The following is a 69,367-nucleotide window of genomic DNA, read 5'->3' on the forward strand; positions in this document are numbered from 1 at the left end:
AAGAAGTACCTACCCCTGACAATTTAGCAAGTTGTTTGAAAATATTGTTATAACTTATAAGTACTTAAAGATTTTCTGTAGGTAGCAAAGACCTGCCTGATCAGTTAGCCACAGTGATCAACATACACGGACCGCTTACAGTCATAGTCCATTGACATTTCACCGTGCTGCCAACCACCCGAAGCCATCACAACTGCTCAAGCAGTTCCGTGTTTGTGTACACGTATAATACCTACTGTACCTAGTTGTTCTGCAGTCTCAAGTTGGAAGCTGTCGATACTTCAAACTGCCCGTGTATAATTCTATTAAAACAAAGTAGGCAAAGGGCTAGGTAATCAAGTCAGACGGCCCTACCGCATACCTCTTTTGATGAAGGCGAAGACATTTACAGGTCTGCGACTGAAAATAAAGTTATGCATTACCTACATTCAGATGCACCGGGACATCTGCCAACTACGTGGCTCGTGACACGTGAATAGATGTGCACAATTATAGATATTTTTCTATTATTGTAAAACCTTAATTTATTCTTGATGATATGCCAATTAATTAAATATTTAATGGTTACGACGTTATGGATCAAGAATTAATTGATATCGCTCAGTCTCTATGGGAATCAGGGCTTGGAAAATAGAAAAATAAGCTTTAAGAACTTGAATAGTCTAACGCCCGTATTCACAAAAAATACTTGCTTAAGTGAAGCAGCAAATCGAACACACAGCGTTAAATAGAGCTCTGTGATTGGTTCCTGTGTCACCCTGTACCTACGTGCACGCGTACTGTGAGATCTCATAGTAATGTTTGTAAATACGGGCGTTAGATACTTTATCAAACATCATTGACAAACTGGTAGATACTGTAGGTACATTCAGAGCATCAGTTGACTCTGTGTAGAAGTCAATTTTAGAATTTACTTTTGAACACTGGTCGTGTATACCAGCCATCTGAGGATCCTGGTAGCAAAGGAGTTAGTGGTAAAACCTAGGTATTGTACCGTAAGTAGGCCGTATGTCACCATGAATTAAGGTCACAAGAGAGATTCAACAAAGATTGTAATCGATAATTATTAAAAACATTAACACAAACATTGTAATAATTATTGAAAACATTGACGACCTCCTTTCTCCGTAAACCTTTTTCGATTCATAATGTTTCGGCCGTTATCAAAATAATTATGGAAAAGCTACTGTTAATTACTAAAAACAAAAAAACAAGAGTCAAAATTTCTTCATGTTTATTTCACTTTTTAACATCATCATGTTACACGCATTGGACAATAAACTGTGAACAATTTCAGGCATTCAAAGAGGTAGCACTTTTCTAAATTTGACACGTCACGAGCTAACTTGCAATTAGTTTAATCCGCAAAACTTCATGATTTGGCGAAAAACTATTTTATACATTCGATGGGCTTTGCGGAGTGAACCAACAGAGTTGCCAGTAACAAACATTAACGTTACAATTATGTACCACATCTCGCGAACTGCTAATACACCAACACTAACTTACAACCTTTATTTACCTACGTTTTACACAGTCCAAACCATTTGTAACGTACTAACAAGCGTTAAATCCCGAGCAACAATGTGCCCTATGATAACACTGAGAATTTTATTTTTGATCAGTAATTAGTTATATTTATTTAATAACGAAATTCGTAGAAAGAAGACTGAAGATTGTCAGTAAACTGTGTTCTATAGAATATTACGTTCTAAAATGTGGCAGCATTATCTTTTAAAAGATTTCTCACTCCAAAAAGAAGACCAATATTAAAAGAAATCAAAGCTTTTGTTTTGATTTGATTTATTAGTTTTCTAATAACGTGTATATGAGTGGAGTGAAAAATAAGGTCTCAACATCCATCAACTCTGAAGAATTGTATATTCATTCAGTATTAAACATAACAATTGTATTGATAATGCAATAAATAACGGTTAAAAACTGGTAATGGTTAAAATCGTGAATACATAATATGAAATGGTAGTTCGCATAATAACAGCTTAAACTGTGTCGCTTTTGTAACAGCCTTTATTGGGACATAAAAATAAAGAGGACGCCTCAGTGTTTGAAATAGACTACTTTTTGGCATCTGGAGTGCTTAAATGTGGGAAGTTTTATATTAATTGCTCTTGGGCTTTGGTTAGAAAGCGGTAAAGGGATAGAAGTAAATCTTTGAGAGAATACATTAGAAATAAATAACTTTTGAAGTCATATCAAAAGCTCCAAGAAATCAAAATTATTGTAATAAACTTGTTTTTGTTCTGAATACTGAGCACATCCTCTTCATTTAATGCTACCAACGGCTACGGTCTCCTATTAAACGCTATACGCGGCGTGTGACGTCAGCATCAAACGTTCCTATCGAAGTCCATAGTGTCCATACGTCAACTTATGAAGAAGATCACAATACATTTTGTTTGTATGCGGCCTACTGCGTTTATAGGAGACCAAGGCCTAACAAACGGCCAATGACGTACCTACTGATGATGACCAATCATTCGTCAACTCAAGACCCATACAACTCTAACGATAAAACCTTAAACTATAGGTGCGTTACTTACATTATGTTAATCTCCCTATGCGCAGTCAATTCGAATTGATCTACAAAAGTACAAACAATAAATAACTAGCACATAAAAATACATACATTTACAAGTTCCTATAATTATTGTATTTTGTATATTGTTATAAAACGAAAGTGCAGGTACCGCATATGGAGAGTTAAGCGTATCCGATATTTTACACCTACAACACTACTGTGATTCAGAGCCGGGCCGCCACTATTCCGTAACTCTAGTGTACAGTCAGTACCAACTAGTTCGTGACAACCAAAGTGGTCAAATAGCGTAAACTCTTTATGTAACGACACTCAAGGGACTGAGCATTTTTGACGTTATAGAGTTGTCGTTGTATAAAGTGACATGGTTAAGCAGATAGAAATAAGGTAAACCAACGAGTTCAAGAAATTGAGAGAGATAGAGAGTTTACTGTAGTTTATAACACAACCTTATTCCAATTTTAACAAAAAAGTATTGCGAACTTATTGGTTACTTTGGGTGTCACGAACTATTTGACGCTGACTGTACAGATGATAGCACATCAAATTAAACACCATATTATCTAATTGCAATATTAGCTTATTATAATTTTTCTCCACCAAAAATCACGTTGAAATTAGTAAACGTAACGTAATTACGGGACTAACAAAATTCAGATTCAATTTTACCGTCCATTATAAAATCAGTAATTAACCCAAAGGATTTCGATTCTACACTACGCGTATCTATTGCGATTCGAAAGTGCAATGGGCTAGTTGTGCGTTTTCAGTGTTACGCCGGACTTATTTGTCTGACGTATCGTGTCGTGACGCATCAGAACAGAACAGGGTTCAGGTCAGAAGCCATCGCGACACGACACAAAACTCTAGTGCAGGGTTTCCCAACCTTTATTTGGCCAAGGCTCCCCGAACAAACGAAGATGTACTCACGTACTCACTCATGAGCTAAGCCCTGTGCCCCCCTGGTTGGCAAGTCCTGCTCTAATGTATGAAACTGATTCCTTTCTGATGCGTCACGACACAATACGTCAGACAAAAAATCCAGCATAGTACTTATGCCAAAATAATTCATAAAAAATAGATTCCAGAATAGATTACGACCCCAGAAACTATTTAAGATGATTTTCATGCTATTTAAGAGTTACGTTATATCAAAGCAGTGGCGCCACGGACAAAAATATAAGATCACATTAAAATTCTACATCTAGCGAACGATTCAACCAAAAGACGACACATACAAATACATAATATTGTATATTTCAAATATTAGTCTATTGGATAGCTCACGTTCAGAATGCGGGGACACCTTTAAACGATTGTCACATTACATAAAACTAAAAATCAATTTGCAGTTTTGGTACAGGGTAAACTATGTTTCGTCGAAGCAATTTTCGAGAGGCATGATAAAATCTAAGAATTTGATTTGAATACAGTCGCCATCCAGTAAGAAAACTAACAAAAAGATCTCAATAATATTGAACCTTAAAGTTCAAAATCCTTTGTAAACGCATCTTTTTGTAAATGAATATGCGATCGACCGTACGTCGCGGATATTTAATTAATAATATTACACAACTTATAAATATACCAATTATTCGAAAGAAAATTTAGCTCATTCAGCCACAAATAAATCACACAAGTTATAGGAACATAAAAATTTACAAAAATATTTTATTTGGATTTTACACTGACCGCTTTTGTTTTTCGTTACATTGAGTAGCTATAAAAGCCAATTTACCTACTATACACTAATTGCTTCATATTTCTTTTTATGTTTTTACTCTCATATAATATTTAGGGCACATGCTATTCATACTTTCGTACATTGTCCACATACTGTGTCCATTAAGAAATGATATGCATCCACAATGAACGGCCAGAAATATTTTTCTAGCTTGTTAATAACAAATTAATATGTATTTCATTTCTTAATGGTTATTCTTTATATTTTCCATAGGTACATAATTTACAGTCCTGAAACAATTTACATATTACATATTATTATTGCTATTTCAATAAAACCTTGTCTGGCATCTCGGTATCATTGTAACATGTACTATTAGAATTAAAAATAAGGAAGACGAGCAAAATGTAATGAACATTTTGCTTAACATTTAATAATTTTGAAACAAGGTCTTGTTAAGACTAATCTGATTCTGTATTATTGGTTTTATTAGTCTTTTACTGTTTGAAAGTCTTATTCCAGACTCATAATTTGTCATAAATGAGCTTTATCCACATCTAAATATTTTCTAAAAGACTCCACGCTTGTTTAAGGGTAAAAATATTTTAAATAGTTCCATACGTCTCTTTGATACCGAGATGAAAACACAGACAGGTCAAATATAAGGCAACTTATATATCCAGATTTACATTGTAGTGGTGTTTGGTTTTATTATATTGTTTCTATTAAAATGCTAAGCAAACGATAAAACTATGTTCCACCAATATATGAGGCACAGTCACTTTCCATTTGATTCCTCTATATACAGATTAAAGCATTATTATCTGAGTAAATATGGTTTGTTCTGTGTACACATTCCGCGCTTAATTACAATAAAAATGTACAAATTACCAAATAAGAATTGTCATAAAAAATTAACACTAATCGATCACTGTTTTACTTTCATCTTGCCATCTTTACATTTAATTTCTATAATGTTTTAATTTGAGCACTGAAAATGTATGTCTAGTTTATAAAACACGCATTTGGTCAGATTAAACGCAGAAACGTTTAATTTGACATTATGTGGAATTACAAATTGAATTATTATCATTATAAATTTTTCGTGACAAACTTTTATTTAGCAATTCGTAGACACACGATACGTTTTGCGGACATACAGTAAATACAATTAAAATTATATCTAGTTATTGCTTAACGTTCTAGCATCTCATGAAAAGATTTAGGCGGCTTACTTGAAATCCCATTTTCACATTTTTCATGCAAAAAAGCAATGATATTTCGATAGACACTTTCAAATACGCTCGACTGAGTTTTCAAAAGGTACAGCATGTCGACTTTGGCAAAAAAGGTTATTTTTTCATTTAAATCGGGGCTTTGGTAGATTTAACAGTAATTCATACACCGGTAATTGCATTACGAACAGCAACTAGAAATCGCAAAGGATGCGTTAACAGTGTAACAGGTAATATAGCTTGAGTTGCTAGCTTCGACCGCGTCGATTAATTTTTTCATGAAACGGTCATACTCTTTAAAAATAACGAGTTTTCAGCCTTTCAAACAAAAGTTTTCTTTACGATGAAGCCTAGACTGTAAACTGTTTGTATACCTATTACAAATAAATAAATAAATAAAGTAGTTTTTCGCCCAACTTCTGTAATAAACAATCGTCATAATTGAAATAGCAGTTTTGTTTGGTCGTGAAATACAAACAGTTACTTTCAAATAACTAGTAATGATTTATATAAATAGAAAAAGATAGCGAATCAGTTCACAACGCGTAAAATTGCTCTATCATTGCAATTCGTAATGAAAATTACCAGGTATAATAAAGGCTTTGTTGTTTATCGGACTTTGGTCTGTAACAAAACAATGTCAGATTATTCAGACTTATGTTATGTTTTGGTTAATGTCATAAGTTATGAAATAAGTTTGTTTGTTACGATTTAAATTTGCCTTTTTAAATGCATCAGCTGCACACAGTTTCATGAAATGCGCCAGATAAAGTGTCATTCGATTTTGATTCGCGATTATTTCGCTCTTTAGTCAAGTTACAAAGCAGTTGATATTATGCAACTTTATCGAATCGAAGCAATTACGACCGTTACATTATCTAGAGGCGATTCAATAGGATAGTGAACACCATAGTCAACATTTTAAAGAGTTAATTGTCAAAACGTGACATGTCCATAAATTTTGTATGTCAAAGAGGATTATTAAAGATTGCTTTTAAAGATTGGTGGCTTGGTTATTAGTGTCAACCACCCAATTGCTTGCCTAAATAGTACGCAATTCACGGTAGTGGCAAAAAGTATCGCGTGTATAATGCATGAAACTTTCCACAATACAACTTGATGCCCGACTTCACTACAGGAATCTCTAATATCGTTCACTTAAAAAATGTGTTACATACAAACATTACGAAAAAATCGACTGTGAATTTTACTGGAGCGAATATGTCATAATTAACAAGACAATTTTAATGTATTATTTTGTGACAAAAAACTTAATAACCTAACTTAATCGTAATAAAGTTGAAAGTAAAGTATAATTAATGTCATCAAAATTAATTTAAGTTACAACACATGAATTCTGATGATGATATAGTTTATGAGATCGCTATTTGAAAAGATGTATTCGTTTATAAACTATTTTACGAGTTTCATAAAAATACATGTTTAGTTATGAACTAAAAATATTGCAGAAGTAGGTACTTATGTAAGCTTAGGCGCAGACCACCAATTTTTATTGGCCGATAGTTGAGTCGGACTGTTAATCAGTATGGACATGTATGAAAGTGCGCACATTACACCGATTTGGTATCGGCCGATTCTTCATACAAATTAGAATCGGGCACAACTATCGGCCAACTAAAAGTCGGTGGTCTGTGCCTAGGCTAAGCGATATTATCGCCAATACATTATAAAAATAAAAAAAGTTTATCTTGAAAGAACATGAAGATTATCTCCATATTCGTGTTTATGATTGCACATTCCTGTAGTGACTTTCGAGCCAACAAACATACCACGACACAACCCAATTCACGACACGACACAATGCTACGCATAACAATTCCTCTAAACTATCCTATGACAACGACGACGAAGGCGAAGTTACCTACGAAACGCCACCAGATGTCGCATCGACCACAAACTAAAGTAATCATAGGCTTTTTGACCCAGGCAACATCCCCATTTCGTTTACATTTTCAAAAAAATAAGTAGGAAGATTAAAATTAAGTTCGACAGTTAAACGAGATCGAGAAAACTTAAACTAAGCCTTCAACTACATCCCTTATATTAAACCCATTATTAGTAGAGTAAAATTAAAGTGTATCTGGAAAAAATCCCCACATAAATACTAATTTGGCATAAATAAGAGTACTGTAGAATGTGGACGACACCCGCCATTCATTCTCACACATTGCACAAATTACACATGCGATGAAGTGTATAAAAGGTTAAAATTACGCATGTATAATTCAAACAACTGACATTCTACTCGTGTACTTTCCTCTATTACGAGAGCCTAATATCCGAGTAAATTGTCATTAAAAATAATAATATTCAACATTCCAACACATTCTCTATACGAAATACATTCAACTCTTAACACTTAAAATAATCACCCCTACACAACCACACATACGAAACTTAAAGCATGAAGAAAAATATTTTCAACTCTTGAGACTATGAATATCGAATTTGTTCCTAAGTTTTATAGTACACAAAGTTTATTTTTGCTTAACATAACAAGTGTAAAGTTATTATGTTATGAGGGCGCGCTTGTCGACATCTCCATGGCCACTGACGCTGGAACTTGTATCTGCAAGCGATTATTTAACGTTAAATAACTTAATTATTTAACCAAGAAAGAAACTGATATGTCAATTTGATTTTTTTTTAATCATAATATCTTTATTTTTTACTACGTTCACTGACAAAATAGAAGGGATAACTGAAAAAAAAAAATTGAAAATACAATCTTGGCTGTTAAAATAAATTCAGACGCCAAAAGGCAATCGATGTTAGTGTTTATTGTAGATTTTGCATGAAACATTATCATACGCCGTTTTGGCACAAAAATATTTGTAGTTTTATTTGATTCTTTTTGGTCTTTGTATTATTTTTTTTTGACAAATAAGGATTTTATATTCTTATATACCTACATGACGTCACTCTAAAAAGTAAGTACTGTCTAAATATCACGTATTTCGAAATAACACGTCATGAGTTCGTGTTCGCCGCCGTCACTGAGCTAAATGCACCTCTACACTCTAAAAAATAAGTAACAAATTACCTTGTTCTTGGCCACGGCGTGCGGCGCGTGCACGAACACAGAGTCGGTCATGTCGAGCGCGCGTTCGTCGAGCACTCGCTCGTCGAGCACACGTTCGTCGAGCACCGCTTCTAGCGCCGCCGCTAGTTCCGAACCCGCGAACGCTGGACCACCTTCCGCTAAGAAAAGAATATGATACTTCATAGAAATGCTGTTACATGCTACATAATTTGTTTTCTAAATGTACAAATGAACACTGTTTCTGTAGCTAACTTTAACGCGTGTCTATGAATAAAGCAGTAAAAACTAAGCAGTCTACAGTAAAACACCGATTCGACGATGTGACTTTAGTTGATTCCAATTAAGCCAAAATAACGCTTAAAGATTCTTATATTTCTTATTGGGTTATTATTTAGCCACTATAAGCGACAGCGGTATTCGTAATAAAATTAAGCAATAGTGAACAAATAAGCAGTAGTGTTCTTTTTCTATTGCTGTCGCTCATACATTCCATATATTCCATACATTACATTGTTCGTTAAGGCCCAGAGCAGACGGTGAAACGCAACTGCAACAAAACTGCAACTTCCTGATGATTCTGATGAAAGAAACTGAAACTGAAAGTTTCAAACTGGTCGCGTCATGTCATCTCAACGGACGCTATGGCAGAAACTTAGATGCAACTCAAAAGTAACTAGCAGTTGCAGTTTCGTTGCAGTTGCGTTTCACCGTCTGTTCTGGGCCTAAATGATGTAATGACCTCAAACCTATTAGGTTCGCTGAATTCAATACCCGTTTACTAATTGTTTTAAGAAAATAATGGAACTTCCAATATCTTCAACTATGCTACTTTCCTGCAAGATGTTTTAAAAAAGTATTGTTAACATACCTTGATTAAAAAACTCCGTGAAAGCCTCATCAGGAATCTGGCTGAGGACCGAAGGATCGAGGATGTCATCATGCGGAACTTGCTCCACCTCAACTGTTGGAACAATTACGAATATTATATTAGCGCTTCACTCAGTGCCTGAGGTATGGCAGCGGCACGGGAGTGTTTTTGTAACGTCAAACATCAGCAAGACTTCAGCGTTCAGCTTTTGCCCGCGGCTTCACCCGCATGAACTTTAGTTTGTCACAGATCGTCATAAATTATAGCCTATATGTTATTCTGGATTATAAACAATAATACCACAGAATAATAATAAGTATTACGTACAGAAGTTTTACTTCGCGAAGGTATTTAAAAAAAAATATGCTCAATGTCATTAACAATATGGTGGAATTTAGCTTGTCTCAAGAGTCAAGCACCATTTTGTTGACAAACGTCAGTGATCGGTACTGCGCCGAAGCCATAGGGCTGACTTCGGTAAAATGATGTGTGACGTGAGGTGCTAAACTGCGGAAAATGGCGGAGGAAATACATGATTAAGCATGAATTATCATAAATAATATTAACCACTTATTATTTACCTCTCAGTGTCTTCAGGCAACTTAAAAAAGTACATTCTGTGTTTTTATTATTATTTAGATTATTTAGGCAGTTAAATGCTGCACAGTATTTAGTATACCATTGTCTTAATTTTTTTCCATCATACACAAGAATACGCGTGCGTGAGTCAATGCTCGCTCGTATGTGGGGCCTTGTCGAATAGTAATCCTGTAGGGTGCCATCGTGCTTGTTTTGTTTTCGATGTAAACTCGCGGAGATGAATAGGCCTGGTTAAGCACTGAGTTAACACCTCAGCAGATATGGGAGCGTCACGGGAAGATTTATGTAACGTCTAACGTCAGCAAGACTTCAGCAGGTCTAGACAAAGTGCACTTTTTGATCGAATCGAAAATCGAATCCGTCAAAACTCCATAAAAAAGGCCTTTCGACCACTTTTCCCTCAGATTTATATGCTGTCACGTGACACGTCATAATGTGTCAATGTCACCCCTCCTCCCGTGACCTCAGGTACTGAGTGAGTTAAGCGTTAAGACCTAAAGAATCGAATATTATACAACATATTTATGTATCCAATATTATACAACTATTATATAGCAGTTACACAATGTGATTTGCAACAAATGAAAGTGGAAAGTAATAACAATAAATGTAACTTTCTTTTCCTATTAGCTCGTAGTTCTAGAAAACATATTTATTGATGCTACAGCTTTTTTGTTTGGACACTGGTAACTAGTGATTTTATTCGCTACAGAAAGTGACAGTTGAATTATTTTTAAGAGATAAAAACTTGGTACAACGCTCAATTAATTTTTTTTTTTAAAGTACACCAAACTAATTAAGTACACCAATAACAACTAAATATGTAGAGCTCTTATTGACGACAGCACATAAAGCTAAACACAATGGCGTGTTATCTTGTTGCAATACAGGCTATTTTACAACAGAAATGTAATTTGATGTGCTGTGTACTATGACGACTGGATAACGGATATTCATGACTATGTGCTTTCGTACGTCACACTATAGATCGAGCGCTTTAGCAGAGTAAATACAAATGAGTAGGTCATCTTCATAGAAACGCACCGAGCGCGGTTTGTATGTGAGCGCGCCAATACGTATGCCGCGCGCACGCACACACTGACAAAATTCGGGGCAACTCCCCGCTAATCAACGCTAAATTCTACTCATTTGTATTTACTCTGGCTTTAGTCAGTCAGTGTCTGACGTATGGGAGCGGCACGGGAAGGTGACGCGATGACGGTCAATGTCAACGAGACTTCAGAATTGTATATAGTTCCAAAATACTGAACTGTCCTATCGATGACATTGACAGCGGGGCGCCACCGTCAATACCGGATCGCTGGTTCCGATTTTTACCATGTTGGAAACCATATAGTTTAACGATGGCAGCGCACCCCTGTCATTGAGTTTGGTGGGACAGTTCAGCGTGGGTCATCTATATGCTCTGTCACGTCACAATATGTCAATGTCACCCCTCTCGTGCCGCTTTCATACTTCAGGCACTGACTGAATGAAGCCACTAAACCATACCCCCTTATTTCAAAAAAGTTAAACCGGGACGAAAACTGGTTTAAAATGATTCTGATCCTAACTAAATGTCAATTTAAACCAGGGTTCAACCAGTCTAACTTTTTGTAATAAGGGGGATAATATTTGCCACTGTCGGGATTCGAACCCGCACTTAACCATCAAAAGCAATACGCACCGAGTTCATGGGAATTGCTCGCGACAGTGATGTATTCATTTTCGCTGAGCGCGCCCATGGCCGTGTCTTCCGAACTGTCGTAGGTGGATGAGTTTGAACACACGTTGATTTCTGAAACAAGAATTAAAAACCTTTTATAATGCCATAAAAAACCCTGTTGCCTTGAGATCTAATCTAAGCTTTCCCATTTCCTGCTATTCGTTTTCAATCAAAACTTTTTTCAAGTCTAACTTTGTACTAACGTGAAAAAGAGTCTGTCTTCCAATGATGGATAGATATGACGACTCCAAAAGATATGTTTCATGGATTAGTGTTCACCACACGCTCTACTAAGTTTATTTGCTGCTAGGTCTATGTTGTGGAGTGTATTTTAATTGTCCGTGAGTGCCCGCCGACTATTCTTTCAAAAAGAGAGCGTATTCACCTTAAAGGCCGGCAACGCACCTGTAACACCCCTGGGACCACGGGTGTCTATGGGCGACGGTAATCACTTAGCATCGGGTGATCCGTCTGCTCGTTTGCCTCCTGTCACATAAAAAAAACTAACACTTACCTGAGAGCGATTGTTCAGCGCTGGGCGTCTGCGGCACAAAAGCCGTGTGGAGATAACGAGTCAGCCATGTTGGTTTTAATCTTAGCGCATGAAATCATGACCATTCTAACTTACCTGAGAGCGATTGTTCTGCGTTGGGCGTCTGCGACACAAAAGCCGTGTGGAGATAACGAGTCAGCCATGTTGGTTTTGATCTTAGCGCATGAAATCATGACCAGTCTTTACCTGAGAGCGATTGTTCAGCGCTGGGCGTCTGCGGCACAAAATTGTTCAGCGCTGGGCGTCTGTGGGGCTACCGCCGTGTGTGGGCTGAGAGGCCTCACGGCCGGCGGGGGGCAGGGCCTCGCAGGCGACGCCCAGATGAGTCAACCATATGGCCGTGCTAGTGATATCAGCAATAACTTCGTTTTTAGCAAGTCTTATATTGATCGAGAATCGGCGTAATGAGCTCTTTCAGATAAGGTGACAGGTGTTTTAATGGCAAAAATTGGAGATGCTGACATCGCTAGCACTGGTAGTAATCTTAGCGCATGAAATCATGACTATTCTAATATTTACCTGAGAGCGATTGTTCTGCGGTCGCTTCATCATGTTGGTTTTCATCTTAGCGCCTAGTCATTAGTAATCTAACACTTACCTGAGACCGATTGTTCTACGTGAGAGGAGAGGAAATTCTACGTGCTTGGCGACCGGACTTTAACATTTACCTGAGAGCGACTGTTCAGCGCTGGGCGTCTGTGGGGCTACTGCCGTGTGTGGGCTGAGGGGCATCGCGGGCGGCGGGGGGCGCGGCCTCGCGGGCGGCGGCCGCCTGCGCCGCTTGGGCCGCCGCGGGGGCCTCACAGGCGCCGCCCAGATGCGCTTGCGCACCGCCTTCTTGGGCCTGCAGTCGCGGGCCAGCTTGTCATAGTTATCCTGAAACAATGGTGCTGATGTTAATGTGTCATAGACGCTCTACGGTCATAGTATCCATGAATACAGCGAGACACGTGACGTTAAAACACTTGTCTTTTACTAGCGTCGTTTCAATTAAAGAAAATCTAACGTATACGTAGCACAATACGACTCACTCCTAGCACGCGTCCTTCTCTTCTCGTCTCTCTTGCAAACACAGTAACGCAAATGACGTTAAGCCACTGCTCTAGTGTTAGTGCCCAACAAACAAAAGCGACCATACACGTAACATAATAAGACTCACTCTCTTCCACGAAGCAGTGGCTAAAATCTGCTTCTTTAGCGCTAGCGTCACGTGCAATAGACAAAAGCGACCCTAACTGCAACATCATAAGACTCACTCTCTTCCACGCGTGCTCCGTGCACAGCGGCGTCTGATCCTGCAGCGGAAGCAGCGGCTGCTTGCAGCGCGTACCACCCGCGAACACCACGGCGCGTAAAGCCGCTGCACTAGTGCTAGCGTCACGTGCAATAAACAAAAGCGACCCTAACCGCAACAAAACAAGACTCACTCTCTTCCACGCGTGCTCCGTGCACAGCGGCGTCTGATCCTGCAGCGGAAGCAGCGGCTGCTTGCAGCGCGTACCACCCGCGAACACCACGGCGCGTAAAGCCGCTGCACTAGTGCTAGCGTCACGTGCAATAAACAAAAGCGACCCTAACCGCAACAAAACAAGACTCACTCTCTTCCACGCGTGCTCCGTGCACAGCGGTGTCTGATCCTGCAGCGGAAGCAGCGGCTGCTTACAGCGCGTGCCGCCCGCGAACACAGCCCGCGCATGGCGCGTAAGGCCGCTTCTCTGGCGCTAACTTTACATACAAAACAAAAGCGACCCTAACCGCAACATCATAAGACTCACTCTCTTCCACGCGTGCTCCGTGCACAACGGCGTCTGATCCTGCAGCGGAAGCAGCGGCTGTTTGCAGCGCGTGCCACCCGCGAACACAGCCGCGCATGGCGCGTAAAGCCGCTGTTCTGGCGCCATCGTGACGTGGGACAGACAAAACCGGCCGCAAGGTATTGGCGGCTGAGTGCATCGTTCTTCAGCGCAAGTGCCTCCCGTTATGTGCTCCATTGAAGCGCTTTCGCCTCCCGACCAACCACTTAACCTGTGAAAGAGATAAAACAAATTTCAAATTAAAACAATGTCGACTCGCTTGGGTTTTTTAGTGTGCTCATTTCACCTCGGAATTATTTCACCCAAGTGATATCACCCAGGTGAACATGCATGAGCCTCATGAGTCTCATGAGTGTATACCGGCAACGATTCTTCGTGATAATATCAAACTATTTATACCATCATTATTTATAGACAATTTTAACCGACACATTACTCCAATTACCTCAGTTGCCTCCGTTCCTGTGACGTCAACAACGAAGGCATGCCTCGTATTGCTAATAAATGGTTCACTGTTGGGGTTGGAAGACTTGATGACGCTCCTTTTTTGCTCAGTTGATTCTGCAAATGTGAAAAATGAAATATTTTTAACATCATTATTTGTCAAATAGAAGATTCGGTGATCCAGTAAAAATACAGTGGCGCCAACTGGTGAGCGCAAACAGAATAATCCTGATTAAATTCTCCATCGTCGCGGTGTTTACCATGATGTGCTGTCGTCCATACTCATTTCTTCCTTATTTCTTCGTAAAAAGGGGGACTTTACCACAAAAATACAGGGTGTTGATTTCAATCCTCGCCATATTTTAGGGAGTTGATTAAGTAGCTAATTCTAATGTATAAGGTTTGATGTGCTGTCGACTACAGTGGAAGGCTTATATTTTATCAATCAAGTTAATCATCAACGCAACATCATCTTAAAACTGTTTATACATACGACAACACCTACCTTGACCAGCGTAGCTAGTGACCGGTGCTCCCTGAAGCTGCCAGCGAACTCTAGTTCCCCATCGGCCCTCGCTACGTGCCTCCGCAGCGCGGCCCGCCGGAGCGCTAGCCTGGCCCCTCTTGACTCCGTCGCGCTTTCCTCAACGCATGCTGATCCAAAACCACCCTCTGTAATGTTATGTGAATACTTGATAAAAGTGTAGGTACTTGACCTTTTTTCTTAAAAAAATATTCACGAATATTATTATGGATATCAAGTAGAGTTTACTATCAAATCATACCAAATCGTACATTAATTAATTAAGATGAACTTAAAAATATACTCGCATTGTAATATTTGTAATAATGTAAACAAGAACTATGACTTGAGGTGATGAAATACTCATTGAAAATACATGAGTCGTTCATTCATTGATAAGATTAACATTTTCATATATTTTTTTCCCTGATGGAAGTGCAGTGTATACTACATATTTCTATAGTTTAATATCAATAATTTATCATCCCAAGCCAGTACAGCGAATTAAATACATAATTTGTTATTGGCAATAGAATATGAGATACAAAGATTCATCATACCAACTAAAACATAGTATTTCATGTTCAGTTGATAAATAAATATTGTTTTAACTGTAATGTCTAACATTATAATATTTTAAGTTAATTGCAATTGTATTATATATTATAAAAGTTATAAGTAAGTAGACTTTAAGATTTATAAATTTAATTATTGTTAATAATATTTAATAACTGTTATTTTGTATTGCTGTGCCCAACCGGGTGTGCATTTGTATGTTAGTACCTAGTACCTAACAATATACAGTGTATTCATTATGTGCAATAAATAAATAAATAAACTTTTCGTATTACTGTTATAAAATATAACTGTTTCCCAATGTAGAAAGGCAGATAGGCTCTATTTTAATCAGAATTAATAAGAAAAGACTTTTTCAAACTAAATCAAAAGTTCCTAAACGTTTTTAACATCTATAAAATATTAATAAATCACGTACCATACTCAGGCATATTATCATCATCACTGCTGCTGCTCTCAAACTGCCTGAAGGCGTTGGGTTTATTCGTGAGTGGTCCACAGTTGAACAGTTCCTCTCCTGGTGCGTGCCACGATCTATTCGGCAGAGGTATGACGCGCGTCTGCGCTTGTATCCGTTGTAGGGCTTCGTGGACCGCCGGGCCTCGGCCGCGACGCGCTTTAGACTGAGGCGTGGCTTTACCTGAAATGATTGGACTCTATAAAGGCGGGTCCAGACATGATCATTTTACCGATCCGATCACCGTATCCGTATCGTCGACGCGTATCATGATCGCATATGTGGACGGGTAATAAGGCTTTATGTGTCACATAGATTAGATTTGAATGCCAATATGTGCCTTATAAAGCCAGGTCCAGACATGATCATTTGACCGATCCTATCACCGTTCATATCAGCGTATCCGTATCTACGTATAGTATCAAGCCCCGTATCAAGTTGTGGACGCCTCCGATTTGCTCCATATCTTCTATTATCTGTATCATTTTGGATGATCGGAAAAAAACCGACACGAAATGGGAAGGGCCGTATCATAACGGCGTATCGAGATCCCGTATCATGATAGGTATATATCATTACCCGTCCACATATTATTATGCGTTCATGATACGCGTCGACGATACGGATACGGTGATCGGGTCGGGCAAATGATACATGCCTGGACCCGCCTTAGGTATTTCGCCTTCTATTGAGTCGTCGCTATACCAGAAAATGAAATGCGCCAATGCTTACTAGAGAAATGTACTGTTGTGGTCTCTTTCAGACATTGAAGTTGGCATATGGCGTCGATAGGAACCTTTGACGTTTACGTCGTAGGCCGCGTATAGCGTTTATGAGACCATAGCCTGAGGCACTGTTTTGCCCTATGCTTCTCCTTTCATGATTAACCTTCAAAAGACCTTCTACAAGAAACAATCAATGTGAAACTACTTCTACATTTATTATTTAGTAAAGAAAATATAAGTCTTTCTAAACCAAGGCAAGAACCTATCATTTCTATTAGAATCTTAGCTAAAATTTTTATTCTAATCACACTTACCTCCTTGAGTTTTTTTCGGTGTTGGTGCTGGTATTTTAACAGGAGGGGGAGGGCCTGATAAGGGCTCAGTTTTTATGATAGTAGCTGGAATACCTTCAACAAGCCCTTGTTCTCTCTTAAACACATCCAAGAAAGTTTCCGACACAGACCTAGCCACAGCAGCGGTCTTCCCTTGATTGGAACTAGCGCTACTAATACTGCTTTTGTTGCCCGCCACAGGAGATGAAGCACTACTTCGCCCCTTCGGACTATGAACACTGGAGCGACGAACTTCATTCAGAGAATTTGTTCTCATCTCTTTTGTAACCTGACTTTTACTTTTCTGAGCTTTGGTATCTTTAAAAATAGGAGATGACGATTTTGAAATAGGTGGATAATGCCCGTTAGGAACCTCAGTTTTGATTTCTTCTTTAATCTCCCCATTCGTAAGTGATTCTATGAGATCAATTTCTTTACTGGGGCTGTCTAACATTTTATTCTTAACATCAACATTTTCAGGAAAAATAAAAGCATCCTCTGTATGGCTCACTGTTATTTCGCTAGCTATGACGTCAGAGTCATGGAACGTATATAATTCGTTGGGATCTATTTTAAATTTGGTATGGAAGAAGTTTTCGTTGAGGTGTGTTATGTAGGGCTGCTCGTCTCCAGAACTATCCTGTATGTACATGTTGACCTCGTTGCTGCAGTTCCCCGCCACGCCCTCAACTGCCATCTTATACTGCGTCGCGCAGCTCCCATCAGATATATTTTGTGGAATACCACTGAACCTGGAAATTTTATTAAAATATATAAGATTCTAAACATTCTGAAGAATAACTTTTTATTTTCTTAATAAAACATAACTGTGATTCATTTACAAGTTTCATTGTTCATTGAAAGCGATAAAATTAGTTTCTAGAAGGTGTGGCAATGTTCCGGCACAAAGGTTAATGGATTCATGGATTATAAAAAGAACATTTACCATGATAAAGAGCACAAAAGATGAGCCTTGATAAGTATACTAACCCCACATTTTCTGAAGCACTCAAATAAGACATAATGGGTTCATTTTACAACTTGTTAATAAAAATAATTCTGCTAGAATAATGATGTAGAAAAAAATATTTGGTCCCACTGCATCATACTGGAAAGAAATAGAGTAGAAAATTATGACGCTGTGATCTAAAATTACGACTCTAGTGATTATAAAAACACAAATATTGTGCTTTTTACGACAACAATTTCATTGATAAAATTGACAAACACAATGACATCTGTCAAGTAGAGTAGGTATCATCAATTTTCCTGGAAAATTCCAACATTAAATTGTCTACAATACTGAATTATGAATAAACTAGCATATTTTGTATTAGATTAACTAGCTATTTCTACCACAAAAGCCTCAGAATACCTAAAATAAGAACGCAAAATCTCACATTTTACTATTGATGATTTCCGGTACATTTTGCTTAGGAATAAATATTTACCTAAAGGGAATTAGGGTAATAACACTAGCCGTCTATTTTGAATATTAATTTGGCTGAAATTAATAAAACAAAACACATAAATTCAATAACATCGAAAGAATGACAGAATACAGCAAATGGCAGCCAAAATGCGGTTACGTTCAGAAATCAACAAGAAAAAAAAACGTTGATTACTCATCACACTAGCTCATTTTGTAGCTCATTGCGTGTAGCTCGTGGTTTCTAAACGTGACAAGGTGTTGTCAGCTAGGCGGACAAAGTGACCTCGATCCTTCTTCGATCACACGAAATCAGCGAAATAACGCAAAATGCTCAAAGAAAATAAATAAATATAAAAAGAAATAAAGATAGAAAAAAACTAAATTACTAGCTTTTGCCCGCGACTTCACTCGCGTGATATTTTGTGTTCCACAGAAAAACTTTATCGTGCGCATCGCGCAGGGAAGTAGGGATAATAATAGGGATAAACACATAAAGCAATCAAAATTAAATCATATTTAACATTTTGGCGCACTTTTATTACCTACACCCTTATAATCACAGTACACTCCACATGAGTGGTGGCTTCTGGGCACGGGAATTGATTAAATCTTATATTGACAATAACTAACCATTGCGCCAATGTACTGTAAAACTAAAACAAAACTGGTAAGTAGTCTTATTATCTTAATAAAATATCGCGAATGAAGATACAAATTAATAAACTGTGAAGCTACAAACAAAACCAAAGGAGAACAACCACTTTCTATGAAGCGTTGGGCCCAGTACTAAGTTATTTGTACAGCTACAAATTTTATGTCGTTTTTATGCCTTCATAAACTAGTTTATTATTGTGTTTATTTGAGGTTGCTAACTAGTGTCATTCTCGAGAAAACTAAATTAGAAAAAACTAGAAAAAATGATACTTTTATACAAAATCAAGTCGTCAGTTACCCAAATCGCAAGCAGAATCCGTTAGAAATAGCATAAAATGTTATTAATCGATAGTTTTATTTCTTCTTCTTCTTTTAATTCGTTTTAATTCAATTCAACAAGCATTCGCAACAGTCTCACCTTTTAATCTATCTAAGCCTTTAGTCATACTCTCTAATCTGTGGTCTCATCTGTGATTCGCAAGTGACATTGCTGCATTGACAGATGACAAAACGAATTATAGATGACCCACGCTGAACTGTCCCACCAAACTCAATGACAGGGGGGCGCTACCATCGTTCAACTATATGGTTTCCAACATGGCAAAAATCTGAACCAGCAATCCGGTATTGACGGTGGCGCCCCACTGTCAATGTCATCGACAGGACAGTCCAGTCATACTCTCTAATCTGTGGTCTCATCTGTGATTCGCAAGTGACATTGCTGCATTGACAGATGACAAAACGAATTATAGATGACCCACGCTGAACTGTCCCACCAAACTCAATGACAGGGGGGCGCTACCATCGTTCAACTATATGGTTTCCAACATGGCAAAAATCTGAACCAGCAATCCGGTATTGACGGTGGCGCCCCACTGTCAATGTCATCGACAGGACAGTCCAGTATTTTAGAACTATATTTTCATTCAATAATTCATTCAATCATTTTAGTTTTGTCATCTGTCAGTACAAACCTTCTTAAAGATCAAATACACTGAATTGTCCCACCCGTGACATTGACAGGGGGCGCCACCGTCAATACCGGATCGCTGGTTCCGATTTTTGCCATGTTAGAAACTATATAGTTGAACGATGGTGGCGCCCCCCTGTCAATGAGTTTGGTGGGACAGTATAGTGTATTGAGTCTTTAATCGATTGACTTTTAACGTTCCATTTTACGTTATCTTAGATTAAATCATTAATTCGTTTTTATTATTGTATACGACTTACGACATCAGTTAAAATTATCATTTTTACCGTAAAATACTCCCTAATGTATGCGTAATATAATATCAAAAACCTACCAATGTACAACTCTGTACAAACTTGGGCCCAAAATGGTTGTTCTCCTTTTTAATCACTTTTGTACAATATACCTACCATAAAATACCTACACTCACCTACACTAGAAAAAAAGTGAAATCACCACTATGGAATGGAGTTAATAAAGTAGATTATCTGAAAAATCAAGCTGTTTTTAGCCTTAAAAACCACCAAATTATACATTTTACGAATAATCATCAGAAAAACCTTGTAAAACTTTACATTCAGCCGTGATTCAGCGCAGTATGATTTGAATCTGCCGCGCTTTGTATTCGATTTGAGAACCCCAATCTCGAAGCGTTGTTGTGAATCCAATATGGCGATATTTGATGTTAGACTATTTTGAAGGTACGTCAATTTGACGATTGTATAATGATAATTCCGGTAAATATCATAAGTTTTGTACGTCTATTGAATGCAACTGAAGCTGTTCTCTTTATTGCGATAATTTTGGAAGTTCGCGCAGTGTAGTGAAAGGCAAATAAGTTGTATTGTTTTGTTTGTGATTTCCGATAATTTTGTGAATATTCCATTGTTAGACCGAATTGCAGTTTATAGTTTTCAGTTTGTGGCTGAATAAATTGTGGATTGCGCTGTTTTCAATTGAAAGGAGGCTTTTTTGTTGTATATTTTACTGTGTTTTACATAAAACTCGAGAACAAGATACGAGTAATTACGGTAATTAGAATTGCGAACATCACATTGTAACATTGCTGTTTCTTTCAGAAGTGCACATGTTTTTATACAAATGGGAGTTAAATAAGATATTATTGGGGTGCAATTCATTAGCGCCATAATAATTGATTCATTACTTGAGTACGTAGTCTTTAGAGCGTTGACTATCATGACAGACACTAGACGAAGAGTAAAGCTTTACGCTCTGAATGCTGACCGGCAGTGGGACGACAGAGGTACAGGTCACGTATCATCATGCTATGTGGAGAGACTCAAAGGCACATCCCTGCTAGTGAGAGCAGAGTCAGATGGTTCTCTCCTACTGGAGAGTAAAATACAACCAGATACAGCATACCAGAAACAGCAGGATACACTAATAGTTTGGTCAGAAGGAGACAACTTTGATTTAGCATTAAGTTTTCAAGAGAAAGCAGGCTGCGATGAGATATGGGAAAAGATTTGTCAGGTATGTAATTTTATTCATTTACTTCCCTCCTTCCTTCAATAAATAATTCAATAATTTTTCACAGATTTGTTCAAAAATTTGTTTCTTGTTAGAATCTTATGAAAGCAATGCACTCATATTGTTAGGTTGGGTAAACATAAATAAGCTTCAAAATTAAATTTTCATGTGTGTGTCAGGTCCAAGGAAAAGATCCTTCAGTTGAAATCACACAAGATATTGTTGAAGAGTCAGAAGATGAGCGCTTTGATGAAATGTCAGATAGTGTACAACCAGTGGAGTTGCCAGCCTGTGAAATGGGCCGTCTGGAAGACATCAGTGAGCTAGTGAACAGCTGTTTAGTTTCACCAGCACGAAAAGATAAACTTGCAGCAGCATTGGAGAGCCAACACTACATAAAGAAACTACTCAACCTCTTCCACATGTGTGAGGACATCGAAAACATTGAAGGATTGCATCATCTCTATGAAATCTTCAAAAGTATTTTTCTTCTCAACAAAAACACACTATTTGACACAATGTTTGCTGATGACACTATATTTGATGTGGTCGGGTGTCTTGAATATGATCCCAGCCTGCCACAGCCTAAGAAACACAGAGAGTATCTAAGAGAGTTGGCCAAATTCCGTGAGGCTATTCCTATAAAGAACCAAGATCTCCTAGCTAAGATACATCAGACATACAGAGTGCAATACATTCAGGACATTGTACTGCCTACACCAACAGTTTTTGAGGATAATCTGCTAAGCACATTATCCAGTTTTATATTTTTCAATAAAGTAGAAATAGTTAAACTTATAGAAGAGGACGAAAAGTTTTTAACTGATCTGTTCAAATTGCTTATTGATGAGAAGACACCGGACACAAAGAGAAGGGACTTAGTTCTATTTTTAAAGGAGTTTTGTAATTTTTCACAAAATCTACAGCCACAGGATAAGGATGTGTTTTATAAGACCCTAGTTTCATTGGGTATCCTGCCAGCCTTAGAAATTACATTAAGTATAGATGATCAGAAGACCAAGACTGCATCTATAGATATTTTAACCTACATAGTGGAGTTTTCTCCTTCTGTCGTGAGAGATTATACTTTACAGCAAGCTAACAATACTGAAGAGGTAAACTATCATTATCTTATTCAACTCAAATTATTTGAAACAGTTTCTTATAGCCAAATAATAATGATTCCTTTAAATTTCAGGAGCAAATGTTGTTGAACATTGTCATAGAACAAATGCTTCGTGACCGTGACCCTGAACTCGGTGGAGCTGTGCAGCTAATGGGTGTGCTACGTATCTTACTCGACCCAGAGAGTATGCTGGCATCTGTGAACAAAAGCGAGAAGGCAGACTTCCTAAACTTCTTCTACAAACACAGCATACAAACTCTGATAGGTGAGTGACCTTGACCGATATCATTGGCTTATCATATAAACACATTATTATGATAATAATATGACATGTGATTATAAAAACTTATGTTGCTTACTTGCATCTAAAACTAATGTCATTGCACTGAAAACTGATTTATGACATCATTCATCAGTTATATAATCTGTAATGATTGGTTTATTATACATTATTATAATGTTTGGCTTATCATATTTAAACAGCATCACTCATAGTGACTTTAGTTATAAATTAAATAGGGCAGAACAAAAACCTTTAAATTTTGATGAAAAATTGAGGGGGAAAAGGCACAATAGGTAAAAATATATTAAATATCTTAACTTTTCACTCTTCAGGCAAAGTTACTGTGAAAGTTTGAACATTACAGTTTTGTTGAAAGAGAATCTGATAACTTTGTTTTCTGTTGACTGATATTCAATCTTGTTTCAGCCCCTCTCCTAGAGAACACAACTGGTGAGAAGCCACTAAAAGAAGACTACCACACTGTGCAGCTATTGGGTCTGGTATTGGAACTGCTATCATTCTGTGTGGAACACCACACCTACCATATCAAAACCTGCATACTCAACAAGGTTTGTTTAGCAATTTGTATGTAGCTAGCTTTTGCCCGCGGCTTCACCCGCGTGAAATTTTGCCACAGGTTATCATAAATTATAGCCTATGTTATGTATATTATTCTGAGTTATAAACAATACTACTGCATACTGTAACTTTCGCATTTATATTTGTTGTTGGCTTTGGATCTGTCTTAGTATTCATTTAAAGTACAGTTTACAATGGCATCATCTAGAAGCATAGTCTACATTGATGTTTTGAAGTTGCCCAGTTTGTCAAGATCATTAACTCGTTTTTGGTTAGAAGTCCTTGCAGATGTTTGCATAAGGTCTACCCCTGTGGGCCTAAGATGAGCGCCGCGATAAGCGTTTATCACGTCATTGTATCGATTTTACGCGATAAACCCATAAATTTGTCATCTAAATAAAATCATCAATAGATTTTATTACGACGCGCATCTTAGCCCGGCTAGTCCAGGATACTTTTAGAGAACAATAGAAGATATCTATCAGGGTATAATGCATGCTATAAGTTCAAATCTAGCCAAATTATACCTGTAAAGTCATGTTTTATGTATTTGAATCCTTTATCTAGTCACCACATTACAAAGTTATTTTGAAGATAGGTAATTATGCTGTGATTTTTGACAAAAAAAGAAAACTAAGTACTGAATGTACTGATACAGGCTAGTGGTTGATAGTTTGTGTTGACATTAGAATGTGAAAACCATAGAGAATGTCTCGCACGTATATGCGAGTTTTGACGTCCACAATCAGGGGAATCACCTGTGATGACGTAATGCCAATTTCTTGAATAAACATAAATGATGACTCAACTCATTTCATACATTGGGGAGTACATTAGATTCAGTTATTAGTTGTTACAAACTAGCACGTATTGAATGCAACATAGCATTGCTTATGTTGCATTGCAACAGTTGTCGTTTCGTACACACATAGACTTCAGGTGTTTCTACACCATGATAAATTCTTATCGACGATGTTCTAAGACAAATCGACCCATGACAGTTCGCGCAACTTGTCATGCCTATGATCGCGCCGTGATCACGCCGGCGATGGCGGTCTGCACGCTTTGGTGTGGTTGAAGCATTAAAAATAAAGTCCTATACAAATGAAGAATCAGTTTCTCTGTACTTTAACTTTTGTCTGATCTGTTTTAGGATCTCCTCCGTCGTATACTGGTGCTGATGAGGTCGACGCACACCTTCCTGGTTCTCGGCGCTCTAAGGTTCATGCGGAAAATAATCGCACTCAAGGATGAATACTATAACAGATACATTATCAAGGGCAATCTCTTCGCGCCAGTTATTGACGCTTTTCTTAGAAATAATGGCAGGTGAGTGAACAAAAATGGCTAATGACTTGTTATAAATCGTTTCATCCACGAAGAGGCGCGCCATTCTTGCGCTAATGTTTGAGTGTTATCGGTACACGCTAAATCATCCATGAGTGCACACGCACACTACAATAATGACGCTCGGATTGCTCGGATTAAACTCCCCGCACCCTGCGCTTTACTCGACCAAAAATTGGTGGGGCGCGTCTTTGTGGATGAAACCATCAAAATCAACATCCCGTGGAGTGTCTCGCAAAAAACCGATCCCTTTGAATTTTTTGAATTTGTAATTTGAATTTCAAACACACATGACTTTGTTCACACGACATTCCAGTTTTTCAGGATCCTACATTACTGGATCGTCGTTTAAACGAGCCCTAAGTCTAGCTTTCAAATTAGGCGTTTTGAAACGGACGTTAGTCGTGCGTTTGTAAGACTGCACACTAACTTGATTATTTATTGTTGCAAAGCTGTTTTTATACAATTTTCCATGTGTGGTACTGCATATGGACGACTAACGTCCATTTCAAAACGCCTAATTTGAAAGCTCCTTTAGTTTTGGCTTAGGGCTCGTTCCCACGACGATCCAGTAGTGTAGGTGCAGATATTGTATGAAATTGAGTAATTAACTTACACTGTTATTTTTCAGATATAACTTACTTGACTCTGCTATACTAGAGTTATTTGACTTTATTAGACTAGAAGACATCAAATCACTTTGTTCTCATATAGTGGAAAACTACGGTAAAATTTTAGAAGACGTTGAATACGTACAGATATTCAAGGCATTAAAAACGCGGTATGACCAACACCAGGACAAGTTGAAAGAGAGAGATAGAGGTAATGAATTGTTATATTCTTTTTAATGGCTATGCTTACTCATTTCTTGCTATGTTTCAGCACTTTTTTATTTTTTTATTTCACTATACCACCTGCATGTTAACACTCATGTCTCACAAATTAATATCTATTAAAAATAAACAATATGGAGTCAATTAACAAAAATACTTATAAAACTAATACAAGTAACTGCCCTTGCTTGTACACTATTAAAATGCATGTTTTTTGCCAGTTTTGCATGATTTCATGTGGGCGATAAGTAATTAATTCAAGTGAAATACTTATTTGTTGTATTATGCCATTGGATTCCCCCTAAATTATCTTAGAGCTGTAGTGTATTTTTGATATTCATAAATAGAAAATAGTAAACGCAAATTAACGGGCAATAGAAACAAGTCCGTGTAGTTAGTTCCCATTACGTACACAGTAGTTAGCAAACTATAATGTTCGTATTTAAAGTGTGTGAAGTGCGTTTCACGTGAACACTTTAAAACCACCTTGCAGACGCGCTGCAAACCGGGACGAATCCGAGGAATCCGAGAGAGATGGCCGCCTTAATCTTAGCGCCGATCGTTCCAGTGAGCGGCAGTGTGGGTGTGACGGAAGCTGTAGTTCCGTCTCTTTTGCGCACGAGGTACCGACGAGAGGCGCGCGCGCCGGACGACGAGGAAGAAATGTGGTTCAACGATGACGACGAGTTGGAAGATGACGCGCCGTTGGACGCAGCGCAGCCGCATGCGCATCACACGCTCGACGCCATTGGTGAGGGCTTGTTCACCTATTAAAGCCTTGATCACACGTACCGAGCAAACGGGCGAGACAGTGCTCTCGGCCGAGTACTCGGTGTGTATGAACATTACGCCGAGTGCTCGTAGTATGTGACTCGCTAACTGTCTCGACCGAGTAAACATTTTACTGACTCGCCCGTTTACTCGGTACGTGTGATCAAGGCTTTAGGTTGAGTTGCACCACCTAACTTTGACCGTAACTATAACGTTATCCGGTGCTTTTTGTATGGAGTTTGAAGGATTTTTGACGTTTGTCAAAGTTAAAATAAGATGGTGCAACCCAGCCTTAAGACTTTTAGCTTTCACATTTAGGCGGCTTAGCAACGCGACAAACGCGCAACAGATGCGCTGCCGATAATTTCATACTATATGAGAGCGGATGCCTGCCTTCACATTATAAAAACGCTGCTGTCGCGCTTCTCAAGCCCTAATGTGAAAGCGGCCTTAGACACCCCGCAGACTTTTTGTCGGCCAATACTTTGGTCTGCTTGCAATTTGTATGAAGAATCGGTCGATGCCAAATCGGCGTTGCGTCACGTTAGCCGGTTTTTAGTCGACTGCGCCAGAAGGATATTTTTCGCGTTTCTTTGGGCAGATAGAGAGATTTTAGTAGAGACGTCGTTAGATTCGTCTCAATTAATGTGTAATTCCAATTGTATGTCGATCCTTCGAACTCCTCTCGTTTTCTTCTGATTGAATTTGTTAAGGGTCCCATGTCAGTTAAACTTTTCCCTGAGACAACTTTTGCCTTCACTGGTTGAGTTTTTGTTGGTAGTAGATCCTGTCTACACAGGAACTGCAACTAGTCGATTTTCACTGGATTTTATTGGCTGTAGATTGTAGTTATACAGGAGTTTTAGACGTCACTTTTCAACTATTATTTTCTATCTTCTTTTTTCTAATTAAACGGTGTTTATTAATGTCTAAATTGTATGTTTTCAGGGAAAATAGTTGAAAAGAAAGTGTGCTCGAGCACCGAGACAGTGAACGGCCCTAGCAGGGTGCTCCTCAGCACCACCACTGCCCCCAAGCCCACGCACAGTGACGTTCAGGTATCCTCGCCCAGATTACTCAATAAGGTAAAATTTAAGTTCCCTCTCGCCACGACTTTCGCTTAGCTGGGGAATCATCGAGTATTATACGTAATAACGCAACTCTGGGTCATGGAAATTAATATTCAATGAACTTGAACGGAGGAAATTTCCTATTATGAATAGCACTAAGTTAATGTTTACATTTCAAACAAATTGTAAAATGCTAATTCGCAGTTACACGTTTTTAGCGTATTTACTTTGTAACAATGAGTATTTTTATCTACTTTCAAGATTGTTTTGTTTTGACGTTGCAATTAAACTCAAGTTTCCATGATTTTGAGTAAGCCAATTTTACTAAGCTTTGTATTCATGTGGTGAAAGATATCTATCAAATAAAATTTATTTTCAAAAATATGATAAAAAGGTGGATTTCTTCAAAAATGTCCCATTTCTTCAACCTTCTGACATCTGCATAAAATTCAAAAATATTGGCAACGATTTAGCTACCAGTGGGATTGGTGGTGGACACCACCAACCAGATTTATGTAATAATTTGGATAGATGAAAAAGGTGGTTCTCAGAAGCGAAAGCATCCATCTGGTAGTAAAATTCCTTCCTAATCCTTTGGTGTTGGTTATTTATATCTGCTTCATACTGTGTTTGTTGTAGAATAATGTTTTGTACTATGTTTTGTACTTAATCATTGAGACTTTTTCATAACATTGCATGCTGGCATGATAGCATGTTTTTATACCAAAGATGTGTTAATATTAAAAATGTGTTAATAAAGAAATCATGTACAATTTTTATAGTGGACTAATGCTGTGTGCAGTGTGTTACTTAAAAACTTTAATAGGTTTTTTAGTCATAATTTGTTTTTTTTTACATTGCTTGCTTAATATTTTCGAAGACATTGGTGCTAGCTACGCTAATATACTAATAAGAATATAACTATTTCTAACAGCTACAAAAAATAGTAAAATAGTGAAACACATTTCAGTGGTCGTAAAAATTTTTTTGCACTTTTTAGACATAACTTTCCCAATGGTGAGTTTGAACTAACTAACTAACTAACCGTAATTTGTCGAACCTAATTTGCCCAATCACTTTTTTTTGTAATAATTATCAATTATAATTAAAAATGTTTTCTTAATTTCTTAAAATAGCTGATTGATTTATTTAGTATAGTTTAATTTTTTTCCAATCAGAGTTAAATCCAGTTTTCAGCGTCATTTCGTAATACTGGCGCTCTAAACATTTACACGTACACAACATAATTTTAAGTTTTACACTATGTTATGTAGTTATAACAGGCGCTTTTTCACAACACAAATAAAGACTACATCTGGATATACAGTTAACTAAATATCTGTATATTTAGCTACTTTCAGTGTTTTTATTACTCACGTACTCATTTAATATACGAAACGTATACTATAACAATTCTCCCGTACAGGGTCTCGTGGATTACGACGGGGATTCCGACGAAGAAGAGGAAGGGGGCGGCGGCGGCGGCGGCAGCAGCAGTAGTGGGGAAAACGCCGGCGCCGGCGCAGCAACAGGCGAAGAGAGAGACGCAAAGCGACCGCGACTCGCGTAGTCGGCGTCTCGCTCCCCCCGCCCGTTTCAAGGAATATAACCGAGCTCCCCTTGTCTCGCAGCGCTGTGCATTACCCAGTGAAACGACGGAATGCAGTAAGATTTACGTATATTATTATCACTCTAGCTCTATGACGCGCGTTGGCGACAGTCGAGCGGCCGCGTGTGACGTCATCGAGCCACTCCTCGTTCCGCACGTGAAAGCTTAAAGTTGAACAAATGTCTAGGATGGACCGTGTAGCCAAGCTCTTTCGCCTTAAATGAATTGTTAGAATAATAAACCTCGGAACGCTCACTTGGCCGGCGGCTCGCTGAGACCGACCGCCGATCGATTGAGTGTTCGCGAAAGTTTTCTCTTAAACAATTAAGTCAATGAAATGACATTGTAGGGGTCTAATTATTTGGGTTCGATTCAGTTTCTTGTCGATATAACATAATTTAAGAAAATAATATTTAAAAATGTGACAATTGTACATTTGGAAATGATTTTGGAGGCTTCGAAAATTATTTTCTTTGTCTTCTCAAAGTACTAAAACTGCTACAGTTATTATTATTTATTAATTATTTATCAATGCATATCTTAAATATTTGTGAAAGTGCGCAGGTATTGAAAATCGTTTATCTTGTTTGATACAATATGTTATTGAGGGTTTTAATATGAACCCTGGACTGTCCAATGTCCCCAGTTGGTTATGTTCATATTTTATGTAAATAATATTGGAGCACTGCCACATAGGTGTTGGGCTCTAAACTTAGTTAGTGTATGAATTACTTCATACAGTAGTGTAATTACTTTGAATGGCATCAGAATGTAGAATGCTGGTGACAATGTGTAGAAAAAAATAATTTAACGGTTAGGTTATTTTTCCGATGGATCGTAATCACAAAAGTACAAAGAAAATAAGAGTGGGAATCATACTTTTAATAATAATAGTTAACAACATTGTGAATGCGAGGAAGTAATGTTGACAATGTACGTATTTATGTATGAAACTTATTTTTTTTTTATAATCACAAGACCAATCAAATGTTTCGTCGTGAACTGTGCTGTGGAATTGCTACTCATTAGTGATTTAAACTTTTTTGGGTGTTACTGTAATAATGTGAGACGTATGTACTTTATATAAAGCTATTTAACATGTGTGTGGATCAGTATAAACAATGATACAAAAACGATATAAGGTTGTATAGCACAAGAGTTGCGAGAGTGCAACATTTCTTTGTGACAGGTTTTCTATAACTTATTAATATCTGGTAGCATAAATGTTGTCTATTTCGGAAATAAATTCGAAAGGGTGTGTCAATCAAAGAATTATATCTTTTTGTTCCGATAAAATCAACACCTTTAATCTAGAAGTCTTATTTCTAAGCCTATAAATTTTGGTCAACTGTAGCATACAATTGAAATGCACATCAAACCAATATGATTTATTATGAACCAAGACGTTGAAACCTTGGTTCACATGCATATCTATTCTAAATTATGTTGGATAATGCATGTTGTATTGAATTACGATGCGCATTGCAATCGCTTCACATGAAACTTGCTCGGAAGATCACTATTTATAGCTTCCAGTTGCGTTAAGAAATGCCTGAAAACCGCGCCTGGTACATGTTCTAAATTTGTCGTACGCAAGCAAAGTTGAGTCTCAACGAGAGCGTTTATGAATCGAACAATTGACATCGAGTCATTCTTAGTAAATTTATTTATTCGCGTGCAAGTCACTTGTCACAAAAGTATCACATTAAAATAAACCTTCAACGTAATATACCGTTCGTAACGGTCGATAACGATTGAAATAATTGCTCTCAATGAGGACATACCGTTTATTAAACTAGCAAATTACTAAACCGCGTTATATCGAGTCTATTAAGTAAATTGCGACTTGCGAAGGGGGCGTTATGAGTAGCCAACCAGACGCTGGCTTTCCCAACACTGTCCGGTGATAAATACATAAGAATTCGAATCTTCTGTCATTTCGTATCGGCTAACCGTTCGACCACAACTCATCGTGGCGTATTTATACATTCATACTTTTTATACATTTGATAATAAACCCCGTCGCTCCGGTGAGTAATCCTCGATTTCGTTACTGGTTGGCTAACGTTATTGGCCAAATAAGCCGAAAAAATACAAAGTATATTTAAAAGATTTCAAGCCAATAGGGAGCACCAGTAGTTTCTTTCTGTTTTCATAAACTTGAATAGATAGATTATATAGAAAAATATTCGGGCTTCTATTGATATGTATGTATGTATTTATTTGCATTCCTTTTCATTCATTTTTGTGCTTTTTCGAGATAACACGCGAATGATGAGTTAGTTATGCTACAATATGTATTGAAAATACTTAGCTAAATAATATCATCGTGAAGTCTTATCTCTTAGAAGTACAACTCTTGTTGAAAGTAAAGAAATAAACGTATTAGTGAAATGTAATACCTGTGGTAAATTCTGTCTAACCAAACAAAGACTTTTTTTTTCTCTTTAGTCAATGAAAAGGCATAGTCATCGTCGTTTCTGCGCTGTTTTTTTATCTACTATGGAGAAAAAAAGACAAATTATCAATTTGTTAAGGCACAATGATTGATACACAACTAAATAAATGCCAGTGTCAGTTAGGTAATTTATTAAATAGACATATTTATCTGGATCTTAACGAGTAATAAAATGTATGCGTTAGTAATAAGGTGTATTTTTGAGCACGATAGTATTTAAATTAAAATTATACTAATTTTTTTCTTAAATATTTGTTTCCTTTAGCTGTCAATTAAAAATTTGTTGCCGATTTTTTATAGCTGCTTTGGCGGTAATCTGGGGGCACGGCAGTGCCCCCACCAAGTCGAGCAAAAAAGCGGCACGGCCGTACCATCCTTTTCTCGAAGCAATTCAGGCCATTTTCGACCGCCTGTAACTTCGTTGTGGATAAAACTAGAAGGCTGAATTTTCATTAGCTATGCAGGCATTGTAAAGACACGGTATATTTAAAATTTCATTCAATTTGAACCAGTAGTTTAAGAATTATAACGGGTCAAAGTTACTTAATTTTGTCACTCACTGACTGACTCACTGACTCACTGACTCACTCACTGACTCACCGATCATCAAAACTCTAAGGCACTTCTAGCAGACCTAGAAGCTTCAAATTTGGAATATAAGTAGTGTTTGGTGTATGAATCAAGGAAAAACTAAAATATTTGGGGGCACGGTAGTGCAACCGCCAAGTCGAGTAAAATTTTTCAATTTCGGTCCAGTTTTCTAGATACATAACTGCTGTCTACAAAATACAAAAAGAAATGAGATCCCATCAAAAACAATACTTGTCAAAAAAACCAAGTCTCGCAACTCAGTTGTTCTACGGTAAAAAGTTGTGAGATCCATGTAATACCAAGTCCAGGCCAGGAAATCTTTAACGTTTTACATAAATATATTGACTTGGCCATCGCATGAAAACACGTGTAAATTAAATTATTTAGTGCGATGGCCAAGTCAATATATTTATGTAAAACGTTAAAGATTTCCTGGCCTGGACTTGGTATTACATGGATCTCACAACTTTTTACCGTAGAACAACTGAGTTGCGAGACTTGGTTTTTTTGACAAGTATTGTTTTTGATGGGTTCTTGTTTTCATCAACTGTTTGAAAATATGTTGTTTAAACTGTGTTTTGCATTCTGTTTGTTGGCGTTTACGTTTTATAAAGATATCTTGATTTCTTTTAACTTTTTGGGATCCAGATTTGTATGTATAATCAAAATCACAGTAGGTAATATTGATGTCTTGTTAGATTTTGCTTCATTCACGCGAGATTGATTTTGTGAAGGTAGATTAATTTATGTGAAAATATGAAATAGTGGTTGTGTTTAATAGTGACTAATGATAGACATGCAGCATCTTGTGTTATAAGATTTAATTATGGGAAGTTGAGAAGTGATTGGCCGATTGACAAGATTTGGTATAAATACATTGAATTTAGATATAACAAACAATAAAGTAATATTTGAATCGATATAAAATTGTAAGTTTCATTGAATAAATAAATTGTCAAAGCTCGAGATGTAAGAATATTATCCAGGTTTGTTCATATTACATGCATAAAGCAAGGAAAATGAAAGCAGGCTTATAGGATTTTGGTTAGTTTATTTTATTTACAAGTTGTCTATAATCGATATGAAGGAATTTTTGCTATGTGATTCTACTAGAGGATATCAGTATTAATTTTCTATACTTTCAACAAAATCGTTTTGACTGCTTATGATTATAGCTTTGCAGGTGTAATGTGTATGTGATAAAATGTATCTGATTAAGATCCACTTTATTTTATTACTGTGTTAACTTCTAGTTTACTGTCATTATTTGTAAATAATATTAGATTTTGTAAAAAAAAATACTACTTATCTGGTGATCAATGTAAAGTACACACGGAATATCAACAAGGAAATGCTTTCACAATCACTTGTCGCCAGAAATAAGTCACAGGAGGCCATATGAAATCCATAGCGTGGGCGTAGTAACCGATATTGATATTTAACAGTCTTAACTAATGATTATGGGTATCATGTGGCCACGACATGCTATTAGTCTTTTTAAAGTGGTCCAAACCTTAATTTCTACTATCTTGATATAACTAAATGTGTTTTGCATTTAAACCAACGCGAACGGGACATACATATTCTACGTCATTGATATAGGGTGATTCCATTAACGACGTAATATGTGTGCTTGGGAATGCTCTGACGTGGTCTATGCATGGCCCTTCTTATTACGTTCTTCCTAACATGAATACACGAATGATGTTAAAATTCGCCAACCGGGCTTGGTTCAACACAACAAATATTTTTTACACGCTTCAACACACGATTTATTACTGATTTTCAATGCCATGTAACTTTTGTCTGAAATAATAACTTTATATTATGTAATGTCAAAATATCTGTACTATTCTTCAGATAAAAGTTCAGTGGCGATTGAAAAAATAGCTCTTCAACTATCACCAAAAACATCACGTGTCTCAAAGACACTACTGTCGTACATAAGCTTTTAAAATATCGTTTTATATCAAATAAAGATTCTATATAAATTATTACTATGCATGAAATTACGTATATATTTTTCAGGTATAATAATGATAGGAAATAGAATCAGACTACCAATGCTGCTGTCGCAAAACACATCGCCAATCGCATACTTTATGTTCCTTTAATTTCGCCTAACCGTTATCAACATCTATTTTCTACCTGGCTTTATCACACCTGAAAATACATATCAATTTTAATATGTATCTGAATAAACATTGATCTCTGTCTAAAACTATTATGTACATCCTTACAATTTGAGTAACATACATTTTGTATTTTTTTAATGATGGTCACACTTCATAAAAACGCTTTAAAACAATTTTTGTTCATTTATAAGCATTCACAAAATGCACAGTAAATGCGAGGCGAATTATTACATGCGTGGGATGAATTTGACAGAATATATTGTAAATATAAAACGTTTTATGTAATAATTTTATTTTGAAATCTGCCAACATCCACGTGTTTAATAGCATCGAGCTGTCAATTAGATTTATACGATTCTTATTATATTCCTTGAAATAACTTCCCCATAATTAAACGAAGTTCTAGGTGAAAGTAGACTGTAATAATGACTATTTTTTATCTGTCTAGGTGGGTGACCATCATAAACTAATTTATACACAGATTAAAATTAAATAGATTTACCTATTGGCAAGTTGTGTAAAATAAATAAGCTTAATGCTATTATTATGATGTCACTAGTTAAGTAAGCAATATAATATAAGATACAAAAGTAATCTCTCTTTTATTTTTACCCCTTAACTTGCAAAGTTAAATATCGTGTACGTAAACTATGATATAGTTCCAAAATACTGGACTGTCCTGTCGATGACATTGACAGTGGGGCGCCACCGTCAATACCGGATCGCTGGTTCAGATTTTTGCCATGTTGGAAACCATATAGTTGAACGATGGTAGCGCCCCCCTGTCATTGAGTTTGGCGGGACAGTTCAGCGTGGGTCATCTATATTAAGTTTTCTGACATTTAAAATTCATTAAAATAGCGACACATCGTGCAACACCATATAATTAAATAAGTTAAAAGTGAGATCATGCCTTACACATTGTAATGAGTCATTTAGTGGTTGGAGTCAACAACCTCAGTCTTAAGTTTGGAGGCGAGCGCCCTCCGCAGTTGCATCGCGTCCGGGGCGGGAGGGGGAGGGGTGCCCGCCAACGCCGCGTGCGCAACTCGCGCGGACTTTGGCCGAGACACACTGGTGAATGAACCTTCGCCGCCTGGAAATTAGACATGGCATACAAAAATATTCTTACCTTAATTGAATGAACAGCAAAGGTGTTGCGACTGTTATTGCAGCTATGTAAAATTGGCTTATTCCCAAAGGTCTACGTTTTTCGTTCGGTCGTTTCAGCAGCCAAATGACGTCCACTGCTGCTGGACAAAGGCCTCGCCCAAGGTTTTCCACAATGAAAGGTCTACGACTCTATTCTAATTAATGGACCCGTTGGGATTGGGAATGAACTAAATTTTTTTTGAAAACAATAGACACGAACCTTTGGGAATAAGAGTCCTCGTAAAATGGCAATCACTGTAGGTTGGTCCTAGGTAAGTGGTTATCTATTACAGCTACTTACATACTCCTTACATAAATAAAAGATTTTATTAACATTAAAATAATACCTCCAGATTCTGTAGCAGTCTCTGCCTCGCCCAATCTCTTCTCCCGAACCTGCTTCTTCAGCGCCAACAGCTTATCTCTTTGCTGTTTCAAATATTCCTGTCGAGCACGAATTTCTTCCTCACTGACCTAAAGAAATATAATATGTCAGTCTGAGCACATTTAAAACGATTAGGGAAGTATTACTAATTTATTTTTTCCAACCTCAACTTTCTTAGGTGGTGGTTTCGGCGGCTCAACAATAGCAACAGGCTTCTTGACTGGTGGAGATTCCTCTTTAATGAAAGTCTTCTCATCGTTCTTCTCAAAGCTATGAAGCTTGGACAGAAGAGTCTTCTTTTCAGCCACCACTTCCACGGGAGGAACACTCACAATCTCGTCTTTTGTTTCTAAATCGTCCAGTTGCAGTCTGGAAAGCGAAGAATATTGTGGACTGAAGTAAAGTGACGACTGCATCTTATTAAATCTTAAGATTATTGTGCGCGTAGGTCTATTTGACTATGGTGGGATTAGTTCAAAATAACGTCTTAATTTCAAGGATTTTCATACTTTTTGATCTCAGTCATAACATCGTCGTTGTCCGGCCAGTCGCCGCTTTCTTCGCTGCGCGGGGAATCGAACTCTTCTGCTTCAGATGAAAACAAATTAGGCATTGCTCCAAAACGTCGCTCAATTAATTCAAGCGCCTGTAAAATAGGAATACACAATCTAATTGGAACGTAGCTGATCATAAAATAAACACGTAAATTATAATAATATCAAAGTATGGGAGCAATCGAGGAAGGAAAAGTTAAATAAGTACCACTTATCAAAGTAATTAATTATTTACCTGTAACTGCAACTCGACGTTCTTATGAGTCATCATCTTGACGAACATTTCGTAATCATTGGCGGCCCAGATTTGCTCGAAGAGCCTTCGGTGGAAGTGAGCGGGCAGGCCAGCGAGGTCGCGAGCTGACAGACGGCAAGCTGCCTCGAATTGGTCGGCGGTGATGCCAATGTCGTCCATGAAAGAGCCTAGCATTACGTCCACCTGAAAGGAATACATAGATTTGAGACATTGCCGTAATATTTATAGCAGGCGCAAAGCAGTTTGCACTTTGCATACTCTGTGATACAATGCTCTGTGCTCTGATAGGAAAGAGAGATATTAGTTAGAACTTACTAAATTGCGGTATTCATCGTGAACCTTTTTGTATTCCGGCCTGTCCGGTACATCGCCATTATCAGTTGGCTCAAACGCTGCAAGTAACAAAAAAGTTTAAAAATGTAAGTTATTGATTGTCTTAATATTTTCTTTAACATTACATACGCAAAGATTTCTCTTCAATAAACGTCTGCAGAGGAACGTTCCAAACGGGTCCATGTAGGAACCCCACCAGCGAATCGAAAACCCATGCATTGCCGTCGTGATTCTCCATCGTAGCTGGTGCAATGCTACAAACAACTGCGCCTTTTGTATCCGATTTATTGACTGATTTATCACTTAGCAGCACTCAGTATGTAAACACCAAAGTGACGTCTATTTGTACCATTTTGTTACCATGGTAACTTGTTGGAAACGCCGCGTTATTTCCCATCATAGCTTCAGAAAGCGAATACTTAGGTAGGGTAATAGTTAGGTGCCATCAAGGAAATAAATCTTGATAGGGTATGATAACTGTACGTTAATTTTATATACCCGATGTACGTAATTATATTGATATACGTTATGTTCAGGTATATTACTGTTAAGTCCACAAAACGTACGTCAGAAGGTTGGAACAGTAAAACATGTGATTTCTTTAAAGGTGTATTTGCGACTAAAATAAAACTGGCGGGCTCAGCCGCCGACACATACAAGGAACAGTATAACTATTGTTTCCTATTGTTAATTGTATTGGGCAATGATGTGGGAACGCAGGACGCTACTCAATACGCTCTGTTCATTCATGGAGTTAATTTATTACTCTGATTAATGTGTACCTACATCATCCCCCTCCTTATACAAAAAATAAAACACAATAACACTTGATTGAGTAAATAACAAAATAATGAATATTTGAAACAACATTATAAAACAAAATTCTATGTCAATTAAAAATATCTAGAGACAATACGCTCAATCAAATTGTACACTTGGTCCATTGCGAAAATACAAGCAATGCGCAAGTTTAAGTAAAAAGTAAAAACATAAGAAAAGGTTGTATGTGCCTATCATTATACAATATAAAAATGTCAATTACAAATTACTAAACATCAATAAACATCTCAGAAACAAAATAACAAAAATGTTTTGCCAAACAAAATACAATAAATCAATTTGAATAAAGAGTAAAGTAAAAAATCATGAAACCATGTATAAAGTAAGTACATAAAAATACAATATTAAATTAATAAACTAATAGCTAATTAATAATACGCATAATAGTTTACATGTTTCGTAAAAACATTAGAACATTGTATTTATAAAAACTTATCCTAAGTAAGTAACGATGAGCCGCTCTACCTACTTAGAAAGAAAAAAACTTACAAGTCAAAACGCACCGGTTTATTGATAACGCGGCCACTTCGCGTTGTTTTTGGAATTAGAACTTTGCTAGAAGTGTCTGCGTTATTAGTACTAGTATTCTTACTACCGTAAAAAAAAAAAAAAATGTTCAACTGGCGTCACCAATGTACGTATTTATACACTGTATACCTAATGATCACGTCGGGCGTATTCATACACTGTATACGTAATGATCACGTCGGGGTCACCAATGTACGTTAATTTTATATACCCGATGTACGTAATTATATTGATATACGTTATGTTCAGGTATATTACTGTTAAGTCCACAAAACGTACGTCAGAAGGTTGGAACAGTAAAACATGTGATTTCTTTAAAGGTGTATTTGCGACTAAAATAAAACTGGCGGGCTCAGCCGCCGACACATACAAGGAACAGTATAACTATTGTTTCCTATTGTTAATTGTATTGGGCAATGATGTGGGAACGCAGGACGCTACTCAATACGCTCTGTTCATTCATGGAGTTAATTTATTACTCTGATTAATGTGTACCTACAATAACGATTTTGTAATCATTGTTTGAAGTTTAGCTCCCTACGTCGTCTACTTACTTACTTATGTATTTTATTATGATTTAGGTGGTGAACACTGTTCACTGTCCATTGGACAGCCTTGCAAATGCCTTGCACGACATGGTAAGCGATAGAAATAAGTTAAATGGCCATCATGTCATTAATAAATTCTGCTTCAATGCATTTATCAAAAAATGCCACTTGTCTAGATCTAACAAAGTGGAAAATTATGTCCAGTGCGAAAAATAAGTCTTTTTCTTTTTCTATCGAAATTAAGCCTAACGAAATGCCCATTGATCGAAATTCCCGCATAAAAATGTATGAGTAGTTTTTTTTAAACGAGTCGGATTTAATCTTTAATTCGAGAAAAATTCCAATAATTTCCGGGAAAACCCTAAAACAGCCCTTTTCACGCGGGCGAAGCCGCGGGCGGAAAGCTATTTTAAGCAGTTAGAAAAATAAATTACAGAAAACTTGGCTGTACATGTTCGATTTCATTGTCTACTCAGAATGTGTGAAATGAAAAAAAGAAAGAGGAAACGTCAAAATTGTCAAATTGACAAAAAAAATGTAAACAATTTTCAATTACAAAAAACCTGAGCATAAACCTTAAAATCTCGCTTCTGTTATGATGAATTCTAATCAGAAGATGGATTACGAAAATATAAATGGTGTTACACTGTCATTAAAAGTTGATACTCCTAATGGTGCAACTAATTCCAGGCTATTTACAATTTCATACAAAAGCAAACCTAACAAGTCGTCTTGGCCTAAAGCTTCGTTATTTTTGGCTATTTTATTTAATATGATTGCGATATTCTATATACGGATAAGTTTAACTGCGATTGTAGTGATAATAGTCGTGCTGTCGTTTTTAGTTTTCTTTTGGATAACCCACAGTGTTCAGTCAGGTAATTTTTAATACCATTTCACTTCAATCCTATATACTCAAGTCTTTAAGCCTATTAATTAAGTTTGAAATTAATAATTGACTGTATTGGTATCAAGATTCCTATTCTGTTCATAATAAGATAGAGTTATTACTTTTGACAAAGTTAAATTAATAGTGAAACTCATAATATTGTGTATTTCTTAAAGTTTAATAGCTCATTTTCTATATTACAGAGATCCTGCTAGTCATACCAACTGTGGGCATACAGAGTTCCGTCAAGTATGTGTATGGGAGAGAAGACCATTTTGTGCCGTGGTCGAGTGTCGACGATGTCATAATAAATGAAGTTATTAAAATGGTTAGTTCAAAGATTACATTTATTTAAAGTTTTTTTTTCAGTTCAGAAATTTTTTATTCAGAACAACAAACTATTACATAAATTTTTATTAGTAACTAGCTGACCCGGCGAACTTCGTACCGCCTTAGCGTAGAGATTTTCTTTATATTTTTTTCCGTAAAAACCTTGTACAGAGTATTAGAAAACTACAAAAAAAAAATCAGCCAAATCGGTCAAGCCGTTTTCATGTTATGTCGTGACAACGGAAAACGGGTTTCATTTTTATATATATAGATTAAAGTATTATTAATACTCACAAACATTTCAAATACTAATACAAATTATAGGTAAATTGTACATACCCTTATCTATACTTATAATAAATCTGTAGAGAGGTCAATTCTGTACATGAAATATATTTTCAAAATAACTATCAGGGGGTGATTAGTGATCGATACTGATGCCAAAAATGCAATCAGTAAAATTTTTGTCTGTCTGTCTGTCTGTCTGTCTGTCTGTCTGTCTGTCTGTATGTTCCTTATAGAAACAAAAACTACTCGACGGATTTTAACGAAACTTGGTACAATTATTCTTCATACTCCTGGGCAGGTTATAGGATACTTAGGAATTCCCACGGGAACGGGAATTAGCGGGAAAATCCTTTTGTATGAAAAATCTAAACCGCTTAAGTTAGACGCTTGAAATTTGGCATGCAGGTACCTTAGTAAACTTAAAGCTTAGTTACAACAGGATATTGCAAAATTCCCACGGGAACGGGAGTTAGCGGGAAAAAACATTTGAATGTAAAAATCTAAACCGCGTAAGATAGACTCTTGAAATTTGGCATGCAGGTATCTTGGTAAACTTAAAGCTTAGTTACAATAGTATATTGCAAAATTCCCACGTGAACGGGAGTTAGCGGGAAAAAACATTTGTATGAAAAAATCTAAACCGCGTAAGATAGACTCTTGAAATTTGGCATGCAGGTACCTTAGTAAACTTAAAGCTTAGTTACAACAGGATATTGCAAAATTCCCACGGGAACGGGAGTTAGCGGGAAAAAAATTTTTATGAAAAAATCTGAACCGCGTAAGATAGATGAAGGGGGGGTAAAACGAGATCCACGCGTACGAAGTCGCGGGCGGCCGCTAGTATCTAATAAAATAAATGTACTGTTTAAAAGTGCATCCAATGTGTAGTTATTTTTGTTTAATCATTAATTTCTTATTTTTCAGAACCGAGTCCTCTATTTCTTAACCGTGTTGGTAAAAACGAGCAATCAAGAATCGGAATCGTTGAAGCTAATGCCACTATTCAAGGTACATACTGTGATTTTGTGTAAAGAAATCATTGCCAAGGATTCCTTTGCCTTAACAATGCCACTTTTGTGTGATGCAGTTACCATTGTATTTGCATCAATTCCACAATAAAGAATGTTATTGACATTTTGTTATCACTGTTATTCAATACGCTACATTTTTGCTGTATAAAAAGGTCATCCTATGTGTATACTGTACAATGTATATTATTATGTCCTTCAATTTTCTGTTTCAGTATACAAAACCAAGATTAGCAATGCTGGAGATCATATATTCAGAACTGCAAAGATTGCTGACTGAAACGCACTGTCCAGAGCCAGAGAAAGCTGCCGGTGACATGGGTTGAAGCATTTGTTGACTACTTAATGTTTTGGTGTGCACTAAATGAAGAATACTTCAATCTCTTCTTTATATCTGTTTTTAGGACTGATCTTAAGTTATTTTTGAACACAATTGTGGTTTTGAATGTTCAATTAATAAATGTTTAGATAACTTTAATATTAGGATGATTATTGTTTAAGTAAGTTTAAAATTTACATGTACTGTACAGGCAAGAAACTTATATGTAATTTGATTTATATTATCTTGAAGAAGGCAAGATGAAGTGAAATTTTCAAAATCAAAAATTTCTTTATTTGTATAGATAGACTATTTAAATAGTAGGAAAAATCGAAATCAATTTTAATCAATTAATCAATCAATTTTAAAATAAAAGTGTTTGCTCCAGATAAAAACATGCTGGTTAAATAGTTATTGCCTTACATAGCAAGTGGCAACCTTATTAATTTAATATTAATCCTTCAAGCTCCGCGAATCTAGACACAATAATAATCAATTGTTATGACATTAATTAATGCCGTCTGGGACTCAATCGGTTAATCTATTTCAACATTCCATTCCATTATAAAAGTTCCTAGGTCATTAATATTTTAATTTATCTCATTTTTTGTGAATTTGTCTATTGTTCAATTAATTTTAATGTAGAAATTAATGATGCATTTCTATTGCACAAACAACGAATGTACAATATAGCTACATAGAGTGTAAGAATTTTGCAATATTATGTTGTACTAGTCAAATATAAATAAGTTTTCTTAAATTAGATTATTGTTACAAGTAGTAAATAAAATAATTTATACAAAATTATGTTTTTTAATACATAATTTCATCGCGAAAGTAATAAATTATGAGCATCTACAACAAAGATAGTTATGTAGGTACATAAAAGAAGACAATATACGAGGTTAAGTCATATGTACTTTTATCTCTCTTATCTTACAAAGCCATTTTTAGTTTTTCCAGCATTATTATTGATTAAAGTCCTATGGCATTACGTGGCGCCCGGCCATTGAAATAAGTGTTTCAGTATTTACTTGCCTACGCCAGACGGAGAATTATTTAAAGATATCTTTCCTACTTAGGGTCTGAGAACTCATATGAAGCAGCCTAAAGCTAATCCTCTACCAGCTGCTGAATTCATGAAAGATTTTTTTTTTAAGTATCTCTCCACACACACTTTAATATTATTTCCACCGCTCCATCGTGTGCAACGAAAACAAAAAGTAAATCAATGAAAGCTCGAGTCACCGGTATCTTGTTGTAACTACAGCGCGCGGCAGCTGTACCGATTTCCCAATTTGTAGCACGGCCGATGCCAAAACAAAAGCTGGGGTTTATTCTGAAAAACCATTTTCGTATTTTCTACGCTATTCGTAGACTTTGACCGTCTTTCTAGCTCACCCTTGTTACGGTTGTGAGCAAGAGTGATACAATCGAGTCGAAAATACGTGACTTGTTTTGCATAGTAGACTCCCTGGCATACAACGCTCCATAGCTTCCCTGTTCTCTGTGTTGTTTGTACGAACAAACTACAAATTAACACTTCAGTCAGCCGTGTTAGGGACTGTCTACGAATGTTGTCGATAGTGAGTTTGGTTAAAAATTAGATTATTATTCAAGGCATGCTATTAATTTCTGAATTCTCATCAGTCTTTGACTGGGTATACTGGGTAAATACAATCTTCTATTTTAATAAGTTCAAAGCATTTATTTGCTGCTAAACAAATTAAACACCATCACTAGGACCCACCATTGAATTATTGTCTGTCTCACTCACCTCAAAGTTGACTGGCAGAAATTGCTATGTGGCATAAAATCTATCATTTGTAATTTCTTTCAGTATCACAGTAAGATTAAAGTAGTTTCCGAGATTTCGTGTATGTTTAGTGAGCGAACGATACGTTAGCTCCTTACTTTTGTTTAATAACTTGACGTTTCCACGGAGTTCAGTTTAACCCTTGAGGCTCTTTTAGTTTCATTGCGCAAGAAAACAAGAACTACTTAAGTAACACAGGAAAGAACTTAGGTGCTTACTGCTTACCTTTCCAAGTTTTTAACGTCTTTTTAAACTAAAAAGGGCAATTTAAATACTTGTCTGGTAATAAAAGCCTCAACTAACTATGTTGATGAAGTGATATCTACTTTTGATTCAATGATATTTTAATCGAGTTCGATTTCCAGGCGGACCATATTACCTAACTACTTAATACTAGCGGCCGCCCGCGACTTCGTACGCGTGGATCCCGTTATTGAATTTTGCAAAATCACGTATCAGTCAGCACGTTCTAAAAGGAACCCCCATGCAAAAAATAGATTTTGTAAAATCACTGTCTGTTTTGTAGTTAAAGTTGAATAAGACTACGTCATTATTAGAAGAGCTAGGTAAGGTAGGTACCATACCAAGAATTATTGTAATACCAATGTGTGTGTCTTTATACTGTTGAAAATTCGTCTTTGTTTATTCGTCCTGCACCTTGACAGCTAATTTTGTACCCTTAATAGATTGCAGGAGCACAGCCGAAAACACAGATATCTGATATCAAGCATCACTCGACCCTCGTTCACTGAAGCCTTGCTTTTGATCTTAAACTTAAAAAGGTGGGGCTCTCCAACTTTTTAACTTAAAAGATGCTCCGATACTCTCATCTCGCTTTCATATTTTTATTGAAAAACGATACCTATATTAAGATGAGATGCAAGGGGTCGCTTTCGTTCGTAAGGGCACAATTTAAATAACATGAAGCGTCTTCTTTACCTCTTTTAGTTTGAAATAGAACTAGGTAGATAGGTAAAAATACCTTCTTCGATTTAGATAAATTATTTACTGTGTGTTGGGCTGATTTACAAAATTCCATAGAGAATTGAACAGGTTGAATTAGGTCTAGCAAAAACTGTAGGCGGCGAGGTCTGAGCTAACTACGGTAGAAATGAAACGTTATTTCAAAATAAAAGAAACAGCGCCACCATATTCATTAAGAAAATTGTAAACAACTCTCTTACTAACGCAATCATGGATATTTTAGCAGAAATATAGCTGAGATTCCGTTTGAATTTGCAAAACTGAGCACCGACGCCTTCCAGCCGGCTCAGCTCCCAGGGCGCAGCCCCGATCTAATTAGGTAATTGAAATCATTTGGGTGCGTTCGTGAGCCGAGGCTGCATCAATTAGTTCCCGCCGCCATTTTACCGTAGGCATCCATTTTCTAACATGGCTGCCGTTTTCCGTTTATCGGGGGATTTAACTTTGATGTTTGGGTTTTATGTCGATGGATCAGCGATAATAGTCAGAGTATATCTTGATAAATTTCGTTAGATAGTGTTAACGAATAGATAAACGACATCTTGAAGTACTCTTTCGTTAAATCGTTATCTCGAACTACAACTAAGTAGCGTATCTAAAATGTAGGTAGGTACGAGAGCCGACATTCTGCTTAAAGGATTTTCTTTTCTTATGGAATGGATTTTCCTACTTTTAAGAACTTACTTAGTTTAGAATTTAGCACTGAAGTGTGAAATACCTACTAAGTAGGTAGTCTGCTGTATCAAGAGTGGGACTTTGTGCGAGTGTTATTTATTAAATTATAATTTCAGCAAAAACGCCGCTATCTAGGTACTATGATGCGTCCCTGAGATTAAAATTATTTTCTTTTCTTTTTTTATTTGCCTATAATTAAATATGATTACCTAATACATAAGTATTTATAGGTAGGTACTCATGATATATGGGGCCATCCATAAAGTACGTCACACGAATTTCATAATTTTTGAGCCNCATTTCTGAGACCCCCCCCTCCCTAGTGTGACGTCACATATTTTGCAATTTCACATCGAAAAATTATTAAATTAACAGCAGTTCCGAAATTAGTTTTATTATTTCCATTTAAATTAAGTACTTTTTTTATGAAATCAACATTATATCAAATATTTGAAACAATTGAAATGTGATGTCACGAAACTTAGGACCCCTCCCACCCCTTGTCACACCATGTCACACTTTGTCGACCCCCTCCCCCCCTCTTTACGTGTGACGTACTTTATGGATGACCCCTATGTCATGTAAAGCTCATCGATTTGAGGTAAAAACAGATTGATACTCGTGAAAAATTTATCTCTTTTCTGGAAATATCCAAGTCATGATTATTTCGTTATATTTAAACGTACCTAATCTTATTATGTGTTCAAGGCTATTTTCGTTTCTACGTGGCTTTTATATAATTTTGAATATTCTAGATAGGTACTTTATGTAAAAGTGAAAGATATACCTACTGTCACGGTGACAAGTGCGCGCGCGCTTTTTATAGTTTACTACCTGCTGACATTGCTACCTCGAACTTTGACTTAGCAGTTGATGGGACCTTTTACTCACCTAGATTTTGGTTTATACCGAAACAATCAATCAACGAAACTGAATCAATAAAACTAACAATAACCTGGAATAATGCAGTCAGCGGTTGATTGATGGGCACGCATACGATCTATATGCAAATTCCGTATTCTAATACCGACCGCTCTTTTCAGAGGCTGCATCCTCATTATGGAGATTGTATGGCCGATTTGCGTAATCGGTAGTCGAACGTCTTAATATTTGCGTGAGGTAATAAAGAAACCTTATACTTATGATAGTCGTCGACCGATTTGTGAACTTGTTTTGGGACTATACTTAGGCTGAGTTGCACCATCATAAATTAACCGTAACATTAACAATAAGGGTTCCTTGTCAGGACTACGGAACCCTACTAAAAGGTGCTTCTTGTATGGAGTTTGACAGATTTTTGACGTTTGTCAAAGTTATAATAAGATGGTGCCTAAATGCTGTATGTGTTTCCAATTATTGTTTTTATTGCTTACTTTACCCGCAGTATCACATTTGTTTATAAAAACTTACATCCCTTTTATCCCCTTTGTTTTATCGGGTCTATGATCGCGACAAGAAATTGGATAATGATGTTTTTCTCTAGGTACAATATAAATTGGTTCAGGGGCTTAGGCGAGAAAAGGCGACTGACTGATAGCAAAATTCTTACTTTGCATTTATAATAATCATAGATTACTAACGGAAGCATAAATGTCTTCCAAAACATAATAACACCCGTATTCACAAACGATGCCTGCATGTGAAGCAGCATATCGAACGAACGCACAGCGTTGAATAGAGCTCTGTAATTGGTTCGTGTGTCATCCTGTGCGTCCACGCGCACTGTGAGACCTCATAGTAATGTTTGTCATTACTATGAGGTATAACTCGTAGTATTACGGGCGTAAGTCTTCTATGCAATAACAAAATTGACAAACAACAATCAGGTACGAGAAAAGCCTTGTCCATTTTCCACGCATTTTCACCGAACCAAATATAAACGGGAGGGAAAATAATACCAACCGTTTTTAAGAGTCTGCATCCTTATTATGTAAATCTGTATGGACGATTTACGTAATCCGTAATCGGACATCGGATGTCTCGATGTTTTGCAGTCCCAAGGGCGCGGGGAACCGCTCGAGCGTTTTACCGATTTCCGATGAATATAATCCGATTTTATTTTCCGAGTCGAAATGAGCCGCGTAGATAAGCAGATCTACAGTTTAGCGACAGAATATGGCGACGATCTTATTCTAAACCAATGAACAAAATGGATTTACTTCTTAGGCTTTATTTTTGTTTGTATGAAGTGCGACTGAGAGATTGCTCCCCTAGACTAAAGTACCATCTAAGCATCTAATTTGCTTGAAGCAAAGTTTCATAAAGTCTAAGTATACATTTTGTAACTTCATAGATGTATCTGGGAAGTACCAACCGAGATACGGGCAGCGCAGGATCAGTCGTTGTGGAAATCACTGTGGGAGGCCTTTTTCCAGCAGAAGACGTTATAATATGGCTGAAACGAACGGGCGAACTTCATAATTATACCTATTTTTTTGTTTTAAGCTGTTGGCCACTGGATACCGCCCTATCTCAAATACATCTAGGACTATAGCCCTATCGCTATTGCATCTCGGACTTGACAACTTAGCGGTTTCCGGTTCCGCCCACGGATTTACTCTGGACTGCACTCCATATTGGTCGTACATTAAATAATAATTGTAAATTGTAACAAAGTCAAATAAAACACGTATTGATATACAAGGTGTTTACTGTTTCTTCGTACACATACACAACATAAGCCTAATATTTAAAAGGTTTCTGCGATAATACCTCAACATTTGTATTTTGTTTGAATTGGAAAGTAACGGTTCCTTCGACAATGGTTTCTAAAATCAGATACAAAGAACATGTCGCAAAATTGAGGCTTCCGGCGACTGGGACCGCAATTAACTAGGACCGCGGTCCCAGTCGCCGGATCCATAAAAAAATAATAATTTTCGTCCGGCGACTGGGACCACTCATAGATAACTTAAAAGAAAATATTATTCAATCCAAAATTGGTACAGTACTATAATCCATGAGTGGTCCCAGTCGCCGGAAGAAAATTATTTAATTTTTACGCATCCGGCGACTGGGACCGCGGTCCCAGTTAATTGCGGTCCCAGTTGACGGAATCCTCGCAAAATTAGGGCCAAAAAAATAAAATAAAATAAAAATATGTATACCTATCAACATGGTTGCTGCAACCATCACCTCCACGATTCTTTATTTACATCTACGATATACATTTTTATTTACCCACTGTAGTGGAAAGAATCGGCTCCCTCCACAATGGTCTCTAAAATCAGATATAAAGGACATGTCGCAAAGTTGGGGCCGATTCGAAACTTCGCTCCCGCGGGCACTTGTTTGACAGTTTGTTTTAACTTAAAACCTTATAAATAGTGTTCCCAGACGGGGGAATTTTAGGATTCCATTATTTCACTGTTTCGTATGAGAGTTAACGGTCCCCTCGGACTGGGGACGGGGACCTAATCTTTAGAAATAATATAGCTTAGCAGTTGATTTTATTTATTGGTGTTTTTAAATCTTGATGCTACCTGTGATGCTACAGATTTCAGGTCAGTGATTCCTGAAGTTACAAAATTTTTAGTAGTTAGGTTATTTTTCAAACTATTTGATTTTCTTAATAGTATCCATTTTCAGAGACATGCAGATTTAAAACCTCGTGAGTTTTGTTATTAAACAAATATCTGTAATGTAAATGAGAGATTATGGTGAATAAAGGAAACTTATAGCCTAGCATTCTCATTTTACCAGAAATTAAAAGCTCCAAATTGAAAATATTTGAAACATGAAAAACAATGGTGTTTCACAACCACTATGTAGTTGCAGTGCTCGCCGCGACCGCGGGGAAATCATCGCGCCATTAATTATTATGTTTTCTGCGCTTCTTGGCATGGGAACCACTGTGCAATATTGTTCATTACGACTAAAAATGTGAATAAAATTATTAAATAACTTGTTAGTTGTAGCATAGTATATTAATGAGTACCTATTTGTTGTAGTCTTTCAAAAGTTCCTTGATAACGGCGAACTTAAAGTTTACTTAATTATTAGGTAGGTACTTTTAAACTAATATTCATTTTCCCTTGCATGTACCTAGACACCATTGAAGAAACTTTTTAGAAAGATAAACTCAACTTACACTGCTCTGTGCAAATATAAAAAATAGATTATAATGTGTAGGTAATCAGTATTCAAATAATAGAAAATTGATAAAATTGTGTCAAGCCTAAAAAGCTTTCAGGCATTTGAAATTAGGTAGGTACTTATTTCCTGAAGTAACCTAACTTAATAACTTATAGTTAAGAACAAATTGGATACTTTTATTATGAGAATTAAATAAAAGAATTACTAACGTTTGCTTAATTAAGGTTTTGGAACCTTGTTACTTAAAATGAACTGAACACTTTTTGTAGATTTAATTTAATTATTAATGTACAAAGTTACAACAAGTTTAAAATACACAATATGCACACTCAATTAAACTGGATACATTTCACTATTAATTACATTAACCGCTAATTAAAATTTATAACTTATTTTAATTAAAATTACAAAATTCACTTCAGTTTTTGTTTTAACCACTTTAAAGAATTAATACGCATTTATTTCGGCAACCCCTTGCAATTCAACGTAGACCGGCGTTGTGGGGAGAACCTATTCGGCGAGGGTTGACTTTCATTCTGTGAAATTTGCCCCGGCTCACTCCTATCGCTGTACTTCAGCTGAACCATTCCCATCTTCTGCGAAGCTGACGATATAATCGAGGCCATGGTCACTGAAGGGTGGGGCAAATCCGGCATCTGTGAGATCCAAAATTCCCGGAGTTTCTGCCGCGCGTCACTTGCATCATCAGTTTTGTCACTCACATTAGAAACTTCAGCTTCATCTTGTGACATCTCCACAATTTCCCATGACGACATCTCCACAATTTCCCATGACTCATCCATGTCCCTATGGTATGACAGACGCAAGTGTGAGTAATCATCAATAAACCCAGAAGTACTTGATTCGTCTGCTGATAAAATGGAGTCTTCTGTGGTTTTTTCGGCGTCACCCATTTTGTTTCTAACGATATTATCAGGCACTTTAAATCGGTGATGTTTTAGTTGCTGGAATAAGTCACGTTCTGCAGTTGATTTAGCGATTGACAGCTTGAAGTGCATGAACAGGAACTACCCACTTTTATTTTATAATGAGTGGAAGCTGTTTTGATCTTTATTATAATGATGTTATAGTTGAAGGTTAAATAAATAAGTTACACTGCGCAGTTAACGACTGTCTTCATTTTAATTAATAATAATTTGCGGATCAGAACTTTAGTATTTGAGTAAGTAAATAAATGTAATAAAATCTATGTGTGTTTATAGAATGCTGTTTGTTTTCCTATAAAATAAATAAATAAAATCGAAATAACAAAACTTTTTGATTGATGATCAGATTACGTATTTTCCTTTTAATTTTTAGTTATTAGTTCCTGTTTTTTGTTGAACCACAGGTTTTCCCTACAGCTAAAAATTCTTGATTTGGTCACTAGCTATGCCTGAAACCACGTGAAATGTGACTGTGGAAATTAACTTTCAGTCATCCAGCCAACTAGGACCTAATTTATTTATGGGACGGCGAGCTTCAGAGGGGTCGAGTTATTTTGGGATTTGTAACACAATTTGTAACGTTATACATGAGTATTATGACAATACATATTTTTAAATTATTTTTATATCTGAATAGTCCAATCTAAGAACTACCAACTAAAACTATTTTCAAGAGATCTTTACAGTTCCATAAATTGAAGTAAATTAAAGCAAATAAAAAAAATATTACAATCAACTTTTAATTACCAAGCTTCGAAGAAATGCGATATTTGCTGAAATATCATCCCACTTCACATCAGGTGCGATTGTCGTCAAATACCTGCCTTGTTATGCATAAAAAAAATCTTTTATATTTTACAGGCTGGCAGGTTAAAAGGCATACTCATGCTCGTACATTCAATTACTTGATTTTTCGATCACAATTTTCCAGCATGCCTATCAGACACTCACATGATCTTAACTGTACACGTAATCTTATCTTCCTCTCAATTCGTTACTATAAAATATGTCAGCTTACCCAATCCAGTATCATTTCGATCCAAGCTCCAACATGAAGTTCTTGGTTCTGTTCGCCCTGGTGGCTGTAGCCTTCGCCGCTCCTCAGCCGAGGAAGGTTTTCCATGAGAACTTTGAAGACTTCATCGACCTGATTTTCGATGAAGCTGGCCATGACTTGGACCACCTCATGGAGCACTACCTGGAGTTCGAAGAGTTCACGCAGACCCTGGACTACCTCGCAACAAACAACTTCAAGAACCTCATCTATGAGATGGAGGAGCTGCCCGAATTCAAGGCTGTGAGTGTTTAATACTTTTATTATGAGTTCATACTTTATTATGGAACATTGGTGGAAAGGGATCTTGGGTTAGATTTATTGCTTAATTAATAATGCAGAGAATTACCTTATTTTAATTTTGAATTCGTCTTTTGTAATCTCCCCGCATACTTAAGCGACTTCAACTTCTTCTTGGATATACGTCACTGTTACTCAAATCAGCATCTCACTACGAGTAAATAGATTAGATCGTTGTAGGGAACAGCCTTAAGTGGCACTTAGAAAATTAAAAAATCACGACTCGTGCTCTTAATTACGTTTGTCCATTTTATGTTGCATAATTTTAACACATATTTACGTTATTGCATTTGTAAATTTTCAGGTGCTAGACTTCTTGGAGGGCCACAGCATTGACATCCACTACTTCATCGATTTAATCAACGAGATGTTGGGTAAGTGTAATTTAATGAATATGCTTTATTATCAGAAAGGAAGAAATCATTATTTAATTTTATTAGCTCTCAATTATAGGTATTATTTATTTCTCTGTACGAGAGAGTATAGTAGGTACTGTATCATCTTACTTGATACTTACATGATACTTGTTACATAATATCTAATTTTCTACTTCTACCAACTTGCGTTAATGATTTTGATTCTTAAAAATATCCCGATCGCAGATATTTTCCCCAAATCCACATTTAAATAAACATTATTATAATTTCAGAAACTGGACCACCCCAGCGCAAGGCCCGTCACACCCTCAGCGGCCGTGACTTCTCCGCCTTCATCCAGGACTGCATCTCCGAATTCCCCAAGAGCAAGTTGGTAGCTCTCTTCGACCAGAAGTTGGCTGAGGACGACGACTTCAAGGCCGCCATCGAGGGTCTCCAAAGCGACGAGTGGGCGCAGGTCTGGTCTGCTCTATGGGAGAACGAGCAGTTCCTGTCTGAGGTCAACACCCTCAATGCAAATGGCGTAGATGTCAAAGTCCTCCTTGACGAGCTCGTCGCTGTCTTCGGCCAGAACTAAATCTGGTTGTAGAGGGATTGTTAAATGATCCACTAATAAAAGTTTTCTACACAGACTCAATGTTTTATTCACCTACGTTACACAACGTACACTATCACTTCTTCTTCATACAAGAGTGCCTGTTTGAATTCCTGAAAGATCTCAATAATTTATTGCATGACATAAAATGGATTTTCTTAAATTATGTTTACTTAGCTTACAATAATGGATCTTAAGTGAGTCGGTAGTTCTATTAATTAACTAAATGATGGCAGATTAATAAATAAAACCACCTGTAAACTAAAAAACAGCGCTGAAATAATCAGTAGGTTATTAAATATTTATTTAGGTTTAAACTGTATTTTAATTTTGCTTATAGATATCTCTTTAGAATTCTATGTAGATCAACAAAAATACTTATAACTTATGAGTAGGTATAACTTTGTGGATAAATTGTTAGAATTTTATGACCATGTTTTTGAGCACAGTATGTAGACTTACTGCGACAGACTGGCTTTGTAGTGGCGATGCTGCGAATAAAAATTTGTATAATTTTTTTTGCCAATCTTGCAAACCAAAATGCCCAATTAACATTATCACCATAATTTCTATGAACCGAGTAATTACTGTAAACTTCTTATGTTAGTTTGGTAAGTTACATAATGTTGAAATTACTGAGACAGTTCTACTGGTTCTACGAGTACTATCGTCCACAGTGTTAACTATCCATTTCCGTTTTTGCTCTCGCTCTCATCAAATGGTGGTGATTCTTTGGCGATTGACCGGCAATGAGCAGTTAAGACTGTTGCCGATAGTACTTACCTACCCATTAAAAATATAATTTTTCTATTACTGACTGTACGAACCAGTTTTTATCACAACTAAACATGAGGATTATCTTCACCTTAAATATACAGGGTGTAAACGTTAAGTGATTTCCCTCGATTATTTCTAAACTATACAAGATATTGAAAAACTGGTTACTGATCCTGAAAGTGCTTCATGAGCTTTTTCAAACGGTACCAATAATAGGTTACAGAATAAACTGGATCTATCTGAAAATTCAATGTTTCCAGCTTTCATACTAAATGTATGCCAGCCACACAATATTAGAAGTGTATTTTTTTATTTAATAATAAACTCTTAAAATAAACTCGTAAATTGTATCCTTATTTAAAATTATTCATGGAAAACATTAGTTTTAGGCTTTACTTGCTATAATATTGTAAAGAGATGAGTGTCATGAATGTGGTAGTACCTACTAAATGTATGGAAGAAGGAAACATTGAATTTTATTCTGTAACCTATTATTTGATACTATTGGATAGAACTTGTGAAGCACTTTTACAATCAGTATTCTGTTTTACGATATCATGTGTAGTTTTAAAAATAATGTGACTTTACAAAATGTATGGAAGCTGGAAACATTGAATTTTCGGATAGATCTAGTTTATACTGTAACCTATTATTAATACCATTTGATAGAACTCATGAAGCACTTTCAGGATCAATAACTAGTTTATTGATATCTTGTATAGTTTAGTAACAATCGAGCGAGATCACTTATCGTTTCCACCCTGCATAGTGCTCTAAAAATATGTCACTATCTCTCGAGAGTATGATATGATTCATGAGAATCTATCTGTTTCTAATCTTAATTCTCGGTAATGGTCTTTGAAACAGGAAACATCGTATCCATATGTCATGATTAAGTTACGAGATATTATCTGGTGAATTTTTCAGTATAAAAGCTGGTATTCTGTCAAAATTAGTATCAGTTCAAGAAACCACAACCATGAAGTTCTTAGTTCTTGTTACTTTGATCACGGTTGCTTTGGGGGCTCCAGGTCCTCAACCAAGAAAGCAATTTCATGAACATTACGAAGACTTCATTGAGCTGATTGAGGAAGAATCTATTTCGGATCTGATGCATATTGTTGGACACTACCTCGAGTTTGAGGAGTTCATGAACACACTTGACTACATGCAGACTGGCAGTTTTAAGGAGCTCGTGTATGAAATGGAATCGCTTCCTGAATTTAAGGCTGTGAGTATTTTTACCACCATAGATTTTCCCATTACTTCTAAAATTTCAGTAGTTTATTCTATAGTTCTTATAAAATTCGTACTATAGTTTATTCTATAGTTCTTATAAATTTCAGGTACTGGAATATTTAAATAGCCATGGCATTGATGTTTATTACTTCATCGATGATTTGAACGATATGTTGGGTAAGATTATTATTTTTTGTATTTTAAATGACAATGTAACATTAACATGCTTTGATTTAATAATTTGGTGTCCCACCGTTAATTTTAAAAGACTAGAATTTTGAAAGTTGAAAATTAACCATTAGACCACTATTAATTAATCACAATATTTTTTTACAGGCATAACGGTTAACGTCAAGAAAACGCGCCACAGCGTCAGCGGTCGCGACTTCACATCCTTCATAAGAGATTGCTACGCTGTGTACCCTAAGGAGAAGTTGACTGCCCTCTTCAACCAGAAAATGGCTGAGGATGAGGACTTCAGAACTGCCGTCGAGGGTCTGCAGAGCGAGGAGTGGAACCAGGTGTACTCCGCTCTATGGGCTAACGAGCAGTTCCTTGCTGAGGTCCAGACTTTGGCTGACAATGGCATCGACATAACAGTGTTCTTGGAGCAACTGTCCGCCATCTTTGGACAGAACTGAAGTTTATTTAATATGGTGATAGGTAAAATATTTACACCTACTTGACAAACTGAAATACTAAGTGAGAGACTTTTCTGCAATTTATTAAAATTGTAAACATAATATTGGATTTCATTTAATTTTGCCTTACACTGACATAATAATAAAACATAATAATTTAAATACATTACGTAATTTTCAGAATTTAATATCGAGTTCATTATTTAGCCAATACTGATCTTTTTCCACGATTCTGAAGAAATTCTACTTGATTGAATATTACGAGAACTTTTAAACCTTTTTAAATACATTTACTTGTTTGTAAGTAATTTTGAAAGTCTGATAAGATTATCTAATAAGTAACAATGGTTAGTATAGCAATTGATGACACCTACAATCTAAGAAACATCTCAAATGGTTACGTAATCAATGCGTTGATAAGCCCTATCCAAAATAAGTACATTGAAAATTATTTCATCTGATATCGGCTGTTACATTTCATCCACAAAGCAAATATGCCAACCGAACGTTGCATTTATTTAGCTGATGGATACCACAATCACATTGTTTGTTTAAAAAGATCACCATTTGTTTGTTTGTTTAGAATGCCACACAGCTATTGTCAATAATAATTTCTTATTCCAACTCTGTATCCCGTTGTAAGCGTACGTTTTGTTTTATAAATATTTATCAGTGCAGTCCGACACATTTTTATTATTTGCGCCGTTATTTCGTGGAAAATGAGAAATGCGTTTGTTGTTTTAGTTTCCTTGTGTATTGGACTTGCTTCCGGATTTATTGTTCCCTCGGGAGTTCTGGAGGTGAGTAGCAGCGACGTCATTACTATATAAAAGTATTAAATGCACTTTATTTCCAATTCTGTTTGCTTGGAATTGAAAAGAAAGTCATTCAGTTTCATATAATATTGAGAAAAGGTAACACAAAGGAATCAGTGCTATTTATGTCATCAAAATAGTTCTTAGAATCTGATTTAAAATGGTTTAAAAATCAAATAATACAAAATACCTGATTACAGAAAAATGTCAAATAATTGATTATAGAAAAAATATTATTTTAACAACGGTCAGTCAGTAAGTTATATTTTATTTCACAGCTCATAGATGATAACCACGCGATTTTAGCTGATAACAATGGGAAAGAATCTGAAGAAGCAAAAAGAGCCACACTTCAAGAAGATACAGGCTTTATTGTCTTACCTTTTCGGACGCACAATGAAAAGAAAATCGACCTTGAAACAAATCGCAATCGTATAAAAGACAACGAGTTGTACGATCAAGATACCACGAAACACAATAACGTAAATGAGCGATCGTTTATTTACATCAACCAGAAATTCAAAACTCCAGTTGTGAACCAACTTTATACTTCGCAAGATCTGATAAGGGAAACTTACAAGTCTTTGATACCTAACGGTGATGATTATGTTCAGTATCCAGTTAAACACACTTCTGCATTTAATATTCCGAAGCCAAAAAATGAATACTTTGAAGCAAATATTGGTCGAGTAGAAACCAATAATTTGTATTTCCCGCCAGCAAGTGATTATCAGGAAACAAACAAGGAGCTAACCAATGAAAATAAACATGATTTTGGGATGCCAAAAAGTAGGCCACTTAACAAAGTTACAGATGAGCAACGGGAATACGTAGAACTTCTGAAACCGCCTCTTTTGAGGCCCGTCCATACATCTGAAAAAGAAAACCAACAATGGCCGATATCTGTTCCATCTCAACAAAATTACCCATCTCTGAACAGAAACTTGCAGGATCCCAATCAGCCTTTAGACATATCTCGCCAGTTTGCTATGGCATATTACGACAACTACGGTTTTCCAACACCTTATGGTTATCAAAGAAGTATACCTCAATTCAGTAAACCTGATGAGCTAGGAAAGGGCACTGATAGTATTCTTAAAAAGCTTATTAACGAAAATAATAATATTGAAATAAACAAACTTCTGGATAGGTATTTGAAAGAGTCGCTGGAAGTTCAAGTTACGAATGACCGGATGAATGTAAAGAACAACAATTGTAATTATAGCAATTGTGTATTAAAATCAACGAAGCAGTATTTGAACGGCCGAATCAACAAGGGTGATGCTGAGTGTAAATGTGGGAGGCGATTAAACGTGTTAAAGCAACGCGAGTCTAATGGATTTGCTGATAAAGAAATTAATACTGATAAAGAATCTACCATTAAACCTGAAGTTAACGTAATGATGAACACTCTTAGGCCTTCGGATATCGGCGACTACGGTGATATGCTAGCTGAGGAGATGAATCTAAAGAAACTTATAGAAGATTAGCTCAGAGAATGTACACTTAACTGTTTGTTTAATAAACTTCTTGGTTTACATATTGTTTTCATCGATTATTTGCTGACTATTCCTTTGTATATGGTAAACAGATAACAAACAGCCTATCTAAACATTGAATGATTCTTCAACTTCGAGCAAAATACCTACTATAAAAAGATTAAACTCAGTTAAGTTATTAAATATGTAAATCCTTTATCAAAGTACCTATACTTTCCAGAATCGCTTCCTATCTTATCCTCGCACTAGCTACCTACTACGTCACAATTTCCCAAAAGTAGGGCAATACCTATCAAGTACACAGTCCCCTGCATCCGTAAGACATCATCACGAGCAAAGAGAATTGTTACTGGTCATTCACTGAAACGCAAAGCAGATGTGGAATGTTAATGCAAGGTTTTCATGGCGTAAAATCGTGATAGCGCTCAAAGTTATCGCAATGAGATCGCTGCGCGCGCAACGTTAGCCGCGCGCGTCGCTCGCAGAGATGAAACGCAAACACCGCGCGCACACAGATGTCCAGATAGCCAATAGCAGTTCAAGGAATTAGAGCTTGCTGGAACAGCCGAAAAGTTTTCGAAAGTACATCTCTACTCAATATTGAATCGAGTTTTGAGCGTGTCGCTTTATAATACGGGCAATTTTTCAGTCTATTAAATTATAGACTTCATTTGCATGTGATTTTGGCAAAAAAATTTAGAGGTCCATTTTATACCAATTTTGAATTCTGGTTTATTGGACTTGCAAACGGCCATTATAGAATGTCTATTTTTAATAATATTTTTATGCCCTCCATTGTTTTATGTCATAGGAAACATTTTAAGCGACGTTGAAGTGACAAAACCTCCCAACTGCATTTATTTGTTTGGTTTACAGGAGGTAGAAAAAAATACGTAAATATTACTTATATAGCAGCTATTTCCACAGAGTTTTATTGCCATCTAAAAAGAAAATGTCACTTAAGAGAAAAATTTGGAATGGAAAAAGTGCACCAATTGTATTAAGAAAATCGATTTCTTAAGAAATGTTACGAGGTATTGTCACTTCAACTTCAACGTCGATAGGTAGACTTGGTAACGTAGTGTTTTTGATCTTTTCACCAAGTGGGTTATGTGTAAATCAATATAAAAATAGTGGTAACATATCTGATAAAATGATAAGATTTTGTTAAGATTATCAGCAAGATAGTATCCCATTCAAAGAATTGTTAACCTTCACTTCCAGAGCGCCTACATCTTGTAGTTTCTTTGCCGTATTTGTTGAGGGAGATGACTTCGCTCGGACTTGTGACATTGTTCAAAAATATTTGTGACTACGAGTATGTAGACGATTTGACAAGCGTGAGGCAAGTTGTTTATAGAAGCCCGTGGGTATTGACCTAACATCAGCGCGATCAACTCGAGTTTGCTGGAATACTTTTATATCAAATAAACATACTTGAGTAGATTTTTTTGGAGATAGCAATTTTAGAAACCGATAAGACCTCTGTAAGATGTATCAACTCAAGATCAACCAATAGGTATAAAGAATATCAATGTTTGGGCTTCTTTCTGAAAATTTTATTTATTTTTTATCAAACCAAACCAAAATATAGTAGATAAATACTAACTTAGATTTACGACAAAACAATTGTTTGTTGAAGCTCGTGCTCACCACAATATTCTCCCTCCAAATGAATTTGAATCTGCAACTGCACTCGTTTGAAGTTTAGTAAACAAATAACCTGGTAAAGCTGCAGTAAATTATATGATCAGTACCTCTAGTAGGAAAAACTTTCGAGTTCGTTTCGTTGCGTATTCAAAGTGTCATCGAAAAATTTTGTATGAAAAATTAAACAGCGCCCCCTAGGGCGGCTATAATATAGGGGGCGCTGTTTAATTTTTCATACAAAATTTTTCGATGACACTTTGAATACGCAACGAAACGAACTCGAAAGTTTTTCGTACTAGAGGTACTGACACATTAAGTATTCTATTGAACCCCTAAATCAAAGCTCAATAGTCAATCACATTCAACAAAGCACTACTAAAACATACCTCCCTATTACTACAAAGTTTCAAATGTGTTTTCTTTAATGTATTTTATCCTGTATTTTGTGTCAGAAAATAAATCATTTATTATTATTAAATAAACAATGACTTAAATTGACTTGACAATATAGAAACGCTTAACACTGAACATAATGAAATGCTCATAAGTATTTTGTATGTGGCTGATGTCTAACAAAGTTCAAGAAGAACCGCATTATTTGCAGCCACTCGTAATACGAATTCAGAATTCATATGCATAATTCGCTCGAGCTGTCTGATTAAACCAAATAAGAAAGATGAAGTTGTCTGCGATACACTAATTTCGAGTTAAATTTTCATGTAGTTTAAGTCGAAAGTAGGCCCAAGTTTCAAACTTCGGATTCTCGACGATTTCTCGCGTTATACATATTTTATTTCACATTTTGCGCTTCAACTCTGAAAGGAGATTTCTTCATACACGCAGGGCTGCTACTAAATATGAATTTGATGCTCATTCGGGAACGTGTCAAAAGCAAAATTATGTGTAATTAAAAGCTCTTGTTGGCCGAGAGAGTCAGTAGAAGCTGGCAATTTTTATTACAAATGAAGCCGCAAAACATTATTATCGAGTTGTCTACGTCTAGTGATATGAGTAGGTCCCAAGTTTGTAAAATTGCAAAGTTAAGTAATGTTATTAATACTGAGACAGCTTAATCTTTCTTAGAGTCGATTTTTATTTATCATGATGTTGTCGATTTTTATGTGTGTTATATTACTGCTGATTTGACAAAATGTTAGCTGAGTTTGAATGAAGATGAAAGCTTAATGATTAATGTGTAGGTCCTACTAGCTACTATATGCTATGGCGATGCGATCTGCGTTTATACCTACAGTTGAAATTGCAGCGGCCATTTTTGAATTTAAATGGATGAAATTTATACCTACTAATAGCGATAATATATAGGTAAAATGAATTAATAGGCGTTGATCCCGCACAATCAGTGCTGTAGCCGTATTTTTTGAATTGGCTAATTTTATGGGTAATTTTACGCACATTATACCTACCTACACAGAAAAGGGGTTTCGTTCATTTATAAGTCCACGAATCCCTAACAAAGATTAATAATGTGATTATCCAAGTATCCAAGATAAAAATAATTTCTTATAAATAAACAATAACAATAACAGTGGCAGAATATAAAGAGATCTTGTTTTGTGGCGCATCTTGATAGCTTGACAAGTTGCATACAATCTACAAGGAGGACATAGTGTGAGCAGGCCGCCCACTAGGTGGACCGAGATCTGGTGTGAAAGTCACGCGCGGGAGGTGCCTGGATGCGGGCGGCGCTGGACCGTTCATTGTGGAGGCCTTTGTCCAGCAGTGGACATCATTCGGCTGAAACGAACGAACGAAACAATATTGTAGTGTCAACCCTAACCACTATCTCGGGCATCTTATTTAATTATGGAGAGGCAGATGATCGCCGCCATTTTCTTGCTTTATGAGAACAGAAATGACCCACTTGACTTTATTAATCAATGTCTTGAGAATAGACGATTCTTGTGGCTCATCCTTTTTGTAGTACAGAGCACATCTAGCTAAACATTGGAGCATCTTATGTAGTTGAAATAAGACCTATTTTTGCAATGAAAATTGTATAGTCTGATGTGCTGTCGAGTACAAAAGGTGGTTCTTGGCAAAATTAATTTTGGCGGATTGGTTTATTTTGTTATTCATAGACCTATTTCTATTATACTTTCTGTGTATGCTGTTGGCTGGTTCCCAGTAGGCCGAGCTTTACAAGAATAAGTTTAAACATGATTACGTTTCCCACTTGTGTTTGATAATCTTTTATTACGCTTTACTTTTTGTATTTTTTTCCATCTCTAGTAATCTACAATATCTTAAAAGTTATATTTTGGGATTGATAAGTCCTAAGAATAAAATTGTCTTAAAAAAAAGTTTGATAGAGGAAAAAACATTATCAATAATCGAGGCCAAAATCTGACCAAGTAAAGACCTAGAAATATAAAATTACAATATTACCATACCATTAAGAACAACGAGCTCTCCAAACTGCCGAAGCGAAGTTCGTGCTGATACGAAAAGAATGCGATTGCCTAGAACTCGTGAGTAATATTACGAGTAAAAAAGATTTGTCGCACCTGTGTCCCGGCACAGTACACTAAAATTGGACAGTAACTAATCTCTGTAACCAAAAGGAAAGAAAACTTTAGTGCTGTGTACGTAAGACGGATTTTGCATAGCAATAAAAGAACAATCGCGGTAAAGCATACAGAAACTATGTTAGTTACGTTTTTGTTGTAGCTTTGAGTTTTAATTATAGGAACTGAAACTTTAAGTTCTCAATTTATATCACCCGTATTTTGATCCAACTCTGAAGCACATTATTTTATGAATCCACAATCAAACAGAGAGTTCATGCCTGTGGATCGTCTGAATATTGAAATTCAACAAAGTAAGGATTAAAATTAAAATACAGGAATAATACATCTTGTATTTGAATTTAATTTTAGGTGAATGATTATTAATTTTGGAAGTACCTACCTATACTTATTTACTTAGGTATGAAGACAATATGTACAATAATTGTCTGAAGTTGTATCCGGACACATATAGGTAATTGCATTATTTCAGTCGTGGCCACTTTTCGTATTGTTCAGATTGTAATTTACAAAATTTTACAGCAATTTATTTAAAACCTCAAAGTGTTTGTTTTGCAAGATGAATTACTGTGCCCCAATATGTCCTAGGCAGAAAGTGTCGCATGCGTAATATTGCCCCACGATGACCCCGCAAGCTATCAGGGGTCAGATCTCGATCTAGGTGCTTTGCGGCAGAATAAGGGTTAAAAGGTTCTACAGTGCTGCGGCAAAAACTTCGTGCGTGGGTTTAAAAAAAGGATATTTTGTAGACGTATTTTTATTAGCTCCAAACTGAAGTCGTTTATTGCATAATAGATGGAATCAATAATAATGGTTCCTGTCTAGACAGGGTAGCTGTCTGTTACTTTATTATTTTTGAAAAGTAGGTTACGTTATGCGCGATTTATTTCAGAGCAAAATGTACCTTAAATTAATTAATATTTTTGCTTATATCGTAAGCGCTTTAATTTGTGTAATCACTTAAACGAGTTTAGTTTTGCTGAGGTATTCTGTGCTTTACGTCGTTAGTTTTAGGGTGGTGTGGTTTAGTTGGGCACGAGGGCAGTAAATCAAGAGGAGCGTCCGCAAGCGTGACGTATCAACGTGACACCGCCGTCACCTGCTCGCCGCGCCTCATTTGCCTCGGAGAAAACAGGGCAGCGAGTGGTTAAATGTTTTTCCTTGTAGCCGCTTGGCACAAAGTTTTTTGGCCACCTTAAGTTTTTTCAGGAACTTTTGGATGTGAAAAATCTTCTGCAGACGGCTCTATAGCTGTGAACCACAGAAGCAGGGTTTCTTAATAATGTAAGCTTGAATCAATCGGATTCTGAATGAGCCATACCAGGCACTTGAGACGAGTAATAGAGTATGACTAAGGAGCTCGATCAGTAAATTAGTTAGTGATATGGGGCTATAAAATGTCTTTCTTCTCATTTTTAGGGCCACTTTTTGGCACAACCCTTTGCAAAGTCTTTTTCTTAACGGTAAAGAAAATATTTTCTACGTTTTTTGTCGTTATACGATTTTGAACGGTTCTCGAAGTTAATGTTTATTAATAAACGAGTACTTAAAATATCTGTTGTCTGTAACTTAGTGACTAGACGACAAACTAAATCATGAGCAGAGCACAAGCCGAAAGTTACTTCGGAGTTGTTACGGTCTTCACTTAACATTACAAGTTCTAACAGCTAAACTCAATCCTGAGTAAAGGTTAGTGTTTGTACAAAATTAAAAACTTTGTAGGTATCCAAAATTGGTATTTGCGTTATAAAATTGGCAATTTCTGAACGAATAATGCAAAGTTTGTAGGCTAAAGTGTGCCCTCAGTGGCGAAAAAACGCAAGTTCATCGCCATAAACCAAAGAAGAAGAAGAAGAAGGAGGTTGCAGGTATCCAAATTTACGAGAAATTGATATGACGGCTCCCACTATTTTTAAGTACAAAATGGAAAAAAAACACGATAATATAAAAAATAAAATAAACAACTTACCTACTAGTTTCCAGAGTCGGTATATTCTATAACACACACAGTTTAATCCACACACGGAAAGTATGACACCTTTTATTAACACTGTGACTGTACATAACCACTGCTAAGAACAACCGTCCTTTTCAACGACCGAGAGAGAACTGAGCAAAATATGACAACTACCATCCCCACCAAAAGAGTGGTGGCGCCATCTAAAACGTCCGTTTGCTTTAGTCAATTGACATACTTTTAATTGTAAAATTATTAAATATAATAATCAAATATTACAATAATTTATTATTGTAATACTGTAGTATTAAATTTATGATAATATTTTTTATTTTTTATCAAATGATTGCAATAAATTGATGACAGAATTAAATAGAGTAGAGGTTCTTTATTTTACCTTGAAGTTCACATACACAACGGGAAAGCTCTTGGCTTCCATCTCACCTGATGGAAAGTGATGATCAGTTAGAACGTAAAAGAGCTGAACCCGGAATCCTTAATCACAGATCTTACCTCCAACAGTCGATACACAACAATGCTCTTAACATTGTTGTAATGGTATCATTCTTAGGCAAGATGGAGGTAGCTCACCAGGAATAAGCTCTACCATCAACTAAATTGTGCCCCCAAGGGGAATCGAGCCCGGGATATCTGGGTTTGATACAGATGGTCTTACCACTAGTCCACATAGGCTGTTAAAGACTTACCCTGGATAGCACCATCTTACTTTAACAAACGTCAAGTCTGTCAAACTCCATACAAAAACACCGTTACCCTGGATAGCACCATCATACATTAAAAAACGTCAAGTCTGTCAAACTCCATACAAAAACACCGCTTATTTATAGTTACAGTTAAAGTCAAGTTAAAGTGAGTACATAATGTAACTCATTAATAAACGTCGCGATAAGACCCGTGTCTTACTATTCAAGTTAAAGTATTTAAAATCCAGCCATAGTTCACAGGTGAGTAATTTAAAGGTAAGTATTGTTGGTTCAGTATGCCGGCCTAGTGTTGCAGAATGCCTGGCATCCACGAGCTGATTAATGAGAAGGGCATGCCTTAATGCATTGCATCGTCTGTGTGTCGCTTGAAGCACTTGGAGGTAGGGCAGGTGACCCGGTTTTGGCCATTTTAAGAATTTTTTAGACTTTGAGGCTATATCATTTTACAGTTTTTGTTATCACGGACTTATTTCTTGTAAAAAGTGATTAAATATATTTAGATCTAGCCAAAGGATACATTTTTTTTCATAATGATTCAATGGAAAAATAATCCTGTAGAAAAGAAAAAGAAATGGGAATTTGTGCCACTTTTGGCCAGCTTTACCCCATTTCTGGCCACAGTCATGTGCCAGTTGTGGCCATCAAAATTCATCAAAAAAAAACAAAAACTACTCGACGGATTTTAACGAAACTTGGTACAATTATTTTTCATACTCCTGGGCAGGTTATAGTATACTTAGAAATTCCCACGGGAACAGGAATTAGCGGGAAAATCCTTTTGTATGAAAAATCTAAACCGCTTAAGTTAGACGCTTGAAATTTGGCATGTAGGTACCTTAGTAAACTTAAAGCTTAGTCACAACAAGTAATTCCCGAAATTCCCACGGGAACGGGAATTAGCGGGAAAATACTTTTGTATGAAAAATCTAAACTGCTTAAGTTAGACGCTTGAAATTTGGTATGTAGGTACCTTAGTAAACTTAAAGCTTAGTTACAAGGAATTCCCGAAATTCCCACGGGAACGGGAATTCGCGGGAAAATCCTTTTGTATGAAAAATCTAAACCGCTTAAGTTAGACGCTTGAAATTTTGCATGCAGGTACCTTAGTAAACTTAAAGCTTAGTTACAACAGGATATTGCAAAATTCCCACGGGAACGGGAGTTAGCGGGAAAAAACATTTGTACGAAAAAATCTAAACCGCGTAAGATAGATGAAGGGGGTAAAACGGGATCCACGCGTACGAAGTCGTGGGCGGCCGCTAGTATGAAATATAATATCTCAGCTTGAATTGAAATTACAATTAAGGATCAACATTAACCTATAGTATAAGTTTATGCGGTTAGTACTGGAACAATTTTCTTTTCACAACACCGATTTTTTTAGTATTTGGTTTCGATGGAGGCATTATAATCGTAACTCTGAAAATGAATCGATTACTTATATCAAAATAGCTAAGTAATTAAATTGAAAAATCACGATAAAAACTAAATGGCCAAAAGTGGGGTTCTTCGCGCACCACTTTTGGCCAGTCATGTGGCCAAAGATGGGAAAATTCATTCATTCTGGCTCCATTAGTGGCCACTTCTCATAAACCCACTTAATAAACAAATAGCGATAAAATATCATTAGTACTTCTTAGACAGTGTATTCTTTATTAAGGATTAACATAAACATTTAAAAAAATAAGAAGGGTTTAGAAAATAATGATTGTTTACTCACCCGCTCGCCTTAGCCTTTTTGCTAAGACTTAAAACAATTAACGCTTCTCAAAAAATAATGACTTGTTGGATTGAAGTAAAGCTTGACACATCAAAGCTGTTAACGCTATCAGTGTTGCTAATATTAGATATTTTTATTCCCGTAAACCATACAGTAATATATTAGTCTTTGCCTTAGTTATAACGATTTGAAGTTCTAAATGGCCACAAAGGGGTCGGTGGCCACAACCGGGTCACTTGCCCTAATTACGAATATCTAGTTGGGAAGTCCATTAAAAAGCTGCATATGGTAAAAGTACATATAAGTGACATATTTGTAACGATGTTTGATCAATAAATTACCTAGTATGAGACTCCATATTGAATCAATAAGCCCGACGCGGATATTTTTCCGACGTATGTTTTTTTTTAATAAGCGACATTTAAATTCTTCCCTGAACTGAACTCTTTCTTAACTGAAATTCCCACATGAATTTGGCCAACATAGCGCAATCATTTAATTTCAACCTATTTAAAAATTCCTTTTTTTAACTCTACCACTGCTACAGGTCAATGACGTTCTACGAGTATAGGTATTCTTTAGGACTATATTGTGGGTATTTTTCCAAACCTACCTCTGAGGTCGAGAAGAGGCGTTTATTATGTTAATAAAAATTATAACTTATTAAAAGCATCTGGTGTCGATGCTCAATATAGCGGCCGTCACCAGTGATTGATGCGTTGAGCCTTTGTTCATTTGTTTTTATTCACGCGGCTAAGTAAGTCTTTGGAGAAGTTGATTTTGGTATGAATATAGGAAAAAAATATTTAAAGAAAACTCCTCTAACGTCTCACAATAAATCAATTAAATTATTCTGAAGTTAGAAATTCAAAACAGTTTACTCTATCACCAAAAATAGGCGTTGGTAAGCTAACACAATAAAAGCAATTGCGATAAATCTCCCGCGATTGTTTTCACGACTTCCATTTTAAAAACAATATTTGTGTTTTTATAACCACAATCCTTTTAAAAGGCGCAAAAAGAAACCAGACACTCGCATGTTGAATAAATAAACACAATGTCTATTAACGTTTCGACGCCGTAAGTTCGCGCGCGTCGCAAATATAAAAACTCATAAAAAAGCCCGTTCACACTTGCGAATTACTAAAAATCTGAGTACATTGTTGTGTAAGTCCCCGACGGGTGTGTCGTGCCTTTGTCGCGCGTAATAAAATATTTCATTTTAGTGTGAAACATCCCGCGAGGGGCGCAAGGATGCCACATTCAGCTCGTGACATCGATTGTTTTGCTTTTCATTCGATTATAATTGTCGATTTGGCTGCATTTTTCCTTTTTTCTTCATTAATGTTTGCGTTTTAGTTTCCATTATTACAACAACTTATTTAAAAACATCTGATATAGCACTATTCAACTGTAGAGCAGGTACACAAAATAAATTAAGCTAATGGATATTCAGGTATTTTAATCTGCAAACTCTTAACCATTTCGTGCTCTACATAAGATTCGAAATTTTCGACAGGAATTTTTCGATACTCAAACTCCCCTCTGGCCCTCGCAGAATAGTGGAAAAGAATTTCATTTTAAGGACCCTTATTAGGACAGCTAGTTAGTTTTAGTTTTAAAAAGATGAATCTTTTCTTTACCTAGTTTTAACTTTGTATAAATCTGTGTATTAAGTAAATAAATATACCTACTATACTTCTCTTCACATCCCTAGAGGGGTGTATTCTTTTTTCTCGCGGGTGACATACTTGCATTCCGATGTGAGTTGAATGTTGGATTCCTGAATGAACTGCCGGGGCTCGTTCGTTAATTACTTTTGGGTATTTTGTCGCGACAGCTTTTGGTTTCACGGGTTTTTAATAAATCATATTTTGATGTAGCAATACGAGTGCTGGGGCAAAGTTTACTCTAATCTGTAGACAATGATGCTGGTAGAATCACCGTGTGCTAGCTAGTTAAATTTTGGTTCAAAAAAGGTAAGATATATTGGTCCTAACCAAGATTAGTACAATTTGTTGTCATCATACAGACCATCTGTAACAAAAAATATGTAAGTAACTACAGACAACATCATCACATTTTTGTTGAAAAACGTCTCTATTACTAGGACTCTTGATTTAAGTATTTTTAGTGTTATCAGGTGGTAAACGATGAAGAGCCGTGTGGTTACTACAATATGACGATTCTTCTCGTGGATGTCGTAAGAAGCGACTAAGAGAGAAATGACTCCCCAACCCATTTAGCCAGCTTGGGGAGTGTACTGCCTCTAGTAAATTGGAGAGAGTAATTTCCTGTAGTGAAGACTAAAGGCCTGATGTTGAAATTATGAAGCAGCCATTGATTGTGTCAGTAAGAGTATTTGGAAGCCGATTTACACTGTCAATGTTAAACTGCTATATCCATTCAGTAATTCCCTGAGATCCTCAGCCACTGCCTACACTGCCTACCCATCACTGCCTCCAAACGATGAATTGCGGTCTAGTGTCAGTAAAAAAGACTCTTCTTTTATGTCCTACGACGACCCCCTATTTGAGCCGATTAAGAGAGAAATATGGGAAAATCAGGCTTCTACAACTCGTCTGGCCAGCCAAGGGGAGTGAGGCAACATTCTCCATTTGAGAGCGTACTCGTAGTTTTCCTGCAGTAGAGTCTCTACTAAAAGACTTCCTGATGATGAAACGATGAAGTAACTATTGATTGGGTCAGTAGCCTTCTAAGCTAAATCAAGAAAACCCAGTTACATCATCAATGTGTAAACCAAAAAGCCTGCATATCCATTTCAGTAATTCGCTAAGGTCCTGAGCCACAGCAGCTGTCTGCCGCCTGTCAGCCGCTCCCCGGCGACCTTACTTCTAATTGGAGCTCGGCACGTCTATTAATTTGCGGTGCAGTTCTAGTACCTAGAGAAGAATAGGTCTACCCTCTTTTCGACTAAGGGAGAAATATGGGAAAATCAGGCTTCTCCAACTCGTCTGGCCAGCCATGGGGAGTGAGG

General features: G+C 36.5%; 7 protein-coding genes across 12 annotated transcripts; 4 read left to right on the plus strand and 3 right to left on the minus strand.

Moving 5' to 3' along the window:
- Positions 1–7,169: 7,169 nt before the first annotated feature.
- Positions 7,170–18,742, minus strand: LOC114364288 (uncharacterized). 2 transcript variants are annotated; one of them, XM_028320389.1, is made up of 12 exons: positions 18,610–18,742; positions 18,149–18,266; positions 17,141–17,910; positions 16,063–16,284; positions 15,051–15,217; positions 14,547–14,662; positions 14,063–14,312; positions 12,956–13,163; positions 11,696–11,806; positions 9,409–9,501; positions 8,541–8,698; positions 7,170–8,066 (listed from the first exon to the last, which is right to left on the minus strand). In XM_028320389.1, exons 2-12 carry the CDS (start codon positions 18,178–18,180, stop codon positions 8,013–8,015), a joined length of 2,181 nt encoding a protein of 726 aa, XP_028176190.1. In that variant the 5' UTR covers positions 18,181–18,266; positions 18,610–18,742; the 3' UTR covers positions 7,170–8,012. The 2 variants fall into 2 exon arrangements, with proteins under 2 accessions (XP_028176190.1, XP_028176189.1); XM_028320388.1 differs by having other exon boundaries at positions 18,559–18,742.
- Positions 18,743–20,826: 2,084 nt separating this feature from the next.
- flfl (serine/threonine-protein phosphatase 4 regulatory subunit 3 flfl) lies at positions 20,827–31,480 on the plus strand. Of its 4 annotated transcripts, none has more exons than XM_028320424.1 (10): positions 20,827–20,915; positions 21,294–21,708; positions 21,885–22,820; positions 22,904–23,096; positions 23,541–23,683; positions 24,847–25,022; positions 25,672–25,862; positions 26,367–26,624; positions 27,593–27,729; positions 29,141–31,480. In XM_028320424.1, the coding sequence occupies exons 2-10, from the start codon at positions 21,412–21,414 to the stop codon at positions 29,282–29,284; spliced, it is 2,475 nt and encodes an 824-aa protein (XP_028176225.1). In that variant the 5' UTR covers positions 20,827–20,915; positions 21,294–21,411; the 3' UTR covers positions 29,285–31,480. The 4 variants fall into 4 exon arrangements, with proteins under 4 accessions (XP_028176225.1, XP_028176224.1, XP_028176226.1 ...); XM_028320423.1 differs by having other exon boundaries at positions 20,871–20,951; XM_028320425.1 differs by having other exon boundaries at positions 20,871–20,951; positions 27,593–27,702.
- Positions 31,481–33,438: 1,958 nt separating this feature from the next.
- LOC114364315 (cilia- and flagella-associated protein 36) lies at positions 33,439–37,600 on the minus strand. Of its 2 annotated transcripts, XR_003656837.1 has the most exons (8): positions 37,317–37,599; positions 37,170–37,246; positions 36,834–37,037; positions 36,554–36,690; positions 36,209–36,413; positions 36,007–36,133; positions 35,333–35,603; positions 33,439–35,162 (listed from the first exon to the last, which is right to left on the minus strand). XR_003656837.1 is itself a non-coding variant. In XM_028320428.1 (7 exons), exons 1-7 carry the CDS (start codon positions 37,423–37,425, stop codon positions 35,443–35,445), a joined length of 1,020 nt encoding a protein of 339 aa, XP_028176229.1. In that variant the 5' UTR covers positions 37,426–37,600; the 3' UTR covers positions 35,351–35,442. The 2 variants fall into 2 exon arrangements, 1 of the variants encoding a protein (XP_028176229.1); XM_028320428.1 differs by lacking the exon at positions 33,439–35,162 and having other exon boundaries at positions 35,351–35,603; positions 37,317–37,600.
- Positions 37,601–39,627: 2,027 nt separating this feature from the next.
- On the plus strand, positions 39,628–42,620 carry LOC114364309 (phosphatidylinositol N-acetylglucosaminyltransferase subunit H). The gene is made up of 4 exons (XM_028320415.1): positions 39,628–39,981; positions 40,196–40,320; positions 41,535–41,618; positions 41,854–42,620. The coding sequence occupies exons 1-4, from the start codon at positions 39,699–39,701 to the stop codon at positions 41,962–41,964; spliced, it is 603 nt and encodes a 200-aa protein (XP_028176216.1). The 5' UTR covers positions 39,628–39,698; the 3' UTR covers positions 41,965–42,620.
- A 7,225-nt stretch (positions 42,621–49,845) lies between these two features.
- Positions 49,846–50,540, minus strand: LOC114364316 (uncharacterized). Its single transcript, XM_028320429.1, has one exon. It carries the CDS (start codon positions 50,439–50,441, stop codon positions 49,986–49,988), a length of 456 nt encoding a protein of 151 aa, XP_028176230.1. The 5' UTR covers positions 50,442–50,540; the 3' UTR covers positions 49,846–49,985.
- A 947-nt stretch (positions 50,541–51,487) lies between these two features.
- LOC114364307 (uncharacterized) lies at positions 51,488–55,559 on the plus strand. The gene is made up of 6 exons (XM_028320412.1): positions 51,488–51,771; positions 52,133–52,202; positions 52,478–52,781; positions 54,505–54,808; positions 54,924–54,993; positions 55,153–55,559. Exons 1-6 carry the CDS (start codon positions 51,526–51,528, stop codon positions 55,455–55,457), a joined length of 1,299 nt encoding a protein of 432 aa, XP_028176213.1. The 5' UTR covers positions 51,488–51,525; the 3' UTR covers positions 55,458–55,559.
- On the plus strand, positions 55,335–57,810 carry LOC114364308 (uncharacterized). Its single transcript, XM_028320413.1, has 2 exons — positions 55,335–56,257; positions 56,551–57,810. Exons 1-2 carry the CDS (start codon positions 56,177–56,179, stop codon positions 57,760–57,762), a joined length of 1,293 nt encoding a protein of 430 aa, XP_028176214.1. The 5' UTR covers positions 55,335–56,176; the 3' UTR covers positions 57,763–57,810.
- Positions 57,811–69,367: the final 11,557 nt, after the last annotated feature.

The sequence above is a fragment of the Ostrinia furnacalis genome, unplaced genomic scaffold (genome assembly GCF_004193835.3).
Source record: "Ostrinia furnacalis isolate ACB-3 unplaced genomic scaffold, ASM419383v2 OfSCF7368, whole genome shotgun sequence".
Taxonomy (NCBI): Eukaryota; Metazoa; Arthropoda; class Insecta; order Lepidoptera; family Crambidae; genus Ostrinia; species Ostrinia furnacalis.

Excerpts from the sequence above, each read along its gene's own strand:
- LOC114364288 (XM_028320389.1), bottom strand. The coding sequence starts at position 18,180 with ATGTCTTATTTGAGTGCTTCAGAAAATGTGGG. Across the intron at positions 16,285-17,140 it reads ACCGAAAAAAACTCAAGGAG|GTAAAGCCACGCCTCAGTCT; the intron begins GTAAGTGTGATT and ends CAATCATTTCAG. Across the intron at positions 9,502-11,695 it reads GAGCAATTCCCATGAACTCG|TTGAGGTGGAGCAAGTTCCG; the intron begins GTGCGTATTGCT and ends TTGTTCCAACAG.
- flfl (XM_028320424.1), top strand. The coding sequence starts at position 21,412 with ATGACAGACACTAGACGAAGAGTAAAGCTTTACGCTCTGAATGCTGAC. Across the intron at positions 23,684-24,846 it reads AAACCTGCATACTCAACAAG|GATCTCCTCCGTCGTATACT; the intron begins GTTTGTTTAGCA and ends GATCTGTTTTAG. Across the intron at positions 25,023-25,671 it reads TTTCTTAGAAATAATGGCAG|ATATAACTTACTTGACTCTG; the intron begins GTGAGTGAACAA and ends GTTATTTTTCAG.
- LOC114364315 (XM_028320428.1), bottom strand. The coding sequence starts at position 37,425 with ATGGAGAATCACGACGGCAATGCATGGGTTTTCGATTCGCTGGTGGGG. Across the intron at positions 37,247-37,316 it reads TATTGAAGAGAAATCTTTGC|CGTTTGAGCCAACTGATAAT; the intron begins GTATGTAATGTT and ends TGTTACTTGCAG. Across the intron at positions 35,604-36,006 it reads GACTGCTACAGAATCTGGAG|GCGGCGAAGGTTCATTCACC; the intron begins GTATTATTTTAA and ends TCTAATTTCCAG.
- LOC114364309 (XM_028320415.1), top strand. The coding sequence starts at position 39,699 with ATGATGAATTCTAATCAGAAGATGGATTACGAAAATATAAATGGTGTT. Across the intron at positions 39,982-40,195 it reads AACCCACAGTGTTCAGTCAG|AGATCCTGCTAGTCATACCA; the intron begins GTAATTTTTAAT and ends TCTATATTACAG. Across the intron at positions 40,321-41,534 it reads TAAATGAAGTTATTAAAATG|AACCGAGTCCTCTATTTCTT; the intron begins GTTAGTTCAAAG and ends CTTATTTTTCAG.
- LOC114364316 (XM_028320429.1), bottom strand. The coding sequence starts at position 50,441 with ATGGGTGACGCCGAAAAAACCACAGAAGACTCCATTTTATCAGCAGAC.
- LOC114364307 (XM_028320412.1), top strand. The coding sequence starts at position 51,526 with ATGAAGTTCTTGGTTCTGTTCGCCCTGGTGGCTGTAGCCTTCGCCGCT. Across the intron at positions 52,782-54,504 it reads GCTGTCTTCGGCCAGAACTA|TATAAAAGCTGGTATTCTGT; the intron begins AATCTGGTTGTA and ends TGAATTTTTCAG. Across the intron at positions 54,994-55,152 it reads TGATTTGAACGATATGTTGG|GCATAACGGTTAACGTCAAG; the intron begins GTAAGATTATTA and ends ATTTTTTTACAG.
- LOC114364308 (XM_028320413.1), top strand. The coding sequence starts at position 56,177 with ATGAGAAATGCGTTTGTTGTTTTAGTTTCCTTGTGTATTGGACTTGCT. Across the intron at positions 56,258-56,550 it reads TTCCCTCGGGAGTTCTGGAG|CTCATAGATGATAACCACGC; the intron begins GTGAGTAGCAGC and ends TTTATTTCACAG.